Raw genomic sequence first — 71,151 nt, forward strand, 5'->3', positions numbered from 1 at the left:
CAAGCATAGAGGGTGGCCGGTCCAGGGGGCCCTAAGGGACGCTCTGTCTCCAGAGCCCTTCGGACTGGCCCAGCACCTCCTCAGGCATGCTCCTCTGCTGCACATTACACGGAGATAGTCTATCTTGTAGAGGCATCAAAAGGTAGAACCGAAGAAAGGGTGGATAAATCCGCTCCATACACAGCAACTCGGGAACACTGAACACATGCTAGGTGCGTGAGAGAGAACTGCCCCGAGAGCCGTCGGACAACAGAACGTGACGCAGCCGTCATCTCCCCCTCCCCCCAGGAGGAATCTTTGTCTTTTTTGACAACACCCCTTCGACCCACACTCGCTTGTATTTTTCACACCAGCCCAGCTCAGGTCCTGCATCCACTCACATATGGTTTCATGGGATGGGAGGAGGAAATCCCTGAGCACAGAGTCAGGAGAAAGTCGTGAGCTAGCTGGGTGTGAGCAAACCCAACGAAACAATGCAAACAAAAAAGAATTACGCCAGTGCACATTTTTAAAATTGCTTTCATTTTATTTTATTCTTTATTGAATCACCGTGGGGAAAGTTACAAAGCTTACAGGTTGAAGTCTCAGTTATGCGATGCTGAAACACCCATCCATTCACCAGTGCAAGTATCCCACCACCAAGAATCACGGTATACCTCCCCTCTTCCCGCCACCTCCCCAGCCCCCCACCGCGCCAGTACACTTTTATAAAAGTCTTGTTCATTAAAGTGTCTAGGATCACACAAAAGTTATAAATCAAATGTATAAAGTCGCAAACAATTGTCTACAGCTGGAAATCAACCGAGAGATGGTACAGCCCATAAGGCTTCCCCGGAGCACATTTCTGAGTGCTGCACCAGGTCAACCACCACCCCGCTTAGGTCCAGGGAACCAGGGGGCCCTAAGGGACGCTCTGTCTCCAGAGGCTCATCGGAAACAGAGGCATGCGCGTGCGCGATAGCACACACAGGCTCACAAACAGTACACACACGCACAACTCTCTTCTCTTTCTCTCATACGAAAAGTTTCTCTAGCACTAACTTCGAAGGTATCACAAGTGTGTGTCTGTAAGCGAGAGAGACAGGGAGACAGAGAGAGACAGAAACAGACACAGAGAGTCAGTGAGAAATGGCATCCAAATCCAAAACCCTGCACCCTTCCTTCCTTTGGTGGGTATGTTGAGGGAAAAATCACCAAATGACTTTGGAAGTAAGTTTTAGAAGGGTTATGTGGAAAAAGTATTATATAAAATATGATTAATATTCGTCAGATTTAATCGATATGTTATAAATATATATGATCACTGTCATCCAGTTGCTCATTGATTTGTTCGAGTGGCCACTAGTAACATTTTCATTGTGAGCCTTGTTATGACTGTTTTTGGCATATCGAATATGCCACGGGTAGCTTGACAGGCTCTGCCGTGCGTGCAAGATACTCTTGGGCCCAAAGGGACGCTCTGTCTCCAGAGCCCTTCGGACTGGCCCAGCACCTCCTCAGGCATGCTCCTCTGCTGCACATTACACGGAGATAGTCTATCTTGTAGAGGCATCAAAAGGTAGAACCGAAGAAAGGGATGGATAAATCCGCTCCATACACAGCAGCTCGAGAACACTGAACACATGCTAGGTGCCTGAGAGAGAACTGCCCCGAGAGCCCTCGGATGACAGAACGTGACGAAGCCGTCATCTCCCCCTCCCCCCATGAGGAATCTTTGTCTCTTTTGACAACACCCCTTCCACCCACACTCGCTTGTATTTTTCACACCAGCCCAGCTCAGGTCCTGCATCCACTCACATATGGTTTCATGGGATGGGAGGAGGAAATCCCTGAGCACAGAGTCAGGAGAAAGTCGTGAGCTAGCTGGGTGTGAGCAAACCCAACAAAACAATGCAAACAAAAAAGAATTACGCCAGTGCACATTTTTAAAATTGCTTCCATTTTATTTTATTCTTTACTGAATCACCGTGTGGAAAGTTACAAATCTTACAGGTTGAACTATCAGTTATGCGATGCTCAAACACCCATCCATTCACCAGTGCACGTATCCCACCACCAAGAATCACGGTATACCTCCCCTCTTCCCGCCACCTCCCCAGCCCCCCACCGCGCATGTGCAACTACTCCAGTACACTTTTATAGAAATCATGTTCACTGAAATGTCTAGGATCACACAAAAGTTACAAATCAAATGTATAAAGACGCAAACAATTGTCTACAGCTGGAAAATAACCGAGAGATGGTACAGCCCATAAGGCTTCCCCGGAGCACATTTCTGAGTGCTGCACCAGGTCAACTACCGCCCCGCTTAGGTCCAGGGTCCCAGGGGGCCCTAAGGGACGCTCTGTCTCCAGAGGCTCATCGGAAACAGAGGCATGCGCGTGCGCGATAGCACACACAGGCTCACAAACAGTACACACACGCACAACTCTCTTCTCTTTCTCTCATACGAAAAGTTTCTCTAGCACTAACTTCGAAGGTATCACAAATGTGTGTCTGTAAGAGAGAAAGACAGGGAGTCAGAGAGAGACAGACACAGACACAGAGAGTCAGTGAGAAATGGCATCCACATCCAAAACCCTGCACCCTTCCTTCCTTTGGTGGGTATGTTGAGGGAAAAATCACCAAATGACTTTGGAAGTAAGTTTTAGAAGGGTTATGTGGAAAAAGTATTATATAAAATATAATTAATATTCGTCAGATTTAATCGATATGTTATAAATATATATGATCACTGTCATCCTGTTGCTCATTGATTTGTTCGAGTGGCCACTAGTAACATTTTCATTGTGAGCCTTGTTGTGACTGTTTTTGGCATATCGAATATGCCACGGGTAGCTTGACAGGCTCTGCCGTGCGTGCAAGATACTCTTGGGCCCTAAGGGACGCTCTGTCTCCAGAGCCCTTCGGACTGGCCCAGCACCTCCTCAGGCATGCTCCTCTGCTGCACATTACACGGAGATAGTCTATCTTGTAGAGGCATCAAAAGGTAGAACCGAAGAAAGGGATGTAAAAATTTGCTCCATACACAGCAACTCGGGAACACTGAACACATGCTAGGTGCGTGAGAGAGAACTGCCCCGAGAGCCCTCGGACAACAGAACGTGACGAAGCCGTCATCTCCCCCTCCCCCCAGGAGGAATCTTTGTCTTTTTTGACAACAACCCTTCCACCCACACTCGCTTGTATTTTTCACACCAGCCCAGCTCAGGTCCTGCATCCACTCACATATGGTTTCATGGGATGGGAGGAGGAAATCCCTGAGCACAGAGTCAGGAGAAAGTCGTGAGCATTGCTGGGTGTGAGCAAACCCAACGAAACAATGCAAACAAAAAAGAATTACGCCAGTACACATTTTTAAAATTGCTTCCATTTTATTTTATTCTTTACTGAATCACCCTGTGGAAAGTTACAAAGCTTACAGGTTGAAGTCTCAGTTATGCGATGCTGAAACACCCATCCATTCACCAGTGCACGTATCCCACCACCAAGAATCACGGTATACCTCCCCTCTTCCCGCCACCTCCCCAGCCCCCCACCGCGCCAGTACACTTTTATAAAAGTCATGTTCATTAAAATGTCTAGGATCACACAAAAGTTATAAATCAAATGTATAAAGTCGCAAACAATTGTCTACAGCTGGAAATCAACCGAGAGATGGTACAGCCCATAAGGCTTCCCTGAGCACATTTCTGAGTGCTGCACCAGGTCAACCACCACCCCACTTAGGTCTAAGGTCCCAGGGGGCCCTAAAGGACGCTCTGTCTCCAGAGGCTCATCGGAAACAGAGGCATGCGCGTGCGCGATAGCACACACAGGCTCACAAACAGTACACACACGCACAACTCTCTTCTCTTTCTCTCATACGAAAAGTTTCTCTAGCACTAACTTCGAAGGTATCACAAGTGTGTGTCTGTAAGCGAGAGAGACAGGGAGACAGAGAGAGACAGAAACAGACACAGAGAGTCAGTGCGAAATGGCATCCAAATCCAAAACCCTGCACCCTTCCTTCCTTTGGTGGGTATGTTGAGGGAAAAATCACCAAATGACTTTGGAAGTAAGTTTTAGAAGGGTTATGTGGAAAAAGTATTATATAAAATATGATTAATATTCGTCAGATTTAATCGATATGTTATAAATATATATGATCACTGTCATCCAGTTGCTCATTGATTTGTTCGAGTGGCCACTAGTAACATTTTCATTGTGAGCCTTGTTGTGACTGTTTTTGGCATATCGAATATGCCACGGGTAGCTTGACAGGCTCTGCCGTGCGTGCAAGATACTCTTGGGCCCAAAGGGACGCTCTGTCTCCAGAGCCCTTCGGACTGGCCCAGCACCTCCTCAGGCATGCTCCTCTGCTGCACATTACACGGAGATAGTCATCTTGTAGAGGCATCAAAAGGTAGAACCGAAGAAAGGGATGGATAAATCCGCTCCATACACAGCAGCTCGAGAACACTGAACACATGCTAGGTGCGTGAGAGAGAACTGCCCCGAGAGCCCTCGGACGACAGAACGTGACGAAGCCGTCATCTCCCCCTCCCCCCAGGAGGAATCTTTGTCTCTTTTGACAACACCCCTTCCACCCACACTCGCTTGTATTTTTCACACCAGCCCAGCTCAGGTCCTGCATCCACTCACATATGGTTTCATGGGATGGGAGGAGGAAATCCCTGAGCACAGAGTCAGGAGAAAGTCGTGAGCTAGCTGGGTGTGAGCAAACCCAACGAAACAATGCAAACAAAAAAGAATTACGCCAGTGCACATTTTTAAAATTGCTTCCATTTTATTTTATTCTTTACTGAATCACCGTGTGGAAAGTTACAAATCTTACAGGTTGAACTATCAGTTATGCGATGCTCAAACACCCATCCATTCACCAGTGCACGTATCCCACCACCAAGAATCACGGTATACCTCCCCTCTTCCCGCCACCTCCCCAGCCCCCCACCGCGCATGTGCAACTACTCCAGTACACTTTTATAGAAATCATGTTCACTAAAATGTCTAGGATCACACAAAAGTTACAAATCAAATGTATAAAGACGCAAACAATTGTCTACAGCTGGAAAATAACCGAGAGATGGTACAGCCCATAAGGCTTCCCCGGAGCACATTTCTGAGTGCTGCACCAGGTCAACTACCGCCCCGCTTAGGTCCAGGGTCCCAGGGGGCCCTAAGGGACGCTCTGTCTCCAGAGGCTCATCGGAAACAGAGGCATGCGCGTGCGCGATAGCACACACAGGCTCACAAACAGTACACACACGCACAACTCTCTTCTCTTTCTCTCATACGAAAAGTTTCTCTAGCACTAACTTCGAAGGTATCACAAATGTGTGTCTGTAAGAGAGAAAGACAGGGAGTCAGAGAGAGACAGACACAGACACAGAGAGTCAGTGAGAAATGGCATCCACATCCAAAACCCTGCACCCTTCCTTCCTTTGGTGGGTATGTTGAGGGAAAAATCACCAAATGACTTTGGAATTAAGTTTTAGAAGGGTTATGTGGAAAAAGTATTATATAAAATATAATTAATATTCGTCAGATTTAATCGATATGTTATAAATATATATGATCACTGTCATCCTGTTGCTCATTGATTTGTTCGAGTGGCCACTAGTAACATTTTCATTGTGAGCCTTGTTGTGACTGTTTTTGGCATATCGAATATGCCACGGGTAGCTTGACAGGCTCTGCCGTGCGTGCAAGATACTCTTGGGCCCTAAGGGACGCTCTGTCTCCAGAGCCCTTCGGACTGGCCCAGCACCTCCTCAGGCATGCTCCTCTGCTGCACATTACACGGAGATAGTCTATCCTTGTAGAGGCATCAAAAGGTAGAACCGAAGAAAGGGATGTAAAAATCCGCTCCATACACAGCAACTCGGGAACACTGAACACATGCTAGGTGCGTGAGAGAGAACTGCCCCGAGAGCCCTCGGACAACAGAACGTGACGAAGCCGTCATCTCCCCCTCCCCCCAGGAGGAATCTTTGTCTTTTTTGACAACACCCCTTCCACCCACACTCGCTTGTATTTTTCACACCAGCCCAGCTCAGGTCCTGCATCCACTCACATATGGTTTCATGGGATGGGAGGAGGAAATCCCTGAGCACAGAGTCAGGAGAAAGTCGTGAGCTAGCTGGGTGTGAGCAAACCCAACGAAACAATGCAAACAAAAAAGAATTACGCCAGTACACATTTTTAAAATTGCTTCCATTTTATTTTATTCTTTACTGAATCACCCTGTGGAAAGTTACAAAGCTTACAGGTTGAAGTCTCAGTTATGCGATGCTGAAACACCCATCCATTCACCAGTGCACGTATCCCACCACCAAGAATCACGGTATACCTCCCCTCTTCCCGCCACCTCCCCAGCCCCCCACCGCGCCAGTACACTTTTATAAAAGTCATGTTCATTAAAATGTCTAGGATCACACAAAAGTTATAAATCAAATGTATAAAGTCGCAAACAATTGTCTACAGCTGGAAATCAACCGAGAGATGGTACAGCCCATAAGGCTTCCCTGAGCACATTTCTGAGTGCTGCACCAGGTCAACCACCACCCCGCTTAGGTCTAAGGTCCCAGGGGGCCCTAAAGGACGCTCTGTCTCCAGAGGCTCATCGGAAACAGAGGCATGCGCGTGCGCGATAGTACACACAGGCTCACAAACAGTACACACACGCACAACTCTCTTCTCTTTCTCTCATACGAAAAGTTTCTCTAGCACTAACTTCGAAGGTATCACAAGTGTGTGTCTGTAAGCGAGAGAGACAGGGAGACAGAGAGAGACAGAAACAGACACAGAGAGTCAGTGCGAAATGGCATCCAAATCCAAAACCCTGCACCCTTCCTTCCTTTGGTGGGTATGTTGAGGGAAAAATCACCAAATGACTTTGGAAGTAAGTTTTAGAAGGGTTATGTGGAAAAAGTATTATATAAAATATGATTAATATTCGTCAGATTTAATCGATATGTTATAAATATATATGATCACTGTCATCCAGTTGCTCATTGATTTGTTCGAGTGGCCACTAGTAACATTTTCATTGTGAGCCTTGTTGTGACTGTTTTTGGCATATCGAATATGCCACGGGTAGCTTGACAGGCTCTGCTGTGCGTGCAAGATACTCTTGGGCCCAAAGGGACGCTCTGTCTCCAGAGCCCTTCGGACTGGCCCAGCACCTCCTCAGGCATGCTCCTCTGCTGCACATTACACGGAGATAGTCATCTTGTAGAGGCATCAAAAGGTAGAACCGAAGAAAGGGATGGATAAATCCGCTCCATACACAGCAGCTCGAGAACACTGAACACATGCTAGGTGCGTGAGAGAGAACTGCCCCGAGAGCCCTCGGACGACAGAACGTGACGAAGCCGTCATCTCCCCCTCCCCCCAGGAGGAATCTTTGTCTCTTTTGACAACACCCCTTCCACCCACACTCGCTTGTATTTTTCACACCAGCCCAGCTCAGGTCCTGCATCCACTCACATATGGTTTCATGGGATGGGAGGAGGAAATCCCTGAGCACAGAGTCAGGAGAAAGTCGTGAGCTAGCTGGGTGTGAGCAAACCCAACGAAACAATGCAAACAAAAAAGAATTACGCCAGTGCACATTTTTAAAATTGCTTCCATTTTATTTTATTCTTTACTGAATCACCGTGTGGAAAGTTACAAATCTTACAGGTTGAACTATCAGTTATGCGATGCTGAAACACCCATCCATTCACCAGTGCACGTATCCCACCACCAAGAATCACGGTATACCTCCCCTCTTCCCGCCACCTCCCCAGCCCCCCACCGCGCATGTGCAACTACTCCAGTACACTTTTATAGAAATCATGTTCACTAAAATGTCTAGGATCACACAAAAGTTACAAATCAAATGTATAAAGACGCAAACAATTGTCTACAGCTGGAAAATAACCGAGAGATGGTACAGCCCATAAGGCTTCCCCGGAGCACATTTCTGAGTGCTGCACCAGGTCAACTACCGCCCCGCTTAGGTCCAGGGTCCCAGGGGGCCCTAAGGGACGCTCTGTCTCCAGAGGCTCATCGGAAACAGAGGCATGCGCGTGCGCGATAGCACACACAGGCTCACAAACAGTACACACACGCAAAGTTTCTCTAGCACTAACTTCGAAGGTATCACAAATGTGTGTCTGTAAGAGAGAAAGACAGGGAGTCAGAGAGAGACAGACACAGACACAGAGAGTCAGTGAGAAATGGCATCCACATCCAAAACCCTGCACCCTTCCTTCCTTTGGTCGGTATGTTGAGGGAAAAATCACCAAATGACTTTGGAAGTAAGTTTTAGAAGGGTTATGTGGAAAAAGTATTATATAAAATATAATTAATATTCGTCAGATTTAATCGATATGTTATAAATATATATGATCACTGTCATCCTGTTGCTCATTGATTTCTTCGAGTGGCCACTAGTAACATTTTCATTGTGAGCCTTGTTGTGACTGTTTTTGGCATATCGAATATGCCACGGGTAGCTTGACAGGCTCTGCCGTGCGTGCAAGATACTCTTGGGCCCTAAGGGACGCTCTGTCTCCAGAGCCCTTCGGACTGGCCCAGCACCTCCTCAGGCATGCTCCTCTGCTGCACATTACACGGAGATAGTCTATCCTTGTAGAGGCATCAAAAGGTAGAACCGAAGAAAGGGATGTAAAAATCCGCTCCATACACAGCAACTCGGGAACACTGAACACATGCTAGGTGCGTGAGAGAGAACTGCCCCGAGAGCCCTCGGACAACAGAACGTGACGAAGCCGTCATCTCCCCCTCCCCCCAGGAGGAATCTTTGTCTTTTTTGACAACACCCCTTCCACCCACACTCGCTTGTATTTTTCACACCAGCCCAGCTCAGGTCCTGCATCCACTCACATATGGTTTCATGGGATGGGAGGAGGAAATCCCTGAGCACAGAGTCAGGAGAAAGTCGTGAGCTAGCTGGGTGTGAGCAAACCCAACGAAACAATGCAAACAAAAAAGAATTACGCCAGTACACATTTTTAAAATTGCTTCCATTTTATTTTATTCTTTACTGAATCACCCTGTGGAAAGTTACAAAGCTTACAGGTTGAAGTCTCAGTTATGCGATGCTGAAACACCCATCCATTCACCAGTGCACGTATCCCACCACCAAGAATCACGGTATACCTCCCCTCTTCCCGCCACCTCCCCAGCCCCCCACCGCGCCAGTACACTTTTATAAAAGTCATGTTCATTAAAATGTCTAGGATCACACAAAAGTTATAAATCAAATGTATAAAGTCGCAAACAATTGTCTACAGCTGGAAATCAACCGAGAGATGGTACAGCCCATAAGGCTTCCCTGAGCACATTTCTGAGTGCTGCACCAGGTCAACCACCACCCCGCTTAGGTCTAAGGTCCCAGGGGGCCCTAAAGGACGCTCTGTCTCCAGAGGCTCATCGGAAACAGAGGCATGCGCGTGCGCGATAGTACACACAGGCTCACAAACAGTACACACACGCACAACTCTCTTCTCTTTCTCTCATACGAAAAGTTTCTCTAGCACTAACTTCGAAGGTATCACAAGTGTGTGTCTGTAAGCGAGAGAGACAGGGAGACAGAGAGAGACAGAAACAGACACAGAGAGTCAGTGCGAAATGGCATCCAAATCCAAAACCCTGCACCCTTCCTTCCTTTGGTGGGTATGTTGAGGGAAAAATCACCAAATGACTTTGGAAGTAAGTTTTAGAAGGGTTATGTGGAAAAAGTATTATATAAAATATGATTAATATTCGTCAGATTTAATCGATATGTTATAAATATATATGATCACTGTCATCCAGTTGCTCATTGATTTGTTCGAGTGGCCACTAGTAACATTTTCATTGTGAGCCTTGTTGTGACTGTTTTTGGCATATCGAATATGCCACGGGTAGCTTGACAGGCTCTGCTGTGCGTGCAAGATACTCTTGGGCCCAAAGGGACGCTCTGTCTCCAGAGCCCTTCGGACTGGCCCAGCACCTCCTCAGGCATGCTCCTCTGCTGCACATTACACGGAGATAGTCATCTTGTAGAGGCATCAAAAGGTAGAACCGAAGAAAGGGATGGATAAATCCGCTCCATACACAGCAGCTCGAGAACACTGAACACATGCTAGGTGCGTGAGAGAGAACTGCCCCGAGAGCCCTCGGACGACAGAACGTGACGAAGCCGTCATCTCCCCCTCCCCCCAGGAGGAATCTTTGTCTCTTTTGACAACACCCCTTCCACCCACACTCGCTTGTATTTTTCACACCAGCCCAGCTCAGGTCCTGCATCCACTCACATATGGTTTCATGGGATGGGAGGAGGAAATCCCTGAGCACAGAGTCAGGAGAAAGTCGTGAGCTAGCTGGGTGTGAGCAAACCCAACGAAACAATGCAAACAAAAAAGAATTACGCCAGTGCACATTTTTAAAATTGCTTCCATTTTATTTTATTCTTTACTGAATCACCGTGTGGAAAGTTACAAATCTTACAGGTTGAACTATCAGTTATGCGATGCTGAAACACCCATCCATTCACCAGTGCACGTATCCCACCACCAAGAATCACGGTATACCTCCCCTCTTCCCGCCACCTCCCCAGCCCCCCACCGCGCATGTGCAACTACTCCAGTACACTTTTATAGAAATCATGTTCACTAAAATGTCTAGGATCACACAAAAGTTACAAATCAAATGTATAAAGACGCAAACAATTGTCTACAGCTGGAAAATAACCGAGAGATGGTACAGCCCATAAGGCTTCCCCGGAGCACATTTCTGAGTGCTGCACCAGGTCAACTACCGCCCCGCTTAGGTCCAGGGTCCCAGGGGGCCCTAAGGGACGCTCTGTCTCCAGAGGCTCATCGGAAACAGAGGCATGCGCGTGCGCGATAGCACACACAGGCTCACAAACAGTACACACACGCAAAGTTTCTCTAGCACTAACTTCGAAGGTATCACAAATGTGTGTCTGTAAGAGAGAAAGACAGGGAGTCAGAGAGAGACAGACACAGACACAGAGAGTCAGTGAGAAATGGCATCCACATCCAAAACCCTGCACCCTTCCTTCCTTTGGTGGGTATGTTGAGGGAAAAATCACCAAATGACTTTGGAAGTAAGTTTTAGAAGGGTTATGTGGAAAAAGTATTATATAAAATATAATTAATATTCGTCAGATTTAATCGATATGTTATAAATATATATGATCACTGTCATCCTGTTGCTCATTGATTTCTTCGAGTGGCCACTAGTAACATTTTCATTGTGAGCCTTGTTGTGACTGTTTTTGGCATATCGAATATGCCACGGGTAGCTTGACAGGCTCTGCCGTGCGTGCAAGATACTCTTGGGCCCTAAGGGACGCTCTGTCTCCAGAGCCCTTCGGACTGGCCCAGCACCTCCTCAGGCATGCTCCTCTGCTGCACATTACACGGAGATAGTCTATCCTTGTAGAGGCATCAAAAGGTAGAACCGAAGAAAGGGATGTAAAAATCCGCTCCATACACAGCAACTCGGGAACACTGAACACATGCTAGGTGCGTGAGAGAGAACTGCCCCGAGAGCCCTCGGACAACAGAACGTGACGAAGCCGTCATCTCCCCCTCCCCCCAGGAGGAATCTTTGTCTTTTTTGACAACACCCCTTCCACCCACACTCGCTTGTATTTTTCACACCAGCCCAGCTCAGGTCCTGCATCCACTCACATATGGTTTCATGGGATGGGAGGAGGAAATCCCTGAGCACAGAGTCAGAAGAAAGTCGTGAGCTAGCTGGGTGTGAGCAAACCCAACGAAACAATGCAAACAAAAAAGAATTACGCCAGTACACATTTTTAAAATTGCTTCCATTTTATTTTATTCTTTACTGAATCACCCTGTGGAAAGTTACAAAGCTTACAGGTTGAAGTCTCAGTTATGCGATGCTGAAACACCCATCCATTCACCAGTGCACGTATCCCACCACCAAGAATCACGGTATACCTCCCCTCTTCCCGCCACCTCCCCAGCCCCCCACCGCGCCAGTACACTTTTATAAAAGTCATGTTCATTAAAATGTCTAGGATCACACAAAAGTTATAAATCAAATGTATAAAGTCGCAAACAATTGTCTACAGCTGGAAATCAACCGAGAGATGGTACAGCCCATAAGGCTTCCCTGAGCACATTTCTGAGTGCTGCACCAGGTCAACCACCACCCCGCTTAGGTCTAAGGTCCCAGGGGGCCCTAAAGGACGCTCTGTCTCCAGAGGCTCATCGGAAACAGAGGCATGCGCGTGCGCGATAGTACACACAGGCTCACAAACAGTACACACACGCACAACTCTCTTCTCTTTCTCTCATACGAAAAGTTTCTCTAGCACTAACTTCGAAGGTATCACAAGTGTGTGTCTGTAAGCGAGAGAGACAGGGAGACAGAGAGAGACAGAAACAGACACAGAGAGTCAGTGCGAAATGGCATCCAAATCCAAAACCCTGCACCCTTCCTTCCTTTGGTGGGTATGTTGAGGGAAAAATCACCAAATGACTTTGGAAGTAAGTTTTAGAAGGGTTATGTGGAAAAAGTATTATATAAAATATGATTAATATTCGTCAGATTTAATCGATATGTTATAAATATATATGATCACTGTCATCCAGTTGCTCATTGATTTGTTCGAGTGGCCACTAGTAACATTTTCATTGTGAGCCTTGTTGTGACTGTTTTTGGCATATCGAATATGCCACGGGTAGCTTGACAGGCTCTGCTGTGCGTGCAAGATACTCTTGGGCCCAAAGGGACGCTCTGTCTCCAGAGCCCTTCGGACTGGCCCAGCACCTCCTCAGGCATGCTCCTCTGCTGCACATTACACGGAGATAGTCATCTTGTAGAGGCATCAAAAGGTAGAACCGAAGAAAGGGATGGATAAATCCGCTCCATACACAGCAGCTCGAGAACACTGAACACATGCTAGGTGCGTGAGAGAGAACTGCCCCGAGAGCCCTCGGACGACAGAACGTGACGAAGCCGTCATCTCCCCCTCCCCCCAGGAGGAATCTTTGTCTCTTTTGACAACACCCCTTCCACCCACACTCGCTTGTATTTTTCACACCAGCCCAGCTCAGGTCCTGCATCCACTCACATATGGTTTCATGGGATGGGAGGAGGAAATCCCTGAGCACAGAGTCAGGAGAAAGTCGTGAGCTAGCTGGGTGTGAGCAAACCCAACGAAACAATGCAAACAAAAAAGAATTACGCCAGTGCACATTTTTAAAATTGCTTCCATTTTATTTTATTCTTTACTGAATCACCGTGTGGAAAGTTACAAATCTTACAGGTTGAAGTCTCAGTTATGCGATGCTGAAACACCCATCCATTCACCAGTGCACGTATCCCACCACCAAGAATCACGGTATACCTCCCCTCTTCCCGCCACCTCCCCAGCCCCCCACCGCGCATGTGCAACTACTCCAGTACACTTTTATAGAAATCATGTTCACTAAAATGTCTAGGATCACACAAAAGTTACAAATCAAATGTATAAAGACGCAAACAATTGTCTACAGCTGGAAAATAACCGAGAGATGGTACAGCCCATAAGGCTTCCCCGGAGCACATTTCTGAGTGCTGCACCAGGTCAACTACCGCCCCGCTTAGGTCCAGGGTCCCAGGGGGCCCTAAGGGACGCTCTGTCTCCAGAGGCTCATCGGAAACAGAGGCATGCGCGTGCGCGATAGCACACACAGGCTCACAAACAGTACACACACGCACAACTCTCTTCTCTTTCTCTCATACGAAAAGTTTCTCTAGCACTAACTTCGAAGGTATCACAAGTGTGTGTCTGTAAGAGAGAAAGACAGGGAGTCAGAGAGAGACAGACACAGACACAGAGAGTCAGTGAGAAATGGCATCCACATCCAAAACCCTACACCCTTCCTTCCTTTGGTGGGTATGTTGAGGGAAAAATCACCAAATGACTTTGGAAGTAAGTTTTAGAAGGGTTATGTGGAAAAAGTATTATATAAAATATAATTAATATTCGTCAGATTTAATCGATATGTTATAAATATATATGATCACTGTCATCCTGTTGCTCATTGATTTCTTCGAGTGGCCACTAGTAACATTTTCATTGTGAGCCTTGTTGTGACTGTTTTTGGCATATCGAATATGCCACGGGTAGCTTGACAGGCTCTGCCGTGCGTGCAAGATACTCTTGGGCCCTAAGGGACGCTCTGTCTCCAGAGCCCTTCGGACTGGCCCAGCACCTCCTCAGGCATGCTCCTCTGCTGCACATTACACGGAGATAGTCTATCCTTGTAGAGGCATCAAAAGGTAGAACCGAAGAAAGGGATGTAAAAATCCGCTCCATACACAGCAACTCGGGAACACTGAACACATGCTAGGTGCGTGAGAGAGAACTGCCCCGAGAGCCCTCGGACAACAGAACGTGACGAAGCCGTCATCTCCCCCTCCCCCCAGGAGGAATCTTTGTCTTTTTTGACAACACCCCTTCCACCCACACTCGCTTGTATTTTTCACACCAGCCCAGCTCAGGTCCTGCATCCACTCACATATGGTTTCATGGGATGGGAGGAGGAAATCCCTGAGCACAGAGTCAGGAGAAAGTCGTGAGCTAGCTGGGTGTGAGCAAACCCAACGAAACAATGCAAACAAAAAAGAATTACGCCAGTACACATTTTTAAAATTGCTTCCATTTTATTTTATTCTTTACTGAATCACCCTGTGGAAAGTTACAAAGCTTACAGGTTGAAGTCTCAGTTATGCGATGCTGAAACACCCATCCATTCACCAGTGCACGTATCCCACCACCAAGAATCACGGTATACCTCCCCTCTTCCCGCCACCTCCCCAGCCCCCCACCGCGCCAGTACACTTTTATAAAAGTCATGTTCATTAAAATGTCTAGGATCACACAAAAGTTATAAATCAAATGTATAAAGTCGCAAACAATTGTCTACAGCTGGAAATCAACCGAGAGATGGTACAGCCCATAAGGCTTCCCTGAGCACATTTCTGAGTGCTGCACCAGGTCAACCACCACCCCGCTTAGGTCTAAGGTCCCAGGGGGCCCTAAAGGACGCTCTGTCTCCAGAGGCTCATCGGAAACAAAGGCATGCGCGTGCGCGATAGCACACACAGGCTCACAAACAGTACACACACGCACAACTCTCTTCTCTTTCTCTCATACGAAAAGTTTCTCTAGCACTAACTTCGAAGGTATCACAAGTGTGTGTCTGTAAGCGAGAGAGACAGGGAGACAGAGAGAGACAGAAACAGACACAGAGAGTCAGTGCGAAATGGCATCCAAATCCAAAACCCTGCACCCTTCCTTCCTTTGGTGGGTATGTTGAGGGAAAAATCACCAAATGACTTTGGAAGTAAGTTTTAGAAGGGTTATGTGGAAAAAGTATTATATAAAATATGATTAATATTCGTCAGATTTAATCGATATGTTATAAATATATATGATCACTGTCATCCAGTTGCTCATTGATTTGTTCGAGTGGCCACTAGTAACATTTTCATTGTGAGCCTTGTTGTGACTGTTTTTGGCATATCGAATATGCCACGGGTAGCTTGACAGGCTCTGCCGTGCGTGCAAGATACTCTTGGGCCCAAAGGGACGCTCTGTCTCCAGAGCCCTTCGGACTGGCCCAGCACCTCCTCAGGCATGCTCCTCTGCTGCACATTACACGGAGATAGTCTATCTTGTAGAGGCATCAAAAGGTAGAACCGAAGAAAGGGATGGATAAATCCGCTCCATACACAGCAGCTCGAGAACACTGAACACATGCTAGGTGCATGAGAGAGAACTGCCCCGAGAGCCCTCGGATGACAGAACGTGACGAAGCCGTCATCTCCCCCTCCCCCCAGGAGGAATCTTTGTCTTTTTTGACAACACCCCTTCCACCCACACTCGCTTGTATTTTTCACACCAGCCCAGCTCAGGTCCTGCATCCACTCACATATGGTTTCATGGGATGGGAGGAGGAAATCCCTGAGCACAGAGTCAGGAGAAAGTCGTGAGCTAGCTGGGTGTGAGCAAACCCAACGAAACAATGCAAACAAAAAAGAATTACGCCAGTGAACATTTTTAAAATTGCTTCCATTTTATTTTATTCTTTACTGAATCACCGTGTGGAAAGTTACAAATCTTACAGGTTGAACTATCAGTTATGCGATGCTCAAACACCCATCCATTCACCAGTGCACGTATCCCACCACCAAGAATCACGGTATACCTCCCCTCTTCCCGCCACCTCCCCAGCCCCCCACCGCGCATGTGCAACTACTCCAGTACACTTTTATAGAAATCATGTTCACTAAAATGTCTAGGATCACACAAAAGTTACAAATCAAATGTATAAAGACGCAAACAATTGTCTACAGCTGGAAAATAACCGAGAGATGGTACAGCCCATAAGGCTTCCCCGGAGCACATTTCTGAGTGCTGCACCAGGTCAACTACCGCCCCGCTTAGGTCCAGGGTCCCAGGGGGCCCTAAGGGACGCTCTGTCTCCAGAGGCTCATCGGAAACAGAGGCATGCGCGTGCGCGATAGCACACACAGGCTCACAAACAGTACACACACGCACAACTCTCTTCTCTTTCTCTCATACGAAAAGTTTCTCTAGCACTAACTTCGAAGGTATCACAAATGTGTGTCTGTAAGAGAGAAAGACAGGGAGTCAGAGAGAGACAGACACAGACACAGAGAGTCAGTGAGAAATGGCATCCACATCCAAAACCCTGCACCCTTCCTTCCTTTGGTGGGTATGTTGAGGGAAAAATCACCAAATGACTTTGGAATTAAGTTTTAGAAGGGTTATGTGGAAAAAGTATTATATAAAATATAATTAATATTCGTCAGATTTAATCGATATGTTATAAATATATATGATCACTGTCATCCTGTTGCTCATTGATTTCTTCGAGTGGCCACTAGTAACATTTTCATTGTGAGCCTTGTTGTGACTGTTTTTGGCATATCGAATATGCCACGGGTAGCTTGACAGGCTCTGCCGTGCGTGCAAGATACTCTTGGGCCCTAAGGGACGCTCTGTCTCCAGAGCCCTTCGGACTGGCCCAGCACCTCCTCAGGCATGCTCCTCTGCTGCACATTACACGGAGATAGTCTATCCTTGTAGAGGCATCAAAAGGTAGAACCGAAGAAAGGGATGTAAAAATCCGCTCCATACACAGCAACTCGGGAACACTGAACACATGCTAGGTGCGTGAGAGAGAACTGCCCCGAGAGCCCTCGGACAACAGAACGTGACGAAGCCGTCATCTCCCCCTCCCCCCAGGAGGAATCTTTGTCTTTTTTGACAACACCCCTTCCACCCACACTCGCTTGTATTTTTCACACCAGCCCAGCTCAGGTCCTGCATCCACTCACATATGGTTTCATGGGATGGGAGGAGGAAATCCCTGAGCACAGAGTCAGGAGAAAGTCGTGAGCTAGCTGGGTGTGAGCAAACCCAACGAAACAATGCAAACAAAAAAGAATTACGCCAGTACACATTTTTAAAATTGCTTCCATTTTATTTTATTCTTTACTGAATCACCCTGTGGAAAGTTACAAAGCTTACAGGTTGAACTATCAGTTATGCGATGCTGAAACACCCATCCATTCACCAGTGCACGTATCCCACCACCAAGAATCACGGTATACCTCCCCTCTTCCCGCCACCTCCCCAGCCCCCCACCGCGCCAGTACACTTTTATAAAAGTCATGTTCATTAAAATGTCTAGGATCACACAAAAGTTATAAATCAAATGTATAAAGTCGCAAACAATTGTCTACAGCTGGAAATCAACCGAGAGATGGTACAGCCCATAAGGCTTCCCTGAGCACATTTCTGAGTGCTGCACCAGGTCAACCACCACCCCGCTTAGGTCTAAGGTCCCAGGGGGCCCTAAAGGACGCTCTGTCTCCAGAGGCTCATCGGAAACAGAGGCATGCGCGTGCGCGATAGTACACACAGGCTCACAAACAGTACACACACGCACAACTCTCTTCTCTTTCTCTCATACGAAAAGTTTCTCTAGCACTAACTTCGAAGGTATCACAAGTGTGTGTCTGTAAGCGAGAGAGACAGGGAGACAGAGAGAGACAGAAACAGACACAGAGAGTCAGTGCGAAATGGCATCCAAATCCAAAACCCTGCACCCTTCCTTCCTTTGGTGGGTATGTTGAGGGAAAAATCACCAAATGACTTTGGAAGTAAGTTTTAGAAGGGTTATGTGGAAAAAGTATTATATAAAATATGATTAATATTCGTCAGATTTAATCGATATGTTATAAATATATATGATCACTGTCATCCAGTTGCTCATTGATTTGTTCGAGTGGCCACTAGTAACATTTTCATTGTGAGCCTTGTTGTGACTGTTTTTGGCATATCGAATATGCCACGGGTAGCTTGACAGGCTCTGCTGTGCGTGCAAGATACTCTTGGGCCCAAAGGGACGCTCTGTCTCCAGAGCCCTTCGGACTGGCCCAGCACCTCCTCAGGCATGCTCCTCTGCTGCACATTACACGGAGATAGTCATCTTGTAGAGGCATCAAAAGGTAGAACCGAAGAAAGGGATGGATAAATCCGCTCCATACACAGCAGCTCGAGAACACTGAACACATGCTAGGTGCGTGAGAGAGAACTGCCCCGAGAGCCCTCGGACGACAGAACGTGACGAAGCCGTCATCTCCCCCTCCCCCCAGGAGGAATCTTTGTCTCTTTTGACAACACCCCTTCCACCCACACTCGCTTGTATTTTTCACACCAGCCCAGCTCAGGTCCTGCATCCACTCACATATGGTTTCATGGGATGGGAGGAGGAAATCCCTGAGCACAGAGTCAGGAGAAAGTCGTGAGCTAGCTGGGTGTGAGCAAACCCAACGAAACAATGCAAACAAAAAAGAATTACGCCAGTGCACATTTTTAAAATTGCTTCCATTTTATTTTATTCTTTACTGAATCACCGTGTGGAAAGTTACAAATCTTACAGGTTGAACTATCAGTTATGCGATGCTGAAACACCCATCCATTCACCAGTGCACGTATCCCACCACCAAGAATCACGGTATACCTCCCCTCTTCCCGCCACCTCCCCAGCCCCCCACCGCGCATGTGCAACTACTCCAGTACACTTTTATAGAAATCATGTTCACTAAAATGTCTAGGATCACACAAAAGTTACAAATCAAATGTATAAAGACGCAAACAATTGTCTACAGCTGGAAAATAACCGAGAGATGGTACAGCCCATAAGGCTTCCCCGGAGCACATTTCTGAGTGCTGCACCAGGTCAACTACCGCCCCGCTTAGGTCCAGGGTCCCAGGGGGCCCTAAGGGACGCTCTGTCTCCAGAGGCTCATCGGAAACAGAGGCATGCGCGTGCGCGATAGCACACACAGGCTCACAAACAGTACACACACGCACAACTCTCTTCTCTTTCTCTCATACGAAAAGTTTCTCTAGCACTAACTTCGAAGGTATCACAAATGTGTGTCTGTAAGAGAGAAAGACAGGGAGTCAGAGAGAGACAGACACAGACACAGAGAGTCAGTGAGAAATGGCATCCACATCCAAAACCCTGCACCCTTCCTTCCTTTGGTGGGTATGTTGAGGGAAAAATCACCAAATGACTTTGGAAGTAAGTTTTAGAAGGGTTATGTGGAAAAAGTATTATATAAAATATAATTAATATTCGTCAGATTTAATCGATATGTTATAAATATATATGATCACTGTCATCCTGTTGCTCATTGATTTCTTCGAGTGGCCACTAGTAACATTTTCATTGTGAGCCTTGTTGTGACTGTTTTTGGCATATCGAATATGCCACGGGTAGCTTGACAGGCTCTGCCGTGCGTGCAAGATACTCTTGGGCCCTAAGGGACGCTCTGTCTCCAGAGCCCTTCGGACTGGCCCAGCACCTCCTCAGGCATGCTCCTCTGCTGCACATTACACGGAGATAGTCTATCTTGTAGAGGCATCAAAAGGTAGAACCGAAGAAAGGGATGGATAAATCCGCTCCATACACAGCAACTCGGGAACACTGAACACATGCTAGGTGCGTGAGAGAGAACTGCCCCGAGAGCCCTCGGACAACAGAACGTGACGAAGCCGTCATCTCCCCCTCCCCCCAGGAGGAATCTTTGGCTTTTTTGACAACACCCCTTCCACCCACACTCGCTTGAATTTTTCACACCAGCCCAGCTCAGGTCCTGCATCCACTCACATATGGTTTCATGGGATGGGAGGAGGAAATCCCTGAGCACAGAGTCAGGAGAAAGTCGTGAGCTAGCTGGGTGTGAGCAAACCCAACGAAACAATGCAAACAAAAAAGAATTACGCCAGTACACATTTTTAAAATTGCTTCCATTTTATTTTATTCTTTACTGAATCACCCTGTGGAAAGTTACAAAGCTTACAGGTTGAAGTCTCAGTTATGCGATGCTGAAACACCCATCCATTCACCAGTGCACGTATCCCACCACCAAGAATCACGGTATACCTCCCCTCTTCCCGCCACCTCCCCAGCCCCCCACCGCGCCAGTACACTTTTATAAAAGTCATGTTCATTAAAGTGTCTAGGATCACACAAAAGTTATAAATCAAATGTATAAAGTCGCAAACAATTGTCTACAGCTGGAAATCAACCGAGAGATGGTACAGCCCATAAGGCTTCCCCGGAGCACATTTCAGAGTGCTGCACCAGGTCAACCACCACCCCGCTTAGGTCCAGGGTCCCAGGGGGCCCTAAGGGACGCTCTGTCTCCAGAGGCTCATCGGAAACAGAGGCATGCGCGTGCGCGATAGCACACACAGGCTCACAAACAGTACACACACGCACAACTCTCTTCGCTTTCTCTCATACGAAAAGTTTCTCTAGCACTAACTTCGAAGGTATCACAAGTGTATGTCTGTAAGCGAGAGAGACAGGGAGACAGAGAGAGACAGAAACAGACACAGAGAGTCAGTGAGAAATGGCATCCACATCCAAAACCCTGCACCCTTCCTTCCTTTGGTGGGTATGTTGAGAGAAAAATCACCAAATGACTTTGGAAGTAAGTTTTAGAAGGGTTATGTGGAAAAAGTATTATATAAAATATGATTAATATTCGTCAGATTTAATCGATATGTTATAAATATATATGATCACTGTCATCCAGTTGCTCATTGATTTGTTCGAGTGGCCACTAGTAACATTTTCATTGTGAGCCTTGTTGTGACTGTTTTTGGCATATCGAATATGCCACGGGTAGCTTGACAGGCTCTGCCGTGCGTGCAAGATACTCTTGGGCCCAAAGGGACGCTCTGTCTCCAGAGCCCTTCGGACTGGCCCAGCACCTCCTCAGGCATGCTCCTCTGCTGCACATTACACGGAGATAGTCTATCTTGTAGAGGCATCAAAAGGTAGAACCGAAGAAAGGGATGGATAAATCCGCTCCATACACAGCAGCTCGAGAACACTGAACACATGCTAGGTGCATGAGAGAGAACTGCCCCGAGAGCCCTCGGATGACAGAACGTGACGAAGCCGTCATCTCCCCCTCCCCCCAGGAGGAATCTTTGTCTTTTTTGACAACACCCCTTCCACCCACACTCGCTTGTATTTTTCACACCAGCCCAGCTCAGGTCCTGCATCCACTCACATATGGTTTCATGGGATGGGAGGAGGAAATCCCTGAGCACAGAGTCAGGAGAAAGTCGTGAGCTAGCTGTGTGTGAGCAAACCCAACGAAACAATGCAAACAAAAAAGAATTACGCCAGTACACATTTTTAAAATTGCTTCCATTTTATTTTATTCTTTACTGAATCACCGTGTGGAAAGTTACAAATCTTACAGGTTGAACTATCAGTTATGCGATGCTGAAACACCCATCCATTCACCAGTGCACGTATCCCACCACCAAGAATCACGGTATACCTCCCCTCTTCCCGCCACCTCCCCAGCCCCCCACCGCGCATGTGCAACTACTCCAGTACACTTTTATAGAAATCATGTTCACTAAAATGTCTAGGATCACACAAAAGTTACAAATCAAATGTATAAAGACGCAAACAATTGTCTACAGCTGGAAAATAACCGAGAGATGGTACAGCCCATAAGGCTTCCCCGGAGCACATTTCTGAGTGCTGCACCAGGTCAACTACCGCCCCGCTTAGGTCCAGGGTCCCAGGGGGCCCTAAGGGACGCTCTGTCTCCAGAGGCTCATCGGAAACAGAGGCATGCGCGTGCGCGATAGCACACACAGGCTCACAAACAGTACACACACGCACAACTCTCTTCTCTTTCTCTCATACGAAAAGTTTCTCTAGCACTAACTTCGAAGGTATCACAAATGTGTGTCTGTAAGAGAGAAAGACAGGGAGTCAGAGAGAGACAGACACAGACACAGAGAGTCAGTGAGAAATGGCATCCACATCCAAAACCCTGCACCCTTCCTTCCTTTGGTGGGTATGTTGAGGGAAAAATCACCAAATGACTTTGGAAGTAAGTTTTAGAAGGGTTATGTGGAAAAAGTATTATATAAAATATAATTAATATTCGTCAGATTTAATCGATATGTTATAAATATATATGATCACTGTCATCCTGTTGCTCATTGATTTCTTCGAGTGGCCACTAGTAACATTTTCATTGTGAGCCTTGTTGTGACTTTTTGGCATATCGAATATGCCACGGGTAGCTTGACAGGCTCTGCCGTGCGTGCAAGATACTCTTGGGCCCTAAGGGACGCTCTGTCTCCAGAGCCCTTCGGACTGGCCCAGCACCTCCTCAGGCATGCTCCTCTGCTGCACATTACACGGAGATAGTCTATCCTTGTAGAGGCATCAAAAGGTAGAACCGATGAAAGGGATGTAAAAATCCGCTCCATACACAGCAACTCGGGAACACTGAACACATGCTAGGTGCGTGAGAGAGAACTGCCCCGAGAGCCCTCGGACAACAGAACGTGACGAAGCCGTCATCTCCCCCTCCCCCCAGGAGGAATCTTTGTCTTTTTTGACAACACCCCTTCCACCCACACTCGCTTGTATTTTTCACACCAGCCCAGCTCAGGTCCTGCATCCACTCACATATGGTTTCATGGGATGGGAGGAGGAAATCCCTGAGCACAGAGTCAGGAGAAAGTCGTGAGCTAGCTGGGTGTGAGCAAACCCAACGAAACAATGCAAACAAAAAAGAATTACGCCAGTACACATTTTTAAAATTGCTTCCATTTTATTTTATTCTTTACTGAATCACCCTGTGGAAAGTTACAAAGCTTACAGGTTGAAGTCTCAGTTATGCGATGCTGAAACACCCATCCATTCACCAGTGCACGTATCCCACCACCAAGAATCACGGTATACCTCCCCTCTTCCCGCCACCTCCCCAGCCCCCCACCGCGCCAGTACACTTTTATAAAAGTCATGTTCATTAAAATGTCTAGGATCACACAAAAGTTATAAATCAAATGTATAAAGTCGCAAACAATTGTCTACAGCTGGAAATCAACCGAGAGATGGTACAGCCCATAAGGCTTCCCTGAGCACATTTCTGAGTGCTGCACCAGGTCAACCACCACCCCGCTTAGGTCTAAGGTCCCAGGGGGCCCTAAAGGACGCTCTGTCTCCAGAGGCTCATCGGAAACAGAGGCATGCGCGTGCGCGATAGTACACACAGGCTCACAAACAGTACACACACGCACAACTCTCTTCTCTTTCTCTCATACGAAAAGTTTCTCTAGCACTAACTTCGAAGGTATCACAAGTGTGTGTCTGTAAGCGAGAGAGACAGGGAGACAGAGAGAGACAGAAACAGACACAGAGAGTCAGTGCGAAATGGCATCCAAATCCAAAACCCTGCACCCTTCCTTCCTTTGGTGGGTATGTTGAGGGAAAAATCACCAAATGACTTTGGAAGTAAGTTTTAGAAGGGTTATGTGGAAAAAGTATTATATAAAATATGATTAATATTCGTCAGATTTAATCGATATGTTATAAATATATATGATCACTGTCATCCAGTTGCTCATTGATTTGTTCGAGTGGCCACTAGTAACATTTTCATTGTGAGCCTTGTTGTGACTGTTTTTGGCATATCGAATATGCCACGGGTAGCTTGACAGGCTCTGCCGTGCGTGCAAGATACTCTTGGGCCCAAAGGGACGCTCTGTCTCCAGAGCCCTTCGGACTGGCCCAGCACCTCCTCAGGCATGCTCCTCTGCTGCACATTACACGGAGATAGTCATCTTGTAGAGGCATCAAAAGGTAGAACCGAAGAAAGGGATGGATAAATCCGCTCCATACACAGCAGCTCGAGAACACTGAACACATGCTAGGTGCGTGAGAGAGAACTGCCCCGAGAGCCCTCGGACGACAGAACGTGACGAAGCCGTCATCTCCCCCTCCCCCCAGGAGGAATCTTTGTCTCTTTTGACAACACCCCTTCCACCCACACTCGCTTGTATTTTTCACACCAGCCCAGCTCAGGTCCTGCATCCACTCACATATGGTTTCATGGGATGGGAGGAGGAAATCCCTGAGCACAGAGTCAGGAGAAAGTCGTGAGCTAGCTGGGTGTGAGCAAACCCAACGAAACAATGCAAACAAAAAAGAATTACGCCAGTGCACATTTTTAAAATTGCTTCCATTTTATTTTATTCTTTACTGAATCACCGTGTGGAAAGTTACAAATCTTACAGGTTGAACTATCAGTTATGCGATGCTGAAACACCCATCCATTCACCAGTGCACGTATCCCACCACCAAGAATCACGGTATACCTCCCCTCTTCCCGCCACCTCCCCAGCCCCCCACCGCGCATGTGCAACTACTCCAGTACACTTTTATAGAAATCATGTTCACTAAAATGTCTAGGATCACACAAAAGTTACAAATCAAATGTATAAAGACGCAAACAATTGTCTACAGCTGGAAAATAACCGAGAGATGGTACAGCCCATAAGGCTTCCCCGGAGCACATTTCTGAGTGCTGCACCAGGTCAACTACCGCCCCGCTTAGGTCCAGGGTCCCAGGGGGCCCTAAGGGACGCTCTGTCTCCAGAGGCTCATCGGAAACAGAGGCATGCGCGTGCGCGATAGCACACACAGGCTCACAAACAGTACACACACGCACAACTCTCTTCTCTTTCTCTCATACGAAAAGTTTCTCTAGCACTAACTTCGAAGGTATCACAAATGTGTGTCTGTAAGAGAGAAAGACAGGGTGTCAGAGAGAGACAGACACAGACACAGAGAGTCAGTGAGAAATGGCATCCACATCCAAAACCCTGCACCCTTCCTTCCTTTGGTGGGTATGTTGAGGGAAAAATCACCAAATGACTTTGGAAGTAAGTTTTAGAAGGGTTATGTGGAAAAAGTATTATATAAAATATAATTAATATTCGTCAGATTTAATCGATATGTTATAAATATATATGATCACTGTCATCCTGTTGCTCATTGATTTCTTCGAGTGGCCACTAGTAACATTTTCATTGTGAGCCTTGTTGTGACTGTTTTTGGCATTTCGAATATGCCACGGGTAGCTTGACAGGCTCTGCCGTGCGTGCAAGATACTCTTGGGCCCTAAGGGACGCTCTGTCTCCAGAGCCCTTCGGACTGGCCCAGCACCTCCTCAGGCATGCTCCTCTGCTGCACATTACACGGAGATAGTCTATCCTTGTAGAGGCATCAAAAGGTAGAACCGAAGAAAGGGATGTAAAAATCCGCTCCATACACAGCAACTCGGGAACACTGAACACATGCTAGGTGCGTGAGAGAGAACTGCCCCGAGAGCCCTCGGACAACAGAACGTGACGAAGCCGTCATCTCCCCCTCCCCCCAGGAGGAATCTTTGTCTTTTTTGACAACACCCCTTCCACCCACACTCGCTTGTATTTTTCACACCAGCCCAGCTCAGGTCCTGCATCCACTCACATATGGTTTCATGGGATGGGAGGAGGAAATCCCTGAGCACAGAGTCAGGAGAAAGTCATGAGCTAGCTGGGTGTGAGCAAACCCAACGAAACAATGCAAACAAAAAAGAATTACGCCAGTACACATTTTTAAAATTGCTTCCATTTTATTTTATTCTTTACTGAATCACCCTGTGGAAAGTTACAAAGCTTACAGGTTGAAGTCTCAGTTATGCGATGCTGAAACACCCATCCATTCACCAGTGCACGTATCCCACCACCAAGAATCACGGTATACCTCCCCTCTTCCCGCCACCTCCCCAGCCCCCCACCGCGCCAGTACACTTTTATAAAAGTCATGTTCATTAAAATGTCTAGGATCACACAAAAGTTATAAATCAAATGTATAAAGTCGCAAACAATTGTCTACAGCTGGAAATCAACGGAGAGATGGTACAGCCCATAAGGCTTCCCTGAGCACATTTCTGAGTGCTGCACCAGGTCAACCACCACCCCGCTTAGGTCTAAGGTCCCAGGGGGCCCTAAAGGACGCTCTGTCTCCAGAGGCTCATCGGAAACAAAGGCATGCGCGTGCGCGATAGCACACACAGGCTCACAAACAGTACACACACGCACAACTCTCTTCTCTTTCTCTCATACGAAAAGTTTCTCTAGCACTAACTTCGAAGGTATCACAAGTGTGTGTCTGTAAGCGAGAGAGACAGGGAGACAGAGAGAGACAGAAACAGACACAGAGAGTCAGTGCGAAATGGCATCCAAATCCAAAACCCTGCACCCTTCCTTCCTTTGGTGGGTATGTTGAGGGAAAAATCACCAAATGACTTTGGAAGTAAGTTTTAGAAGGGTTATGTGGAAAAAGTATTATATAAAACATGATTAATATTCATCAGATTTAATCGATATGTTATAAATATATATGATCACTGTCATCCAGTTGCTCATTGATTTGTTCGAGTGGCCACTAGTAACATTTTCATTGTGAGCCTTGTTGTGACTGTTTTTGGCATATCGAATATGCCACGGGTAGCTTGACAGGCTCTGCCGTGCGTGCAAGATACTCTTGGGCCCAAAGGGACGCTCTGTCTCCAGAGCCCTTCGGACTGGCCCAGCACCTCCTCAGGCATGCTCCTCTGCTGCACATTACACGGAGATAGTCTATCTTGTAGAGGCATCAAAAGGTAGAACCGAAGAAAGGGATGGATAAATCCGCTCCATACACAGCAGCTCGAGAACACTGAACACATGCTAGGTGCATGAAAGAGAACTGCCCCGAGAGCCCTCGGATGACAGAACGTGACGAAGCCGTCATCTCCCCCTCCCCCCAGGAGGAATCTTTGTCTTTTTTGACAACACCCCTTCCACCCACACTCGCTTGTATTTTTCACACCAGCCCAGCTCAGGTCCTGCATCCACTCACATATGGTTTCATGGGATGGGAGGAGGAAATCCCTGAGCACAGAGTCAGGAGAAAGTCGTGAGCTAGCTGTGTGTGAGCAAACCCAACGAAACAATGCAAACAAAAAAGAATTACGCCAGTACACATTTTTAAAATTGCTTCCATTTTATTTTATTCTTTACTGAATCACCGTGTGGAAAGTTACAAATCTTACAGGTTGAACTATCAGTTATGCGATGCTGAAACACCCATCCATTCACCAGTGCACGTATCCCACCACCAAGAATCACGGTATACCTCCCCTCTTCCCGCCACCTCCCCAGCCCCCCACCGCGCATGTGCAACTACTCCAGTACACTTTTATAGAAATCATGTTCACTAAAATGTCTAGGATCACACAAAAGTTACAAATCAAATGTATAAAGACGCAAACAATTGTCTACAGCTGGAAAATAACCGAGAGATGGTACAGCCCATAAGGCTTCCCCGGAGCACATTTCTGAGTGCTGCACCAGGTCAACTACCGCCCCGCTTAGGTCCAGGGTCCCAGGGGGCCCTAAGGGACGCTCTGTCTCCAGAGGCTCATCGGAAACAGAGGCATGCGCGTGCGCGATAGCACACACAGGCTCACAAACAGTACACACACGCACAACTCTCTTCTCTTTCTCTCATACGAAAAGTTTCTCTAGCACTAACTTCGAAGGTATCACAAATGTGTGTCTGTAAGAGAGAAAGACAGGGAGTCAGAGAGAGACAGACACAGACACAGAGAGTCAGTGAGAAATGGCATCCACATCCAAAACCCTGCACCCTTCCTTCCTTTGGTGGGTATGTTGAGGGAAAAATCACCAAATGACTTTGGAAGTAAGTTTTAGAAGGGTTATGTGGAAAAAGTATTATATAAAATATAATTAATATTCGTCAGATTTAATCGATATGTTATAAATATATATGATCACTGTCATCCTGTTGCTCATTGATTTGTTCGAGTGGCCACTAGTAACATTTTCATTGTGAGCCTTGTTGTGACTGTTTTTGGCATATCGAATATGCCACGGGTAGCTTGACAGGCTCTGCCGTGCGTGCAAGATACTCTTGGGCCCTAAGGGACGCTCTGTCTCCAGAGCCCTTCGGACTGGCCCAGCACCTCCTCAGGCATGCTCCTCTGCTGCACATTACACGGAGATAGTCTATCTTGTAGAGGCATCAAAAGGTAGAACCGAAGAAAGGGATGGATAAATCCGCTCCATACACAGCAACTCGGGAACACTGAACACATGCTAGGTGCGTGAGAGAGAACTGCCCCGAGAGCCCTCGGACAACAGAACGTGACGAAGCCGTCATCTCCCCCTCCCCCCAGGAGGAATCTTTGTCTTTTTTGACAACACCCCTTCCACCCACACTCGCTTGTATTTTTCACACCAGCCCAGCTCAGGTCCTGCATCCACTCACATATGGTTTCATGGGATGGGAGGAGGAAATCCCTGAGCACAGAGTCAGGAGAAAGTCGTGAGCTAGCTGGGTGTGAGCAAACCCAACGAAACAATGCAAACAAAAAAGAATTACGCCAGTACACATTTTTAAAATTGCTTCCATTTTATTTTATTCTTTACTGAATCACCCTGTGGAAAGTTACAAAGCTTACAGGTTGAAGTCTCAGTTATGCGATGCTGAAACACCCATCCATTCACCAGTGCACGTATCCCACCACCAAGAATCACGGTATACCTCCCCTCTTCCCGCCACCTCCCCAGCCCCCCACCGCGCCAGTACACTTTTATAAAAGTCATGTTCATTAAAATGTCTAGGATCACACAAAAGTTATAAATCAAATGTATAAAGTCGCAAACAATTGTCTACAGCTGGAAATCAACGGAGAGATGGTACAGCCCATAAGGCTTCCCTGAGCACATTTCTGAGTGCTGCACCAGGTCAACCACCACCCCGCTTAGGTCTAAGGTCCCAGGGGGCCCTAAAGGACGCTCTGTCTCCAGAGGCTCATCGGAAACAAAGGCATGCGCGTGCGCGATAGCACACACAGGCTCACAAACAGTACACACACGCACAACTCTCTTCTCTTTCTCTCATACGAAAAGTTTCTCTAGCACTAACTTCGAAGGTATCACAAGTGTGTGTCTGTAAGCGAGAGAGACAGGGAGACAGAGAGAGACAGAAACAGACACAGAGAGTCAGTGCGAAATGGCATCCAAATCCAAAACCCTGCACCCTTCCTTCCTTTGGTGGGTATGTTGAGGGAAAAATCACCAAATGACTTTGGAAGTAAGTTTTAGAAGGGTTATGTGGAAAAAGTATTATATAAAATATGATTAATATTCGTCAGATTTAATCGATATGTTATAAATATATATGATCACTGTCATCCAGTTGCTCATTGATTTGTTCGAGTGGCCACTAGTAACATTTTCATTGTGAGCCTTGTTGTGACTGTTTTTGGCATATCGAATATGCCACGGGTAGCTTGACAGGCTCTGCCGTGCGTGCAAGATACTCTTGGGCCCAAAGGGACGCTCTGTCTCCAGAGCCCTTCGGACTGGCCCAGCACCTCCTCAGGCATGCTCCTCTGCTGCACATTACACGGAGATAGTCTATCTTGTAGAGGCATCAAAAGGTAGAACCGAAGAAAGGGATGGATAAATCCGCTCCATACACAGCAGCTCGAGAACACTGAACACATGCTAGGTGCATGAGAGAGAACTGCCCCGAGAGCCCTCGGATGACAGAACGTGACGAAGCCGTCATCTCCCCCTCCCCCCAGGAGGAATCTTTGTCTTTTTTGACAACACCCCTTCCACCCACACTCGCTTGTATTTTTCACACCAGCCCAGCTCAGGTCCTGCATCCACTCACATATGGTTTCATGGGATGGGAGGAGGAAATCCCTGAGCACAGAGTCAGGAGAAAGTCGTGAGCTAGCTGTGTGTGAGCAAACCCAACGAAACAATGCAAACAAAAAAGAATTACGCCAGTACACATTTTTAAAATTGCTTCCATTTTATTTTATTCTTTACTGAATCACCGTGTGGAAAGTTACAAATCTTACAGGTTGAACTATCAGTTATGCGATGCTGAAACACCCATCCATTCACCAGTGCACGTATCCCACCACCAAGAATCACGGTATACCTCCCCTCTTCCCGCCACCTCCCCAGCCCCCCACCGCGCATGTGCAACTACTCCAGTACACTTTTATAGAAATCATGTTCACTAAAATGTCTAGGATCACACAAAAGTTACAAATCAAATGTATAAAGACGCAAACAATTGTCTACAGCTGGAAAATAACCGAGAGATGGTACAGCCCATAAGGCTTCCCCGGAGCACATTTCTGAGTGCTGCACCAGGTCAACTACCGCCCCGCTTAGGTCCAGGGTCCCAGGGGGCCCTAAGGGACGCTCTGTCTCCAGAGGCTCATCGGAAACAGAGGCATGCGCGTGCGCGATAGCACACACAGGCTCACAAACAGTACACACACGCACAACTCTCTTCTCTTTCTCTCATACGAAAAGTTTCTCTAGCACTAACTTCGAAGGTATCACAAATGTGTGTCTGTAAGAGAGAAAGACAGGGAGTCAGAGAGAGACAGACACAGACACAGAGAGTCAGTGAGAAATGGCATCCACATCCAAAACCCTGCACCCTTCCTTCCTTTGGTGGGTATGTTGAGGGAAAAATCACCAAATGACTTTGGAAGTAAGTTTTAGAAGGGTTATGTGGAAAAAGTATTATATAAAATATAATTAATATTCGTCAGATTTAATCGATATGTTATAAATATATATGATCACTGTCATCCTGTTGCTCATTGATTTGTTCGAGTGGCCACTAGTAACATTTTCATTGTGAGCCTTGTTGTGACTGTTTTTGGCATATCGAATATGCCACGGGTAGCTTGACAGGCTCTGCCGTGCGTGCAAGATACTCTTGGGCCCTAAGGGACGCTCTGTCTCCAGAGCCCTTCGGACTGGCCCAGCACCTCCTCAGGCATGCTCCTCTGCTGCACATTACACGGAGATAGTCTATCTTGTAGAGGCATCAAAAGGTAGAACCGAAGAAAGGGATGGATAAATCCGCTCCATACACAGCAACTCGGGAACACTGAACACATGCTAGGTGCGTGAGAGAGAACTGCCCCGAGAGCCCTCGGACAACAGAACGTGACGAAGCCGTCATCTCCCCCTCCCCCCAGGAGGAATCTTTGTCTTTTTTGACAACACCCCTTCCACCCACACTCGCTTGAATTTTTCACACCAGCCCAGCTCAGGTCCTGCATCCACTCACATATGGTTTCATGGGATGGGAGGAGGAAATCCCTGAGCACAGAGTCAGGAGAAAGTCGTGAGCTAGCTGGGTGTGAGTAAACCCAACGAAACAATGCAAACAAAAAAGAATTACGCCAATACACATTTTTAAAATTGCTTCCATTTTATTTTATTCTTTATTGAATCACCGTGGGGAAAGTTACAAAGCTTACAGGTTGAAGTCTCAGTTATGCGATGCTGAAACACCCATCCATTCACCAGTGCAAGTATCCCACCACCAAGAATCACGGTATACCGCCCCTCTTCCCGCCACCTCCCCAGCCCCCCACCGCGCCAGTACACTTTTATAAAAGTCATGTTCATTAAAGTGTCTAGGATCACACAAAAGTTATAAATCAAATGTATAAAGTCGCAAACAATTGTCTACAGCTGGAAATCAACCGAGAGATGGTACAGCCCATAAGGCTTCCCCGTAGCACATTTCCGAGTGCTGCACCAGGTCAACCACCACCCCGCTTAGGTCCAGGGTCCCAGGGGGCCCTAAGGGACGCTCTGTCTCCAGAGGCTCATCGGAAACAGAGGCATGCGCGTGCGCGATAGCACACACAGGCTCACAAACAGTACACACACGCACAACTCTCTTCTCTTTCTCTCATACGAAAAGTTTCTCTAGCACTAACTTCGAAGGTATCACAAGTGTGTGTCTGTAAGCGAGAGAGACAGGGAGACAGAGAGAGACAGAAACAGACACAGAGAGTCAGTGAGAAATGGCATCCACATCCAAAACCCTGCACCCTTCCTTCCTTTGGTGGGTATGTTGAGAGAAAAATCACCAAATGACTTTGGAAGTAAGTTTTAGAAGGGTTATGTGGAAAAAGTATTATATAAAATATGATTAATATTCGTCAGATTTAATCGATATGTTATAAATATATATGATCACTGTCATCTAGTTGCTCATTGATTTGTTCGAGTGGCCACTAGTAACATTTTCATTGTGAGCCTTGTTGTGACTGTTTTTGGCATATCGAATATGCCACGGGTAGCTTGACAGGCTCTGCCGTGCGTGCAAGATACTCTTGGGCCCAAAGGGACGCTCTGTCTCCAGAGCCCTTCGGACTGGCCCAGCACCTCCTCAGGCATGCTCCTCTGCTGCACATTACACGGAGATAGTCTATCTTGTAGAGGCATCAAAAGGTAGAACCGAAGAAAGGGATGGATAAATCCGCTCCATACACAGCAGCTCGAGAACACTGAACACATGCTAGGTGCATGAGAGAGAACTGCCCCGAGAGCCCTCGGATGACAGAACGTGACGAAGCCGTCATCTCCCCCTCCCCCCAGGAGGAATCTTTGTCTTTTTTGACAACACCCCTTCCACCCACACTCGCTTGTATTTTTCACACCAGCCCAGCTCAGGTCCTGCATCCACTCACATATGGTTTCATGGGATGGGAGGAGGAAATCCCTGAGCACAGAGTCAGGAGAAAGTCGTGAGCTAGCTGTGTGTGAGCAAACCCAACGAAACAATGCAAACAAAAAAGAATTACGCCAGTGCACATTTTTAAAATTGCTTCCATTTTATTTTATTCTTTACTGAATCACCGTGTGGAAAGTTACAAATCTTACAGGTTGAACTATCAGTTATGCGATGCTGAAACACCCATCCATTCACCAGTGCACGTATCCCACCACCAAGAATCACGGTATACCTCCCCTCTTCCCGCCACCTCCCCAGCCCCCCACCGCGCATGTGCAACTACTCCAGTACACTTTTATAGAAATCATGTTCACTAAAATGTCTAGGATCACACAAAAGTTACAAATCAAATGTATAAAGACGCAAACAATTGTCTACAGCTGGAAAATAACCGAGAGATGGTACAGCCCATAAGGCTTCCCCGGAGCACATTTCTGAGTGCTGCACCAGGTCAACTACCGCCCCGCTTAGGTCCAGGGTCCCAGGGGGCCCTAAGGGACGCTCTGTCTCCAGAGGCTCATCGGAAACAGAGGCATGCGCGTGCGCGATAGCACACACAGGCTCACAAACAGTACACACACGCACAACTCTCTTCTCTTTCTCTCATACGAAAAGTTTCTCTAGCACTAACTTCGAAGGTATCACAAATGTGTGTCTGTAAGAGAGAAAGACAGGGAGTCAGAGAGAGACAGACACAGACACAGAGAGTCAGTGAGAAATGGCATCCACATCCAAAACCCTGCACCCTTCCTTCCTTTGGTGGGTATGTTGAGGGAAAAATCACCAAATGACTTTGGAAGTAAGTTTTAGAAGGGTTATGTGGAAAAAGTATTATATAAAATATAATTAATATTCGTCAGATTTAATCGATATGTTATAAATATATATGATCACTGTCATCCTGTTGCTCATTGATTTCTTCGAGTGGCCACTAGTAACATTTTCATTGTGAGCCTTGTTGTGACTGTTTTTGGCATATCGAATATGCCACGGGTAGCTTGACAGGCTCTGCCGTGCGTGCAAGATACTCTTGGGCCCTAAGGGACGCTCTGTCTCCAGAGCCCTTCGGACTGGCCCAGCACCTCCTCAGGCATGCTCCTCTGCTGCACATTACACGGAGATAGTCTATCTTGTAGAGGCATCAAAAGGTAGAACCGAAGAAAGGGATGGATAAATCCGCTCCATACACAGCAACTCGGGAACACTGAACACATGCTAGGTGCGTGAGAGAGAACTGCCCCGAGAGCCCTCGGACAACAGAACGTGACGAAGCCGTCATCTCCCCCTCCCCCCAGGAGGAATCTTTGGCTTTTTTGACAACACCCCTTCCACCCACACTCGCTTGAATTTTTCACACCAGCCCAGCTCAGGTCCTGCATCCACTCACATATGGTTTCATGGGATGGGAGGAGGAAATCCCTGAGCACAGAGTCAGGAGAAAGTCGTGAGCTAGCTGGGTGTGAGTAAACCCAACGAAACAATGCAAACAAAAAAGAATTACGCCAATACACATTTTTAAAATTGCTTTCATTTTATTTTATTCTTTATTGAATCACCGTGGGGAAAGTTACAAAGCTTACAGGTTGAAGTCTCAGTTATGCGATGATGAAACACCCATCCATTCACCAGTGCAAGTATCCCACCACCAAGAATCACGGTATACCTCCCCTCTTCCCGCCACCTCCCCAGCCCCCCACCGCGCCAGTACACTTTTATAAAAGTCATGTTCATTAAAGTGTCTAGGATCACACAAAAGTTATAAATCAAATGTATAAAGTCGCAAACAATTGTCTACAGCTGGAAATCAACCGAGAGATGGTACAGCCCATAAGGCTTCCCCGGAGCACATTTCCGAGTGCTGCACCAGGTCAACCACCACCCCGCTTAGGTCCAGGGTCCCAGGGGGCCCTAAGGGACGCTCTGTCTCCAGAGGCTCATCGGAAACAGAGGCATGCGCGTGCGCGATAGCACACACAGGCTCACAAACAGTACACACACGCACAACTCTCTTCGCTTTCTCTCATACGAAAAGTTTCTCTAGCACTAACTTCGAAGGTATCACAAGTGTGTGTCTGTAAGCGAGAGAGACAGGGAGACAGAGAGAGACAGAAACAGACACAGAGAGTCAGTGAGAAATGGCATCCACATCCAAAACCCTGCACCCTTCCTTCCTTTGGTGGGTATGTTGAGAGAAAAATCACCAAATGACTTTGGAAGTAAGTTTTAGAAGGGTTATGTGGAAAAAGTATTATATAAAATATGATTAATATTCGTCAGATTTAATCGATATGTTATAAATATATATGATCACTGTCATCCAGTTGCTCATTGATTTGTTCGAGTGGCCACTAGTAACATTTTCATTGTGAGCCTTGTTGTGACTGTTTTTGGCATATCGAATATGCCACGGGTAGCTTGACAGGCTCTGCCGTGCGTGCAAGATACTCTTGGGCCCTACGGGACGCTCTGTCTCCAGAGCCCTTCGGACTGGCCCAGCACCTCCTCAGGCATGCTCCTCTGCTGCACATTACACGGAGATAGTCTATCTTGTAGAGGCATCTAAAGGTAGAACCGAAGAAAGGGATGGATAAATCCGCTCCATACACAGCAGCTCGGGAACACTGAACACAAGCTTGGTGCGTGAGAGAGAACTGCCCCGAGAGCCCTCGGACAACAGAACGTGACGCAGCCGTCATCTCCCCCTCCCCCCAGGAGGAATCTTTGTCTTTTTTGACAACACCCCTTCCACCCACACTCGCTTGTATTTTTCACACCAGCCCAGCTCAGGTCCTGCATCCACTCACATATGGTTTCATGGGATGGGAGGAGGAAATCCCTGAGCACAGAGTCAGGAGAAAGTCGTGAGCATTGCTGGGTGTGAGCAAACCCAACGAAACAATGCAAACAAAAAAGAATTACGCCAGTACACATTTTTAAAATTGCTTCCATTTTATTTTATTCTTTACTGAATCACCGTGTGGAAAGTTACAAATCTTACAGGTTGAACTATCAGTTATGCGATGCTGAAACACCCATCCATTCACCAGTGCACGTATCACACCACCAAGAATCACGGTATACCTCCCCTCTTCCCGCCACCTCCCCAGCCCCCCAACGCGCCAGTACACTTTTATAAAAGTCATGTTCATTAAAGTGTCTAGGATCACACAAAAGTTTTAAATCAAATGTATAAAGTAGCAAACAATTGTCCACAGCTGGAAATCAACCGAGAGATGGTACAGCCCATAAGGCTCCCCCGGAGCACAGTTCTGAGTGCCGCACCCGGATCATCACCACCCTCCCCCCCCCACCCGACACTAGGACTTATGTTTGCGCGTCCCGGCAAAGACTAAGGGGTGCGAAGCGGCCACCCACATGCTGGGTCATAGGAAAATCGTCTCGGCAGGCAGCAGAGGGCAGACGCTTGGTGCCGTGGTGCTGGATCTGGCGCCGGCCGCTGGGCTGTCAGAGGCGGGGCCCCCGTGGGAGCTGAAGGCTGTGCAGGACCCGCAGGCTTTTCTGGCCTTTCCTGCTCTTCCTCTTGGCGGCCGTGGCACACGTTTCTGGGGCAGCTTTCCGGGGCTCAGGCTGCTCCCAGGGCGCCCCGTGGCTGTGTCTGGAGCGGTGGATGACCACTGCGTTGGCGGGCAGGGCGGCAACCGTCCTCCTGAGGCCGGGCGGCGGCTTGGGCCGGCTCTGCTCCTGCAGCCGCCTCCAGCAGTCCAGGCTGATGGCAGAAGAGTCCTCGCAAGGCTCGAGGTGGCCAGACACCGAGGGCTCGCGGTCCCTGGCAGGACGGCCCGGCCGCTCCCTGGGCATCGCCGAGGCCCCGCAGCCTGGCCCCTCCGGCCCGGCCCAGCCCCAGTCGCCGCCGACTCTCTCCCACTCGGCCTTCTGCGCGTAGAAGAGGACGTAGGCCTGCTGGCTGAGGACGCGGGACGCGTCGCAGGCGCTGACCCTGGCGTCGTCCATCTGGTACCACTGGCCGTCCCCCGCTCTGACGTAGCACAGGTAGTGGCCACCGTGAGAGCTCCAGCCCGTGTGCACCAGGACGGCGTAGAGCACGTACGCGAGAGGCCCCTCCTGGCGCTCCGACGTGCAGCCGCCCACGTCCAGGCACTCGGGGTAGCTCACGTGCCCAGCCAGCTTGGCGTCGCCGCCCTGGCAGAACCTCTTCAGCACCAGCATCAGGACCCGCGAGGCCGCGTGCAGGGTCAGCGTCTTGGTGGCGGGCGTCTTCTGGCCGCAGGTGCCGCACAGGTAGGCGTCCTCCCCCTCCAGTCTCTCGGGCCTCACCAGCTCTCGCAGGGCTTGGGCCACGCTCGGCGCCGCTCCCACGTCCAGCGCCACGTCCAGGTAAGGTTCAAAGGTGTCGGAGACGGCCAGGCAGCGCAGACACTGCACCTGGGACCGCCAGCGGCCTCCAAAGATGCCCGGGATGTCGGCCGGCTCCCGCCCGCCGTCCTGCGGGCAGCCTTGCTGCATGGCGTCCAGCGTGAACATGAGGAACTCGTGCGCGTCTTCCTGCCGCTCCCTGTGGAATCCGGCCAGCAGCGAGGGGCACGGCGCGAGGACCTCCCCGGGGTGGCGCCGGGCCCGGCCGATGTGCGCCCGCACGCCGCACGACCTGCAGCAGGGCCGCTGGCCGTGGGCGCCGCCATGAAGCCCGGACGCTGCCCAGCTGGCCAGGGCCGGGGTGTAGGTCAGACACTGCAGGGCGGCGTTCACGTAGCAGCTGTTCCCGACGTTCCGCAGCCCGGCTCCCACGGCACGCCCCATCTTCCCCTGGGGAGGGAGAGCCTTGGCGCCAGCCCGGCCCTGGCCCTGGCCCGGGGGAGCCAGACCCACCTGGGACGTCGGGCCCGGCGACTGTAGGGCCGTGGCGCTGCAGACTTCAGCGTTCTTGCTGCTCCAGGATTCGGCGTGTGCCATCTCTTGCCTTGGGGGGAAAGCTGCCCGGTGCAGAGAAGGGGCCTCCGTGCCCCCAGAACTCGGCGACCAAGACTTCGTCGGAACGACGACTTCCCTTGGCAGAGCGCTGGAGAGAAGCCCGAACTCCTGGCAGAGCGCTGGAGAGAAGCCCGAACTCCTGGCAGAGCGCTGGAGAGAGGCCCAACCTCCTGGCAGAGCGCTGGAGAGAAGCCCAACCTCCTGGCGGGCGAGTCCCTAAATACTGTCTGGCCTGACCCAGCAGCCCCTGGACGAGACCCACCCATCTCCAACCTGTCCAATCCCAATGACGGGAGAGTGAGTGTGTGACCAATCCCTCAGCTCACCTGACCCCCAAGCGGACGTCCACAGCAGGCTGTGGCAAGCATAGAGGGTGGCCGGTCCAGGGGGCCCTAAGGGACGCTCTGTCTCCAGAGCCCTTCGGACTGGCCCAGCACCTCCTCAGGCATGCTCCTCTGCTGCACATTACACGGAGATAGTCTATCTTGTAGAGGCATCAAAACGTAGAACCGAAGAAAGGGATGGATAAATCCGCTCCATACACAGCAACTCGGGAACACTGAACACATGCTAGGTGCGTGAGAGAGAACTGCCCCGAGAGCCCTCGGACAACAGAACGTGACGAAGCCGTCATCTCCCCCTCCCCCCAGGAGGAATCTTTGGCTTTTTTGACAACACCCCTTCCACCCACACTCGCTTGTATTTTTCACACCAGCCCAGCTCAGGTCCTGCATCCACTCACATATGGTTTCATGGGATGGGAGGAGGAAATCCCTGAGCACAGAGTCAGGAGAAAGTCGTGAGCTAGCTGGGTGTGAGCAAACCCAACGAAACAATGCAAACAAAAAAGAATTACGCCAGTGCACATTTTTAAAATTGCTTTCATTTTATTTTATTCTTTATTGAATCACCGTGGGGAAAGTTACAAAGCTTACAGGTTGAAGTCTCAGTTATGCGATGCTGAAACACCCATCCATTCACCAGTGCAAGTATCCCACCACCAAGAATCATGGTATACCTCCCCTCTTCCCGCCACCTCCCCAGCCCCCCACCGCGCCAGTACACTTTTATAAAAGTCTTGTTCATTAAAGTGTCTAGGATCACACAAAAGTTATAAATCAAATGTATAAAGTCGCAAACAATTGTCTACAGCTGGAAATCAACCGAGAGATGGTACAGCCCATAAGGCTTCCCCGGAGCACATTTCCGAGTGCTGCACCAGGTCAACCACCACCCCGCTTAGGCCCAGGGTCCCAGGGGGCCCTAAGGGACGCTCTGTCTCCAGAGGCTCATCGGAAACAGAGGCATGCGCGTGCGCGATAGCACACACAGGCTCACAAACAGTACACACACGCACAACTCTCTTCTCTTTCTCTCATACGAAAAGTCTCTCTAGCACTAACTTCGAAGGTATCACAAGTGTGTGTCTGTAAGAGAGAGAGACAGGGAGACAGAGAGAGACAGACACAGACACAGAGAGTCAGTGAGAAATGGCATCCACATCCAAAACCCTGCACCCTTCCTTCCTTTGGTGGGTATGTTGAGGGAAAAATCACCAAATGACTTTGGAAGTAAGTTTTAGAAGGGTTATGTGGAAAAAGTATTATATAAAATATAATTAATATTCGTCAGATTTAATCGATATGTTATAAATATATATGATCACTGTCATCCTGTTGCTCATTGATTTGTTCGAGTGGCCACTAGTAACATTTTCATTGTGAGCCTTGTTGTGACTGTTTTTGGCATATCGAATATGCCACGGGTAGCTTGACAGGCTCTGCCGTGCGTGCAAGATACTCTTGGGCCCTACGGGACGCTCTGTCTCCAGAGCCCTTCGGACTGGCCCAGCACCTCCTCAGGCATGCTCCTCTGCTGCACATTACACGGAGATAGTCTATCTTGTAGAGGCATCTAAAGGTAGAACCGAAGAAAGGGATGGATAAATCCGCTCCATACACAGCAGCTCGGGAACACTGAACACAAGCTTGGTGCGTGAGAGAGAACTGCCCCGAGAGCCCTCGGACAACAGAACGTGACGCAGCCGTCATCTCCCCCTCCCCCCAGGAGGAATCTTTGTCTTTTTTGACAACACCCCTTCCACCCACACTCGCTTGTATTTTTCACACCAGCCCAGCTCAGGTCCTGCATCCACTCACATATGGTTTCATGGGATGGGAGGAGGAAATCCCTGAGCACAGAGTCAGGAGAAAGTCGTGAGCATTGCTGGGTGTGAGCAAACCCAACGAAACAATGCAAACAAAAAAGAATTACGCCAGTACACATTTTTAAAATTGCTTCCATTTTATTTTATTCTTTACTGAATCACCGTGTGGAAAGTTACAAATCTTACAGGTTGAACTATCAGTTATGCGATGCTGAAACACCCATCCATTCACCAGTGCACGTATCACACCACCAAGAATCACGGTATACCTCCCCTCTTCCCGCCACCTCCCCAGCCCCCCAACGCGCCAGTACACTTTTATAAAAGTCATGTTCATTAAAGTGTCTAGGATCACACAAAAGTTTTAAATCAAATGTATAAAGTAGCAAACAATTGTCCACAGCTGGAAATCAACCGAGAGATGGTACAGCCCATAAGGCTCCCCCGGAGCACAGTTCTGAGTGCCGCACCCGGATCATCACCACCCTCCCCCCCCCACCCGACACTAGGACTTATGTTTGCGCGTCCCGGCAAAGACTAAGGGGTGCGAAGCGGCCACCCACATGCTGGGTCATAGGAAAATCGTCTCGGCAGGCAGCAGAGGGCACACGCTTGGTGCCGTGGTGCTGGATCTGGCGCCGGCCGCTGGGCTGTCAGAGGCGGGGCCCCCGTGGGAGCTGAAGGCTGTGCAGGACCCGCAGGCTTTTCTGGCCTTTCCTGCTCTTCCTCTTGGCGGCCGTGGCACACGTTTCTGGGGCAGCTTTCCGGGGCTCAGGCTGCTCCCAGGGCGCCCCGTGGCTGTGTCTGGAGCGGTGGATGACCACTGCGTTGGCGGGCAGGGCGGCAACCGTCCTCCTGAGGCCGGGCGGCGGCTTGGGCCGGCTCTGCTCCTGCAGCCGCCTCCAGCAGTCCAGGCTGATGGCAGAAGAGTCCTCGCAAGGCTCGAGGTGGCCAGACACCGAGGGCTCGCGGTCCCTGGCAGGACGGCCCGGCCGCTCCCTGGGCATCGCCGAGGCCCCGCAGCCTGGCCCCTCCGGCCCGGCCCAGCCCCAGTCGCCGCCGACTCTCTCCCACTCGGCCTTCTGCGCGTAGAAGAGGACGTAGGCCTGCTGGCTGAGGACGCGGGACGCGTCGCAGGCGCTGACCCTGGCGTCGTCCATCTGGTACCACTGGCCGTCCCCCGCTCTGACGTAGCACAGGTAGTGGCCACCGTGAGAGCTCCAGCCCGTGTGCACCAGGACGGCGTAGAGCACGTACGCGAGAGGCCCCTCCTGGCGCTCCGACGTGCAGCCGCCCACGTCCAGGCACTCGGGGTAGCTCACGTGCCCAGCCAGCTTGGCGTCGCCGCCCTGGCAGAACCTCTTCAGCACCAGCATCAGGACCCGCGAGGCCGCGTGCAGGGTCAGCGTCTTGGTGGCGGGCGTCTTCTGGCCGCAGGTGCCGCACAGGTAGGCGTCCTCCCCCTCCAGTCTCTCGGGCCTCACCAGCTCTCGCAGGGCTTGGGCCACGCTCGGCGCCGCTCCCACGTCCAGCGCCACGTCCAGGTAAGGTTCAAAGGTGTCGGAGACGGCCAGGCAGCGCAGACACTGCACCTGGGACCGCCAGCGGCCTCCAAAGATGCCCGGGATGTCGGCCGGCTCCCGCCCGCCGTCCTGCGGGCAGCCTTGCTGCATGGCGTCCAGCGTGAACATGAGGAACTCGTGCGCGTCTTCCTGCCGCTCCCTGTGGAATCCGGCCAGCAGCGAGGGGCACGGCGCGAGGACCTCCCCGGGGTGGCGCCGGGCCCGGCCGATGTGCGCCCGCACGCCGCACGACCTGCAGCAGGGCCGCTGGCCGTGGGCGCCGCCATGAAGCCCGGACGCTGCCCAGCTGGCCAGGGCCGGGGTGTAGGTCAGACACTGCAGGGCGGCGTTCACGTAGCAGCTGTTCCCGACGTTCCGCAGCCCGGCTCCCACGGCACGCCCCATCTTCCCCTGGGGAGGGAGAGCCTTGGCGCCAGCCCGGCCCTGGCCCTGGCCCGGGGGAGCCAGACCCACCTGGGACGTCGGGCCCGGCGACTGTAGGGCCGTGGCGCTGCAGACTTCAGCGTTCTTGCTGCTCCAGGATTCGGCGTGTGCCATCTCTTGCCTTGGGGGGAAAGCTGCCCGGTGCAGAGAAGGGGCCTCCGTGCCCCCAGAACTCGGCGACCAAGACTTCGTCGGAACGACGACTTCCCTTGGCAGAGCGCTGGAGAGAAGCCCGAACTCCTGGCAGAGCGCTGGAGAGAAGCCCGAACTCCTGGCAGAGCGCTGGAGAGAGGCCCAACCTCCTGGCAGAGCGCTGGAGAGAAGCCCAACCTCCTGGCGGGCGAGTCCCTAAATACTGTCTGGCCTGACCCAGCAGCCCCTGGACGAGACCCACCCATCTCCAACCTGTCCAATCCCAATGACGGGAGAGTGAGTGTGTGACCAATCCCTCAGCTCACCTGACCCCCAAGCGGACGTCCACAGCAGGCTGTGGCAAGCATAGAGGGTGGCCGGTCCAGGGGGCCCTAAGGGACGCTCTGTCTCCAGAGCCCTTCGGACTGGCCCAGCACCTCCTCAGGCATGCTCCTCTGCTGCACATTACACGGAGATAGTCTATCTTGTAGAGGCATCAAAACGTAGAACCGAAGAAAGGGATGGATAAATCCGCTCCATACACAGCAACTCGGGAACACTGAACACATGCTAGGTGCGTGAGAGAGAACTGCCCCGAGAGCCCTCGGACAACAGAACGTGACGAAGCCGTCATCTCCCCCTCCCCCCAGGAGGAATCTTTGGCTTTTTTGACAACACCCCTTCCACCCACACTCGCTTGTATTTTTCACACCAGCCCAGCTCAGGTCCTGCATCCACTCACATATGGTTTCATGGGATGGGAGGAGGAAATCCCTGAGCACAGAGTCAGGAGAAAGTCGTGAGCTAGCTGGGTGTGAGCAAACCCAACGAAACAATGCAAACAAAAAAGAATTACGCCAGTGCACATTTTTAAAATTGCTTTCATTTTATTTTATTCTTTATTGAATCACCGTGGGGAAAGTTACAAAGCTTACAGGTTGAAGTCTCAGTTATGCGATGCTGAAACACCCATCCATTCACCAGTGCAAGTATCCCACCACCAAGAATCATGGTATACCTCCCCTCTTCCCGCCACCTCCCCAGCCCCCCACCGCGCCAGTACACTTTTATAAAAGTCTTGTTCATTAAAGTGTCTAGGATCACACAAAAGTTATAAATCAAATGTATAAAGTCGCAAACAATTGTCTACAGCTGGAAATCAACCGAGAGATGGTACAGCCCATAAGGCTTCCCCGGAGCACATTTCCGAGTGCTGCACCAGGTCAACCACCACCCCGCTTAGGCCCAGGGTCCCAGGGGGCCCTAAGGGACGCTCTGTCTCCAGAGGCTCATCCGAAAAAGAGGCATGCGCGTGCGCGATAGCACACACAGGCTCACAAACAGTACACACACGCACAACTCTCTTCTCTTTCTCTCATACGAAAAGTCTCTCTAGCACTAACTTCGAAGGTATCACAAGTGTGTGTCTGTAAGAGAGAGAGACAGGGAGACAGAGAGAGACAGACACAGACACAGAGAGTCAGTGAGAAATGGCATCCACATCCAAAACCCTGCACCCTTCCTTCCTTTGGTGGGTATGTTGAGGGAAAAATCACCAAATGACTTTGGAAGTAAGTTTTAGAAGGGTTATGTGGAAAAAGTATTATATAAAATATAATTAATATTCGTCAGATTTAATCGATATGTTATAAATATATATGATCACTGTCATCCTGTTGCTCATTGATTTGTTCGAGTGGCCACTAGTAACATTTTCATTGTGAGCCTTGTTGTGACTGTTTTTGGCATATCGAATATGCCACGGGTAGCTTGACAGGCTCTGCCGTGCGTGCAAGATACTCTTGGGCCCTAAGGGACGCTCTGTCTCCAGAGCCCTTCGGACTGGCCCAGCACCTCCTCAGGCATGCTCCTCTGCTGCACATTACACGGAGATAGTCTATCTTGTAGAGGCATCTAAAGGTAGAACCGAAGAAAGGGATGGATAAATCCGCTCCATACACAGCAGCTCGGGAACACTGAACACAAGCTTGGTGCGTGAGAGAGAACTGCCCCGAGAGCCCTCGGACAACAGAACGTGACGCAGCCGTCATCTCCCCCTCCCCCCAGGAGGAATCTTTGTCTTTTTTGACAACACCCCTTCCACCCACACTCGCTTGTATTTTTCACACCAGCCCAGCTCAGGTCCTGCATCCACTCACATATGGTTTCATGGGATGGGAGGAGGAAATCCCTGAGCACAGAGTCACGAGAAAGTCGTGAGCATTGCTGGGTGTGAGCAAACCCAACGAAACAATGCAAACAAAAAAGAATTACGCCAGTACACATTTTTAAAATTGCTTCCATTTTATTTTATTCTTTACTGAATCACCGTGTGGAAAGTTACAAATCTTACAGGTTGAACTATCAGTTATGCGATGCTGAAACACCCATCCATTCACCAGTGCACGTATCACACCACCAAGAATCACGGTATACCTCCCCTCTTCCCGCCACCTCCCCAGCCCCCCAACGCGCCAGTACACTTTTATAAAAGTCATGTTCATTAAAGTGTCTAGGATCACACAAAAGTTTTAAATCAAATGTATAAAGTAGCAAACAATTGTCCACAGCTGGAAATCAACCGAGAGATGGTACAGCCCATAAGGCTCCCCCGGAGCACAGTTCTGAGTGCCGCACCCGGATCATCACCACCCTCCCCCCCCCACCCGACACTAGGACTTATGTTTGCGCGTCCCGGCAAAGACTAAGGGGTGCGAAGCGGCCACCCACATGCTGGGTCATAGGAAAATCGTCTCGGCAGGCAGCAGAGGGCAGACGCTTGGTGCCGTGGTGCTGGATCTGGCGCCGGCCGCTGGGCTGTCAGAGGCGGGGCCCCCGTGGGAGCTGAAGGCTGTGCAGGACCCGCAGGCTTTTCTGGCCTTTCCTGCTCTTCCTCTTGGCGGCCGTGGCACACGTTTCTGGGGCAGCTTTCCGGGGCTCAGGCTGCTCCCAGGGCGCCCCGTGGCTGTGTCTGGAGCGGTGGATGACCACTGCGTTGGCGGGCAGGGCGGCAACCGTCCTCCTGAGGCCGGGCGGCGGCTTGGGCCGGCTCTGCTCCTGCAGCCGCCTCCAGCAGTCCAGGCTGATGGCAGAAGAGTCCTCGCAAGGCTCGAGGTGGCCAGACACCGAGGGCTCGCGGTCCCTGGCAGGACGGCCCGGCCGCTCCCTGGGCATCGCCGAGGCCCCGCAGCCTGGCCCCTCCGGCCCGGCCCAGCCCCAGTCGCCGCCGACTCTCTCCCACTCGGCCTTCTGCGCGTAGAAGAGGACGTAGGCCTGCTGGCTGAGGACGCGGGACGCGTCGCAGGCGCTGACCCTGGCGTCGTCCATCTGGTACCACTGGCCGTCCCCCGCTCTGACGTAGCACAGGTAGTGGCCACCGTGAGAGCTCCAGCCCGTGTGCACCAGGACGGCGTAGAGCACGTACGCGAGAGGCCCCTCCTGGCGCTCCGACGTGCAGCCGCCCACGTCCAGGCACTCGGGGTAGCTCACGTGCCCAGCCAGCTTGGCGTCGCCGCCCTGGCAGAACCTCTTCAGCACCAGCATCAGGACCCGCGAGGCCGCGTGCAGGGTCAGCGTCTTGGTGGCGGGCGTCTTCTGGCCGCAGGTGCCGCACAGGTAGGCGTCCTCCCCCTCCAGTCTCTCGGGCCTCACCAGCTCTCGCAGGGCTTGGGCCACGCTCGGCGCCGCTCCCACGTCCAGCGCCACGTCCAGGTAAGGTTCAAAGGTGTCGGAGACGGCCAGGCAGCGCAGACACTGCACCTGGGACCGCCAGCGGCCTCCAAAGATGCCCGGGATGTCGGCCGGCTCCCGCCCGCCGTCCTGCGGGCAGCCTTGCTGCATGGCGTCCAGCGTGAACATGAGGAACTCGTGCGCGTCTTCCTGCCGCTCCCTGTGGAATCCGGCCAGCAGCGAGGGGCACGGCGCGAGGACCTCCCCGGGGTGGCGCCGGGCCCGGCCGATGTGCGCCCGCACGCCGCACGACCTGCAGCAGGGCCGCTGGCCGTGGGCGCCGCCATGAAGCCCGGACGCTGCCCAGCTGGCCAGGGCCGGGGTGTAGGTCAGACACTGCAGGGCGGCGTTCACGTAGCAGCTGTTCCCGACGTTCCGCAGCCCGGCTCCCACGGCACGCCCCATCTTCCCCTGGGGAGGGAGAGCCTTGGCGCCAGCCCGGCCCTGGCCCTGGCCCGGGGGAGCCAGACCCACCTGGGACGTCGGGCCCGGCGACTGTAGGGCCGTGGCGCTGCAGACTTCAGCGTTCTTGCTGCTCCAGGATTCGGCGTGTGCCATCTCTTGCCTTGGGGGGAAAGCTGCCCGGTGCAGAGAAGGGGCCTCCGTGCCCCCAGAACTCGGCGACCAAGACTTCGTCGGAACGACGACTTCCCTTGGCAGAGCGCTGGAGAGAAGCCCGAACTCCTGGCAGAGCGCTGGAGAGAAGCCCGAACTCCTGGCAGAGCGCTGGAGAGAGGCCCAACCTCCTGGCAGAGCGCTGGAGAGAAGCCCAACCTCCTGGCGGGCGAGTCCCTAAATACTGTCTGGCCTGACCCAGCAGCCCCTGGACGAGACCCACCCATCTCCAACCTGTCCAATCCCAATGACGGGAGAGTGAGTGTGTGACCAATCCCTCAGCTCACCTGACCCCCAAGCGGACGTCCACAGCAGGCTGTGGCAAGCATAGAGGGTGGCCGGTCCAGGGGGCCCTAAGGGACGCTCTGTCTCCAGAGCCCTTCGGACTGGCCCAGCACCTCCTCAGGCATGCTCCTCTGCTGCACATTACACGGAGATAGTCTATCTTGTAGAGGCATCAAAACGTAGAACCGAAGAAAGGGATGGATAAATCCGCTCCATACACAGCAACTCGGGAACACTGAACACATGCTAGGTGCGTGAGAGAGAACTGCCCCGAGAGCCCTCGGACAACAGAACGTGACGAAGCCGTCATCTCCCCCTCCCCCCAGGAGGAATCTTTGGCTTTTTTGACAACACCCCTTCCACCCACACTCGCTTGTATTTTTCACACCAGCCCAGCTCAGGTCCTGCATCCACTCACATATGGTTTCATGGGATGGGAGGAGGAAATCCCTGAGCACAGAGTCAGGAGAAAGTCGTGAGCTAGCTGGGTGTGAGCAAACCCAACGAAACAATGCAAACAAAAAAGAATTACGCCAGTGCACATTTTTAAAATTGCTTTCATTTTATTTTATTCTTTATTGAATCACCGTGGGGAAAGTTACAAAGCTTACAGGTTGAAGTCTCAGTTATGCGATGCTGAAACACCCATCCATTCACCAGTGCAAGTATCCCACCACCAAGAATCATGGTATACCTCCCCTCTTCCCGCCACCTCCCCAGCCCCCCACCGCGCCAGTACACTTTTATAAAAGTCTTGTTCATTAAAGTGTCTAGGATCACACAAAAGTTATAAATCAAATGTATAAAGTCGCAAACAATTGTCTACAGCTGGAAATCAACCGAGAGATGGTACAGCCCATAAGGCTTCCCCGGAGCACATTTCCGAGTGCTGCACCAGGTCAACCACCACCCCGCTTAGGCCCAGGGTCCCAGGGGGCCCTAAGGGACGCTCTGTCTCCAGAGGCTCATCCGAAAAAGAGGCATGCGAGTGCGCGATAGTACACACAGGCTCACAAACAGTACACACACGCACAACTCTCTTCTCTTTCTCTCATACGAAAAGTCTCTCTAGCACTAACTTCGAAGGTATCACAAGTGTGTGTCTGTAAGAGAGAGAGACAGGGAGACAGAGAGAGACAGAAACAGACACAGAGAGTCAGTGAGAAATGGCATCCACATCCAAAACCCTGCACCCTTCCTTCCTTTGGTGGGTATGTTGAGGGAAAAATCACCAAATGACTTTGGAAGTAAGTTTTAGAAGGGTTATGTGGAAAAAGTATTATATAAAATATAATTAATATTCGTCAGATTTAATCGATATGTTATAAATATATATGATCACTGTCATCCTGTTGCTCATTGATTTGTTCGAGTGGCCACTAGTAACATTTTCATTGTGAGCCTTGTTGTGACTGTTTTTGGCATATCGAATATGCCACGGGTATCTTGACAGGCTCTGCCGTGCGTGCAAGATACTCTTGGGCCCTACGGGACGCTCTGTCTCCAGAGCCCTTCGGACTGGCCCAGCACCTCCTCAGGCATGCTCCTCTGCTGCACATTACACGGAGATAGTCTATCTTGTAGAGGCATCTAAAGGTAGAACCGAAGAAAGGGATGGATAAATCCGCTCCATACACAGCAGCTCGAGAACACTGAACACAAGCTTGGTGCGTGAGAGAGAACTGCCCCGAGAGCCCTCGGACAACAGAACGTGACGAAGCCGTCATCTCCCCCTCCCCCCAGGAGGAATCTTTGTCTTTTTTGACAACACCCCTTCCACCCACACTCGCTTGTATTTTTCACACCAGCCCAGCTCAGGTCCTGCATCCACTCACATATGGTTTCATGGGATGGGAGGAGGAAATCCCTGAGCACAGAGTCAGGAGAAAGTCGTGAGCATTGCTGGGTGTGAGCAAACCCAACGAAACAATGCAAACAAAAAAGAATTACGCCAGTACACATTTTTAAAATTTCATTCATTTTATTTTATTCTTTATTGAATCACCGTGGGCAAAGTTACAAAGCTTACAGGTTGAAGTCTCAGTTATGCGATGCTGAAACACCCATCCATTCACCAGTGCACGTATCCCACCACCAAGTATCACGGTATACCTCCCCCCTTCCCCCCACCTCCCTAGCCCCCCACCGCGCATGTGTAACTACGCCAGTACACTTTTATAAACGTCATGTTCACTAAAATGTCTAGGATCACACAAAAGTTACAAATCAAATGTATAAAGTAGCAAACAATTGTCCACAGCTGGAAATCAACCGAGAGATGGTACAGCCCATAAGGCTCCCCCGGAGCACAGTTCTGAGTGCCGCACCCGGATCATCACCACCCTCCCCCCCCCACCCGACACTAGGACTTATGTTTGCGCGTCCCGGCAAAGACTAAGGGGTGCGAAGCGGCCACCCACATGCTGGGTCATAGGAAAATCGTCTCGGCAGGCAGCAGAGGGCAGACGCTTGGTGCCGTGGTGCTGGATCTGGCGCCGGCCGCTGGGCTGTCAGAGGCGGGGCCCCCGTGGGAGCTGAAGGCTGTGCAGGACCCGCAGGCTTTTCTGGCCTTTCCTGCTCTTCCTCTTGGCGGCCGTGGCACACGTTTCTGGGGCAGCTTTCCGGGGCTCAGGCTGCTCCCAGGGCGCCCCGTGGCTGTGTCTGGAGCGGTGGATGACCACTGCGTTGGCGGGCAGGGCGGCAACCGTCCTCCTGAGGCCGGGCGGCGGCTTGGGCCGGCTCTGCTCCTGCAGCCGCCTCCAGCAGTCCAGGCTGATGGCAGAAGAGTCCTCGCAAGGCTCGAGGTGGCCAGACACCGAGGGCTCGCGGTCCCTGGCAGGACGGCCCGGCCGCTCCCTGGGCATCGCCGAGGCCCCGCAGCCTGGCCCCTCCGGCCCGGCCCAGCCCCAGTCGCCGCCGACTCTCTCCCACTCGGCCTTCTGCGCGTAGAAGAGGACGTAGGCCTGCTGGCTGAGGACGCGGGACGCGTCGCAGGCGCTGACCCTGGCGTCGTCCATCTGGTACCACTGGCCGTCCCCCGCTCTGACGTAGCACAGGTAGTGGCCACCGTGAGAGCTCCAGCCCGTGTGCACCAGGACGGCGTAGAGCACGTACGCGAGAGGCCCCTCCTGGCGCTCCGACGTGCAGCCGCCCACGTCCAGGCACTCGGGGTAGCTCACGTGCCCAGCCAGCTTGGCGTCGCCGCCCTGGCAGAACCTCTTCAGCACCAGCATCAGGACCCGCGAGGCCGCGTGCAGGGTCAGCGTCTTGGTGGCGGGCGTCTTCTGGCCGCAGGTGCCGCACAGGTAGGCGTCCTCCCCCTCCAGTCTCTCGGGCCTCACCAGCTCTCGCAGGGCTTGGGCCACGCTCGGCGCCGCTCCCACGTCCAGCGCCACGTCCAGGTAAGGTTCAAAGGTGTCGGAGACGGCCAGGCAGCGCAGACACTGCACCTGGGACCGCCAGCGGCCTCCAAAGATGCCCGGGATGTCGGCCGGCTCCCGCCCGCCGTCCTGCGGGCAGCCTTGCTGCATGGCGTCCAGCGTGAACATGAGGAACTCGTGCGCGTCTTCCTGCCGCTCCCTGTGGAATCCGGCCAGCAGCGAGGGGCACGGCGCGAGGACCTCCCCGGGGTGGCGCCGGGCCCGGCCGATGTGCGCCCGCACGCCGCACGACCTGCAGCAGGGCCGCTGGCCGTGGGCGCCGCCATGAAGCCCGGACGCTGCCCAGCTGGCCAGGGCCGGGGTGTAGGTCAGACACTGCAGGGCGGCGTTCACGTAGCAGCTGTTCCCGACGTTCCGCAGCCCGGCTCCCACGGCACGCCCCATCTTCCCCTGGGGAGGGAGAGCCTTGGCGCCAGCCCGGCCCTGGCCCTGGCCCGGGGGAGCCAGACCCACCTGGGACGTCGGGCCCGGCGACTGTAGGGCCGTGGCGCTGCAGACTTCAGCGTTCTTGCTGCTCCAGGATTCGGCGTGTGCCATCTCTTGCCTTGGGGGGAAAGCTGCCCGGTGCAGAGAAGGGGCCTCCGTGCCCCCAGAACTCGGCGACCAAGACTTCGTCGGAACGACGACTTCCCTTGGCAGAGCGCTGGAGAGAAGCCCGAACTCCTGGCAGAGCGCTGGAGAGAAGCCCGAACTCCTGGCAGAGCGCTGGAGAGAGGCCCAACCTCCTGGCAGAGCGCTGGAGAGAAGCCCAACCTCCTGGCGGGCGAGTCCCTAAATACTGTCTGGCCTGACCCAGCAGCCCCTGGACGAGACCCACCCATCTCCAACCTGTCCAATCCCAATGACGGGAGAGTGAGTGTGTGACCAATCCCTCAGCTCACCTGACCCCCAAGCGGACGTCCACAGCAGGCTGTGGCAAGCATAGAGGGTGGCCGGTCCAGGGGGCCCTAAGGGACGCTCTGTCTCCAGAGCCCTTCGGACTGGCCCAGCACCTCCTCAGGCATGCTCCTCTGCTGCACATTACACGGAGATAGTCTATCTTGTAGAGGCATCAAAACGTAGAACCGAAGAAAGGGATGGATAAATCCGCTCCATACACAGCAACTCGGGAACACTGAACACATGCTAGGTGCGTGAGAGAGAACTGCCCCGAGAGCCCTCGGACAACAGAACGTGACGAAGCCGTCATCTCCCCCTCCCCCCAGGAGGAATCTTTGGCTTTTTTGACAACACCCCTTCCACCCACACTCGCTTGTATTTTTCACACCAGCCCAGCTCAGGTCCTGCATCCACTCACATATGGTTTCATGGGATGGGAGGAGGAAATCCCTGAGCACAGAGTCAGGAGAAAGTCGTGAGCTAGCTGGGTGTGAGCAAACCCAACGAAACAATGCAAACAAAAAAGAATTACGCCAGTGCACATTTTTAAAATTGCTTTCATTTTATTTTATTCTTTATTGAATCACCGTGGGGAAAGTTACAAAGCTTACAGGTTGAAGTCTCAGTTATGCGATGCTGAAACACCCATCCATTCACCAGTGCAAGTATCCCACCACCAAGAATCATGGTATACCTCCCCTCTTCCCGCCACCTCCCCAGCCCCCCACCGCGCCAGTACACTTTTATAAAAGTCTTGTTCATTAAAGTGTCTAGGATCACACAAAAGTTATAAATCAAATGTATAAAGTCGCAAACAATTGTCTACAGCTGGAAATCAACCGAGAGATGGTACAGCCCATAAGGCTTCCCCGGAGCACATTTCCGAGTGCTGCACCAGGTCAACCACCACCCCGCTTAGGCCCAGGGTCCCAGGGGGCCCTAAGGGACGCTCTGTCTCCAGAGGCTCATCCGAAAAAGAGGCATGCGAGTGCGCGATAGTACACACAGGCTCACAAACAGTACACACACGCACAACTCTCTTCTCTTTCTCTCATACGAAAAGTCTCTCTAGCACTAACTTCGAAGGTATCACAAGTGTGTGTCTGTAAGAGAGAGAGACAGGGAGACAGAGAGAGACAGAAACAGACACAGAGAGTCAGTGAGAAATGGCATCCACATCCAAAACCCTGCACCCTTCCTTCCTTTGGTGGGTATGTTGAGGGAAAAATCACCAAATGACTTTGGAAGTAAGTTTTAGAAGGGTTATGTGGAAAAAGTATTATATAAAATATAATTAATATTCGTCAGATTTAATCGATATGTTATAAATATATATGATCACTGTCATCCTGTTGCTCATTGATTTGTTCGAGTGGCCACTAGTAACATTTTCATTGTGAGCCTTGTTGTGACTGTTTTTGGCATATCGAATATGCCACGGGTATCTTGACAGGCTCTGCCGTGCGTGCAAGATACTCTTGGGCCCTACGGGACGCTCTGTCTCCAGAGCCCTTCGGACTGGCCCAGCACCTCCTCAGGCATGCTCCTCTGCTGCACATTACACGGAGATAGTCTATCTTGTAGAGGCATCTAAAGGTAGAACCGAAGAAAGGGATGGATAAATCCGCTCCATACACAGCAGCTCGAGAACACTGAACACAAGCTTGGTGCGTGAGAGAGAACTGCCCCGAGAGCCCTCGGACAACAGAACGTGACGCAGCCGTCATCTCCCCCTCCCCCCAGGAGGAATCTTTGTCTTTTTTGACAACACCCCTTCCACCCACACTCGCTTGTATTTTTCACACCAGCCCAGCTCAGGTCCTGCATCCACTCACATATGGTTTCATGGGATGGGAGGAGGAAATCCCTGAGCACAGAGTCAGGAGAAAGTCGTGAGCATTGCTGGGTGTGAGCAAACCCAACGAAACAATGCAAACAAAAAAGAATTACGCCAGTACACATTTTTAAAATTTCATTCATTTTATTTTATTCTTTATTGAATCACCGTGGGCAAAGTTACAAAGCTTACAGGTTGAAGTCTCAGTTATGCGATGCTGAAACACCCATCCATTCACCAGTGCACGTATCCCACCACCAAGTATCACGGTATACCTCCCCCCTTCCCCCCACCTCCCTAGCCCCCCACCGCGCATGTGTAACTACGCCAGTACACTTTTATAAACGTCATGTTCACTAAAATGTCTAGGATCACACAAAAGTTACAAATCAAATGTATAAAGTAGCAAACAATTGTCCACAGCTGGAAATCAACCGAGAGATGGTACAGCCCATAAGGCTCCCCCGGAGCACAGTTCTGAGTGCCGCACCCGGATCATCACCACCCTCCCCCCCCCACCCGACACTAGGACTTATGTTTGCGCGTCCCGGCAAAGACTAAGGGGTGCGAAGCGGCCACCCACATGCTGGGTCATAGGAAAATCGTCTCGGCAGGCAGCAGAGGGCAGACGCTTGGTGCCGTGGTGCTGGATCTGGCGCCGGCCGCTGGGCTGTCAGAGGCGGGGCCCCCGTGGGAGCTGAAGGCTGTGCAGGACCCGCAGGCTTTTCTGGCCTTTCCTGCTCTTCCTCTTGGCGGCCGTGGCACACGTTTCTGGGGCAGCTTTCCGGGGCTCAGGCTGCTCCCAGGGCGCCCCGTGGCTGTGTCTGGAGCGGTGGATGACCACTGCGTTGGCGGGCAGGGCGGCAACCGTCCTCCTGAGGCCGGGCGGCGGCTTGGGCCGGCTCTGCTCCTGCAGCCGCCTCCAGCAGTCCAGGCTGATGGCAGAAGAGTCCTCGCAAGGCTCGAGGTGGCCAGACACCGAGGGCTCGCGGTCCCTGGCAGGACGGCCCGGCCGCTCCCTGGGCATCGCCGAGGCCCCGCAGCCTGGCCCCTCCGGCCCGGCCCAGCCCCAGTCGCCGCCGACTCTCTCCCACTCGGCCTTCTGCGCGTAGAAGAGGACGTAGGCCTGCTGGCTGAGGACGCGGGACGCGTCGCAGGCGCTGACCCTGGCGTCGTCCATCTGGTACCACTGGCCGTCCCCCGCTCTGACGTAGCACAGGTAGTGGCCACCGTGAGAGCTCCAGCCCGTGTGCACCAGGACGGCGTAGAGCACGTACGCGAGAGGCCCCTCCTGGCGCTCCGACGTGCAGCCGCCCACGTCCAGGCACTCGGGGTAGCTCACGTGCCCAGCCAGCTTGGCGTCGCCGCCCTGGCAGAACCTCTTCAGCACCAGCATCAGGACCCGCGAGGCCGCGTGCAGGGTCAGCGTCTTGGTGGCGGGCGTCTTCTGGCCGCAGGTGCCGCACAGGTAGGCGTCCTCCCCCTCCAGTCTCTCGGGCCTCACCAGCTCTCGCAGGGCTTGGGCCACGCTCGGCGCCGCTCCCACGTCCAGCGCCACGTCCAGGTAAGGTTCAAAGGTGTCGGAGACGGCCAGGCAGCGCAGACACTGCACCTGGGACCGCCAGCGGCCTCCAAAGATGCCCGGGATGTCGGCCGGCTCCCGCCCGCCGTCCTGCGGGCAGCCTTGCTGCATGGCGTCCAGCGTGAACATGAGGAACTCGTGCGCGTCTTCCTGCCGCTCCCTGTGGAATCCGGCCAGCAGCGAGGGGCACGGCGCGAGGACCTCCCCGGGGTGGCGCCGGGCCCGGCCGATGTGCGCCCGCACGCCGCACGACCTGCAGCAGGGCCGCTGGCCGTGGGCGCCGCCATGAAGCCCGGACGCTGCCCAGCTGGCCAGGGCCGGGGTGTAGGTCAGACACTGCAGGGCGGCGTTCACGTAGCAGCTGTTCCCGACGTTCCGCAGCCCGGCTCCCACGGCACGCCCCATCTTCCCCTGGGGAGGGAGAGCCTTGGCGCCAGCCCGGCCCTGGCCCTGGCCCGGGGGAGCCAGACCCACCTGGGACGTCGGGCCCGGCGACTGTAGGGCCGTGGCGCTGCAGACTTCAGCGTTCTTGCTGCTCCAGGATTCGGCGTGTGCCATCTCTTGCCTTGGGGGGAAAGCTGCCCGGTGCAGAGAAGGGGCCTCCGTGCCCCCAGAACTCGGCGACCAAGACTTCGTCGGAACGACGACTTCCCTTGGCAGAGCGCTGGAGAGAAGCCCGAACTCCTGGCAGAGCGCTGGAGAGAAGCCCGAACTCCTGGCAGAGCGCTGGAGAGAGGCCCAACCTCCTGGCAGAGCGCTGGAGAGAAGCCCAACCTCCTGGCGGGCGAGTCCCTAAATACTGTCTGGCCTGACCCAGCAGCCCCTGGACGAGACCCACCCATCTCCAACCTGTCCAATCCCAATGACGGGAGAGTGAGTGTGTGACCAATCCCTCAGCTCACCTGACCCCCAAGCGGACGTCCACAGCAGGCTGTGGCAAGCATAGAGGGTGGCCGGTCCAGGGGGCCCTAAGGGACGCTCTGTCTCCAGAGCCCTTCGGACTGGCCCAGCACCTCCTCAGGCATGCTCCTCTGCTGCACATTACACGGAGATAGTCTATCTTGTAGAGGCATCAAAACGTAGAACCGAAGAAAGGGATGGATAAATCCGCTCCATACACAGCAACTCGGGAACACTGAACACATGCTAGGTGCGTGAGAGAGAACTGCCCCGAGAGCCCTCGGACAACAGAACGTGACGAAGCCGTCATCTCCCCCTCCCCCCAGGAGGAATCTTTGGCTTTTTTGACAACACCCCTTCCACCCACACTCGCTTGTATTTTTCACACCAGCCCAGCTCAGGTCCTGCATCCACTCACATATGGTTTCATGGGATGGGAGGAGGAAATCCCTGAGCACAGAGTCAGGAGAAAGTCGTGAGCTAGCTGGGTGTGAGCAAACCCAACGAAACAATGCAAACAAAAAAGAATTACGCCAGTGCACATTTTTAAAATTGCTTTCATTTTATTTTATTCTTTATTGAATCACCGTGGGGAAAGTTACAAAGCTTACAGGTTGAAGTCTCAGTTATGCGATGCTGAAACACCCATCCATTCACCAGTGCAAGTATCCCACCACCAAGAATCATGGTATACCTCCCCTCTTCCCGCCACCTCCCCAGCCCCCCACCGCGCCAGTACACTTTTATAAAAGTCTTGTTCATTAAAGTGTCTAGGATCACACAAAAGTTATAAATCAAATGTATAAAGTCGCAAACAATTGTCTACAGCTGGAAATCAACCGAGAGATGGTACAGCCCATAAGGCTTCCCCGGAGCACATTTCCGAGTGCTGCACCAGGTCAACCACCACCCCGCTTAGGCCCAGGGTCCCAGGGGGCCCTAAGGGACGCTCTGTCTCCAGAGGCTCATCCGAAAAAGAGGCATGCGAGTGCGCGATAGTACACACAGGCTCACAAACAGTACACACACGCACAACTCTCTTCTCTTTCTCTCATACGAAAAGTCTCTCTAGCACTAACTTCGAAGGTATCACAAGTGTGTGTCTGTAAGAGAGAGAGACAGGGAGACAGAGAGAGACAGAAACAGACACAGAGAGTCAGTGAGAAATGGCATCCACATCCAAAACCCTGCACCCTTCCTTCCTTTGGTGGGTATGTTGAGGGAAAAATCACCAAATGACTTTGGAAGTAAGTTTTAGAAGGGTTATGTGGAAAAAGTATTATATAAAATATAATTAATATTCGTCAGATTTAATCGATATGTTATAAATATATATGATCACTGTCATCCTGTTGCTCATTGATTTGTTCGAGTGGCCACTAGTAACATTTTCATTGTGAGCCTTGTTGTGACTGTTTTTGGCATATCGAATATGCCACGGGTATCTTGACAGGCTCTGCCGTGCGTGCAAGATACTCTTGGGCCCAAAGGGACGCTCTGTCTCCAGAGCCCTTCGGACTGGCCCAGCACCTCCTCAGGCATGCTCCTCTGCTGCACATTACACGGAGATAGTCTATCTTGTAGAGGCATCTAAAGGTAGAACCGAAGAAAGGGATGGATAAATCCGCTCCATACACAGCAGCTCGAGAACACTGAACACAAGCTTGGTGCGTGAGAGAGAACTGCCCCGAGAGCCCTCGGACAACAGAACGTGACGCAGCCGTCATCTCCCCCTCCCCCCAGGAGGAATCTTTGTCTTTTTTGACAACACCCCTTCCACCCACACTCGCTTGTATTTTTCACACCAGCCCAGCTCAGGTCCTGCATCCACTCACATATGGTTTCATGGGATGGGAGGAGGAAATCCCTGAGCACAGAGTCAGGAGAAAGTCGTGAGCATTGCTGGGTGTGAGCAAACCCAACGAAACAATGCAAACAAAAAAGAATTACGCCAGTACACATTTTTAAAATTTCATTCATTTTATTTTATTCTTTATTGAATCACCGTGGGCAAAGTTACAAAGCTTACAGGTTGAAGTCTCAGTTATGCGATGCTGAAACACCCATCCATTCACCAGTGCACGTATCCCACCACCAAGTATCACGGTATACCTCCCCCCTTCCCCCCACCTCCCTAGCCCCCCACCGCGCATGTGTAACTACGCCAGTACACTTTTATAAACGTCATGTTCACTAAAATGTCTAGGATCACACAAAAGTTACAAATCAAATGTATAAAGTAGCAAACAATTGTCCACAGCTGGAAATCAACCGAGAGATGGTACAGCCCATAAGGCTCCCCCGGAGCACAGTTCTGAGTGCCGCACCCGGATCATCACCACCCTCCCCCCCCCACCCGACACTAGGACTTATGTTTGCGCGTCCCGGCAAAGACTAAGGGGTGCGAAGCGGCCACCCACATGCTGGGTCATAGGAAAATCGTCTCGGCAGGCAGCAGAGGGCAGACGCTTGGTGCCGTGGTGCTGGATCTGGCGCCGGCCGCTGGGCTGTCAGAGGCGGGGCCCCCGTGGGAGCTGAAGGCTGTGCAGGACCCGCAGGCTTTTCTGGCCTTTCCTGCTCTTCCTCTTGGCGGCCGTGGCACACGTTTCTGGGGCAGCTTTCCGGGGCTCAGGCTGCTCCCAGGGCGCCCCGTGGCTGTGTCTGGAGCGGTGGATGACCACTGCGTTGGCGGGCAGGGCGGCAACCGTCCTCCTGAGGCCGGGCGGCGGCTTGGGCCGGCTCTGCTCCTGCAGCCGCCTCCAGCAGTCCAGGCTGATGGCAGAAGAGTCCTCGCAAGGCTCGAGGTGGCCAGACACCGAGGGCTCGCGGTCCCTGGCAGGACGGCCCGGCCGCTCCCTGGGCATCGCCGAGGCCCCGCAGCCTGGCCCCTCCGGCCCGGCCCAGCCCCAGTCGCCGCCGACTCTCTCCCACTCGGCCTTCTGCGCGTAGAAGAGGACGTAGGCCTGCTGGCTGAGGACGCGGGACGCGTCGCAGGCGCTGACCCTGGCGTCGTCCATCTGGTACCACTGGCCGTCCCCCGCTCTGACGTAGCACAGGTAGTGGCCACCGTGAGAGCTCCAGCCCGTGTGCACCAGGACGGCGTAGAGCACGTACGCGAGAGGCCCCTCCTGGCGCTCCGACGTGCAGCCGCCCACGTCCAGGCACTCGGGGTAGCTCACGTGCCCAGCCAGCTTGGCGTCGCCGCCCTGGCAGAACCTCTTCAGCACCAGCATCAGGACCCGCGAGGCCGCGTGCAGGGTCAGCGTCTTGGTGGCGGGCGTCTTCTGGCCGCAGGTGCCGCACAGGTAGGCGTCCTCCCCCTCCAGTCTCTCGGGCCTCACCAGCTCTCGCAGGGCTTGGGCCACGCTCGGCGCCGCTCCCACGTCCAGCGCCACGTCCAGGTAAGGTTCAAAGGTGTCGGAGACGGCCAGGCAGCGCAGACACTGCACCTGGGACCGCCAGCGGCCTCCAAAGATGCCCGGGATGTCGGCCGGCTCCCGCCCGCCGTCCTGCGGGCAGCCTTGCTGCATGGCGTCCAGCGTGAACATGAGGAACTCGTGCGCGTCTTCCTGCCGCTCCCTGTGGAATCCGGCCAGCAGCGAGGGGCACGGCGCGAGGACCTCCCCGGGGTGGCGCCGGGCCCGGCCGATGTGCGCCCGCACGCCGCACGACCTGCAGCAGGGCCGCTGGCCGTGGGCGCCGCCATGAAGCCCGGACGCTGCCCAGCTGGCCAGGGCCGGGGTGTAGGTCAGACACTGCAGGGCGGCGTTCACGTAGCAGCTGTTCCCGACGTTCCGCAGCCCGGCTCCCACGGCACGCCCCATCTTCCCCTGGGGAGGGAGAGCCTTGGCGCCAGCCCGGCCCTGGCCCTGGCCCGGGGGAGCCAGACCCACCTGGGACGTCGGGCCCGGCGACTGTAGGGCCGTGGCGCTGCAGACTTCAGCGTTCTTGCTGCTCCAGGATTCGGCGTGTGCCATCTCTTGCCTTGGGGGGAAAGCTGCCCGGTGCAGAGAAGGGGCCTCCGTGCCCCCAGAACTCGGCGACCAAGACTTCGTCGGAACGACGACTTCCCTTGGCAGAGCGCTGGAGAGAAGCCCGAACTCCTGGCAGAGCGCTGGAGAGAAGCCCGAACTCCTGGCAGAGCGCTGGAGAGAGGCCCAACCTCCTGGCAGAGCGCTGGAGAGAAGCCCAACCTCCTGGCGGGCGAGTCCCTAAATACTGTCTGGCCTGACCCAGCAGCCCCTGGACGAGACCCACCCATCTCCAACCTGTCCAATCCCAATGACGGGAGAGTGAGTGTGTGACCAATCCCTCAGCTCACCTGACCCCCAAGCGGACGTCCACAGCAGGCTGTGGCAAGCATAGAGGGTGGCCGGTCCAGGGGGCCCTAAGGGACGCTCTGTCTCCAGAGCCCTTCGGACTGGCCCAGCACCTCCTCAGGCATGCTCCTCTGCTGCACATTACACGGAGATAGTCTATCTTGTAGAGGCATCAAAACGTAGAACCGAAGAAAGGGATGGATAAATCCGCTCCATACACAGCAACTCGGGAACACTGAACACATGCTAGGTGCGTGAGAGAGAACTGCCCCGAGAGCCCTCGGACAACAGAACGTGACGAAGCCGTCATCTCCCCCTCCCCCCAGGAGGAATCTTTGGCTTTTTTGACAACACCCCTTCCACCCACACTCGCTTGTATTTTTCACACCAGCCCAGCTCAGGTCCTGCATCCACTCACATATGGTTTCATGGGATGGGAGGAGGAAATCCCTGCGCACAGAGTCAGGAGAAAGTCGTGAGCTAGCTGGGTGTGAGCAAACCCAACGAAACAATGCAAACAAAAAAGAATTACGCCAGTGCACATTTTTAAAATTGCTTTCATTTTATTTTATTCTTTATTGAATCACCGTGGGGAAAGTTACAAAGCTTACAGGTTGAAGTCTCAGTTATGCGATGCTGAAACACCCATCCATTCACCAGTGCAAGTATCCCACCACCAAGAATCATGGTATACCTCCCCTCTTCCCGCCACCTCCCCAGCCCCCCACCGCGCCAGTACACTTTTATAAAAGTCTTGTTCATTAAAGTGTCTAGGATCACACAAAAGTTATAAATCAAATGTATAAAGTCGCAAACAATTGTCTACAGCTGGAAATCAACCGAGAGATGGTACAGCCCATAAGGCTTCCCTGAGCACATTTCTGAGTGCTGCACCAGGTCAACCACCACCCCGCTTAGGTCTAAGGTCCCAGGGGGCCCTAAGGGACGCTCTGTCTCCAGAGGCTCATCGGCAACAGAGGCATGCGCGTGCGCGATAGCACACAAGGCTCACAAACAGTACACACACGCACAACTCTCTTCTCTTTCTCTCATACGAAAAGTTTCTCTAGCACTAACTTCGAAGGTATCACAAGTGTGTGTCTGTAAGAGAGAGAGACAGGGAGACAGAGAGAGACAGAAACAGACACAGAGAGTCAGTGAGAAATGGCATCCAAATCCAAAACCCTGCACCCTTCCTTCCTTTGGTGGGTATGTTGAGGGAAAAATCACCAAATGACTTTGGAAGTAAGTTTTAGAAGGGTTATGTGGAAAAAGTATTCTATAAAATATGATTAATATTCGTCAGATTTAATCGATATGTTATAAGTATATATGATCACTGTCATCCAGTTGCTCATTGATTTGTTCGAGTGGCCACTAGTAACATTTTCATTGTGAGCCTTGTTGTGACTGTTTTTGGCATATCGAATATGCCACGGGTAGCTTGACAGGCTCTGCCGTGCGTGCAAGATACTCTTGGGCCCTAAGGGACGCTCTGTCTCCATAGCCCTTCGGACTGGCCCAGCACCTCCTCAGGCATGCTCCTCTGCTGCACATTACACGGAGATAGTCTATCTTGTAGAGGCATCAAAAGGTAGAACCGAAGAAAGGGATGGATAAATCCGCTCCATACACAGCAGCTCGAGAACACTGAACACAAGCTTGGTGCGTGAGAGAGAACTCCCCGAGAGCCCTCGGACAACAGAACGTGACGAAGCCGTCATCACCCCCTCCCCCAGGAGGAATCTTTGTATTGTTTGACAACACCCCTTCCACCCACACTCGCTTGTATTTTTCACACCAGCCCAGCTCAGGTCCTGCATCCACTCACATATGGTTTCATGGGATGGGAGGAGGAAATCCCTGAGTACAGAGTCAGGAGAAAGTCGTGAGCATTGCTGGGTGTGAGCAAACCCAACGAAACAATGCAAACAAAAAAGAATTACGCCAGTACACATTTTTAATATTGCTTCCATTTTATTTTATTCTTTATTGAATCACCCTGTGGAAAGTTACAAAGCTTACAGGTTGAAGTCTCAGTTATGCGATGCTGAAACACCCATCCATTCACCAGTGCAAGTATCCCACCACCAAGAATCACGGTATACCTCCCCTCTTCCCGCCACCTCCCCAGCGTCCCACCGCGCCAGTACACTTTTATAAAAATCGTGTTCATTAAAATGTGTAGGATCACACAAAAGTTATAAATAAAATGTATAAAGTAGCAAACAATTGTCTACAGCTGGAAATCAACTGAGAGATGGTACAGCCCATAAGACTTCCCCGGAGCACATTTCTGAGTGCTTCACCAGGTCAACCACCACCCCGAGTAGGTCCAGGGGGCCCAGGGGGCCCTAAGGGACGCTCTTTCTCCAGAGGCTCATCGGCAACAGAGGCATGCGCGTGCGCGACAGCACACACTCGCACATGAACAGTACACACACGCACAACTCTCTTCTCTTTCTCTCATACGAAAAGTTTCTCGAGCACTAACTTCGAAGGTATCACAAGTGTGTGTTTGTAAGAGAGAGAGACAGGGAGTCAGAGAGAGACAGAAACAGACACAGAGAGTCTGTTAGAAATGGCATCCAAATCCAAAACCCTGCACCCTTCCTTCCTTTGGTGGGTATGTTGAGGGAAAAATCACCAAATGACTTTGGAAGTAAGTTTTAGAAGGGTTATGTGGAAAAAGTATTATATAAAATATAATTAATATTCATAAGATTTAATCGATATGTTATAAATATATATGATCACTGTCATCCTGGTGCTCATTTTTTTGTTCGAGGGGGCACTAGTAACATTTTCATTGTGAGACTTGTTGTTACTGTTTTTGGCATATCGAATATGCCACGGGTAGCTTGTCAGGCTCTGCCGTGCGTGCAAGATACTCTTGGGCCCTAAGGGACGCTCTGTCCCAGAGCCCTTCGGACTGTCCCAGCACCGCCTCAGGCATGCTCCTCTGCTGCACATTACACGGAGATAGTCTATCTTGTAGAGGCATCAAAAGGTAGAACCGAAGAAAGGGATGGATAAATCCGCTCCATACACAGCAGCTCGAGAACACTGAACACAAGCTTGGTGCGTGAGAGAGAACTGCCCCGAGAGCCCTCGGACAACAGAATGTGACGCAGCCATCATCTCCCCCTCCCCCCAGGAGGAATCTTTGGCTTTTTTGACAACACCCCTTCCACCCACACTCGCTTGTATTTTTCACACCAGCCCAGCTCAGGTCCTGCATCCACTCACATATGGTTTCATGGGATGGGAGGAGGAAATCCCTGAGCACAGAGTCAGGAGAAAGTCGTGAGCATTGCTGGGTGTGAACAAACCCAACGAAACAATGCAAACAAAAAAGAATTACGCCAGTACACATTTTTAAAATTGCTTTCATTTTATTTTATTCTTTATTGAATCACCCTGTGGAAAGTTACAAAGCTTACAGGTTGAAGTCTCAGTTATGCGATGCTGAAACACCCATCCATTCACCAGTGCACGTATCCCACCACCAAGAATCAGCATACTTTTATAGAAATCATGTTCACTAAAATGTCTAGGATCACACAAAAGTTACAAATCAAATGTATAAAGTAGCAAACAATTGTCTACAGCTGGAAATCAACCGAGAGATGGTACAGCCCATAAGGCTTCCCCGGAGCACATTTCTAAGTGCTGCACCAGGTCAACCACCACCCCGAGTAGGTCCAGGGGGCCCAGGGGGCCCTAAGGGACGCTCTATCTCCAGAGGCTCATCGGCAACAGAGGCATGCGCGTGCGCGACAGCACACACACGCACACATACAGTACACACACGCACAACTCTCTTCTCTTTCTCTCATACGAAAAGTTTCTCTAGCACTAACTTCATAGGTATCACAAGTGTGTGTCTGTAAGAGAGAGAGACAGGGAGTCAGAGAGAGACAGAAAAAGAGACAGAGTCAGTGAGAAATGGCATCCAAATCCAAAACCCTGCACCCTTCCTTTCTTTGGTGGGTATGTTGAGGGAAAAACCAGCAAATGACTTTGGAGGTAAGTTGTAGAAGGGTTATGTGGAAAAAGTCAAATGAAGTTGGGCATTCCCAAAGGAAGGTTCTTTTTTAAATTTTATTATAATTCAAACACATTTATATCTAGTTATATGTCAGAAATAATATATAATATAATTAATATTCATAAGATTTAATCGATATGTTATAAATATATATGATCACTGTCAGCCTGTTGCTCATTGGTTTGTTCGAGTGTGCACTAGTAACATTTCCATTGTGAGACTTGTTACTGTTTTTGGCATATCGAATATGCCACAGGTAGATTGTCAGGTTCTGCCCTGCGTGCAAGATACTCTTGCGTCCTAAGGGACGCTCTGTCTCCAGAGCCCTTCGGACTGGCCCAGCACCTCCTCAGGCATGCTCCTCTGCTGCACATTACACGGAGATAGTCTATCTTGTAGAGGCATCAAAAGGTAGAACCGAAGAAAGGGATGGATAAATCCGCTCCATACACAGCAGCTCGAGAACACTGAACACAAGCAGGTGCGTGAGAGAGAACTGCCCCGAGAGCCCTCGGACAACAGAACGTGACGCAGCCGTCATCTGCCCCTCCCCCCAGGAGGAATCTTTGTATTTTTTGACAACAACTCTTTTCTGCACAAGCTTTCTTCCTCCCATCTCATGAAACCATATGTGAGTGGATGCAGGACCTGAGCTGGGGTGGTGTGAAAAATATAAGCGTGGGTGGGTGGAAAGGGTGTTGTCAAAAAATAACCCTTGTATAACTTACCTCCAAAGTCATTTTCTGGTTTTTCCCTCAACATACCCTCCAAGGGAAGGAAGGGTGCATGGTTTTGGATGCCATTTCTCACTGACTCTCTGTCTGTCTGTTTCTGTCTCTCTCTGACTCCCTGTCTCTCTCTTACAGACACACACTTGTGATACCTTCGAAGTTAGTGCTAGAGTAAATTTTTGTATGAGAGAAAGAGAAGAGTGTTGTTCGTGTGTGTGCTGTTTGTGTTTGTGTGTGTGTGTGTGCTCTCGCGCTCGTGCATGCCTGTGTGTTCGAAGGGCCTCCGGAGACAGAGCGTCTTTTAGGGCCCCCTGCACCCCCTGGACCTAAGCGGGGTGGGGGTGGGGGTGGGGGTGTCATTGTCCTGTTGCAGCACTCAGAACTGTGCTCCGGGGGACCCTTATCGTCTGTACTATCTCTTGTTTGATTTTAGCTTTAAACAATTGTTTGCTACTTATACATTTATTTTATAACTTTTTTGTGATCCTAGACATTTTACTGAACATGAGTTTTATAAAAGTGTACTGGCGTAGTTACACATGCGCGGTGTGGGGCTAGGGAGGTCGGTGGAAGGGAGGAGGTATACCGTGATTCTTGGTGGTGGGATACATGCACTGGTGAAGGGATGGGTGTTTGAGCATTGCATAACTGAGACCTAAACCTTTAAATTTTGTAACTTTCCACACGGAGATTCAATGAAAGAATAAAATAAAATGAAAGCAATTTTAAAAATGTGTACTGGCGTAATTCTTTTTTGTTTGCATTGTTTCGTTGTGTTCCTCCTACTGGGTGGAGGGGGCGATGATTCTTGTGCCACGTTCTGTTGTCCGAGGGCTCTTGGCACAGTTCTCTTCTGTGTCTCCCCCTATTTCTGCTACAGTCTTAGCTTCTATAGCAATCACATAGGGCGGCAACACAGAGGTGGGTTGAACATTAACAAGTCAACAAAGAAGGGTAAGAGCATTTCTCGAGGAGATTTACAAAATCTCATCTAAGTAGATTACTAGTAGATCTGCTCATGGGTGGGGTCCAATAAAGGGTGTGTTCCTTTCTTCCTTCCTCAGCTAGTAATCAGCTTAAATCAGTGTAGTAAAATTACCTTTAATATTTCTTGCAATGTCATTATATATGAGCGCAGTAAGAGATGTATCAAAAGTAAAGTTTCGTTCTTCCTTAGGACATCTCACTATATATTCCAGACCACAGTCCTCAGGTCAGGTTAGTCTTTCTAACCCCAGCAGGGTCCTAGTCTCATCATTACTTTTGGGTCATGACAGCATTTGTCTATGATCATGTTCTCAACTCATAGTTGAGTTTTGTGGTGCTTTGGTCTGGCCCAATTTGATGCCAGTATTGTTCACAGCTTGCTCTGGGCCCATTCCGTCCCTTGTCTGGACTCTGCTTTTGGGGTGCTAGGAACTAAGGGCAACTGAGTTGAGGAAGCAGGTGCCCAGGAATAAATATTATTGGAGTCAATCGGCTTCCAAGTTACATAGCATAATATTAACTGTCTTCCTGTGTCCATTCAGAAAGGCCAATTCTCTAAGGTAAACTCAGTTTCCTTCAGCAAGGCTAAAAGGACAAACCCCATGTTATCCCACAGGGTATGATGATATGTGCTCGAGGGCTCTCGGGCGGCTCTCTCTCTTCTCTCCCACTCGCGTTGGGTGCTCTTGAGCAGCTGTATATTGACTGGATCGGGATGGCTCCTCCTTTGTGCTCTGCTTCCGTGTGCCACTGTGCTCGGCAAGATCTTTATCTCTATATCTCTGACTCTGTCTCTGTATTTTCTCCTCTGGTCTCCTCCAATCTCTCTGTTTCCGATCTCTCTCTGTCTGGAGCCTTTTTCACTCTCACTTCCGACTCTCATTCTTACTTCTGATTCTGACCCTTACTTCTGACTTTTACCCAGATTCTCTCTCGTTTTCACTTCTGACTCTGATCTCCTCTGCTCTTACAGTCTTTGTTTATATATCAATCACTTAGGGTGGTGATACAAAGGTAGGATGAACATTAACAAATCAACGAAGAGGGGTACGACCACTCCTCCAGCAGATTAACTCAAGGAATAAATCTCATCTAAGGAGATTACTCCAGATTACTAGGAGATCCGTTTAAGGGTAGGATCCCATCCAGGGTGTGTTGCTTTCTTCTTTCCTCAGCTAGTAATTGACTTAAATAGTTGTAATAAATGTACTTCTTTTTTATTTTTTTGAAGTTTACATCTTTTATTTAGAGGTAAAAACGAATGGCAAAGATTCGCCCGCGACATCGGGTATTGCCCCAGAGAATTACCTGGTACTTAGGGGCAGGAAGCAGATTCCTGCTACCATGGGTTTGGCCTTGAGGCAGGGGTCGTGGGTGACCAAGCGACTGGAATCGGAATCGCAGGGCCGTGCCAATGGACGTCTCACACAGGGAATAAATCTACTTCTAATATTTCTAGCAATGTCATTCTGTATGAGCACAGTAAGAGATATATCAAACTTAAAGTTTGGTTCTTCCTGAGAACATCTCACAATATATTCCATTCCACAGTCCTCAGGTCAGGTTAATCTTCTTAACTTCAGCAGCATCCTAGTCTCTCATTACTTTTGGGTCATGACAGCATTTGTCAATGATCATGTCATGACCATGCTCTCAACTTATAGTTGAGTATTGTGGTGCTTTGGCCTGGCCCATTTCAATGCTGGGGTAGCTCACAGCTTGCCCTGGGTCAATTCAGTCCCTTGTCGGGACCCTGCTTTTGGGGTGCTAGGAACTAAGGGCAACTGAGTCAAGAAAACAGATGCCCAGGAGTAAATATTATTTGGAGTCAATTGGCTCCCAAGTTACAAAGCATAATATTAACTGTCTTCTTGTGTCCATACAGAAAGGACATTGCTTTAAGGTAAAGTAAGTTTCCTGTGGCAATGCTGAAAGAACAAACCCAATGTTATCCAACAGGGTGGGTAATGTGCAAATTAAATTCTTTGCCCTCTGCACATATCTCACCAGTCTCAACTGATTTAAAAAAAGCATCAACAGTAAAAAGACTAAGTATGACATGAAGTCTATAAAATGCTTCTAAATTAATCTTATTTAGCCTAGAATCTTTCATAATTATGTGGTGAAATATGGAATCTAGGTTTTCCCAGACCAGCACGTTTCTTGGACTCCACTAAAATGCCAATTTCACACATTTGGCTAAAGAAACACACCCAGTAGTAGAACGTACTGGCAATTCCTGGTGTTACCTGACTTGCTTCATAACAGGACCTGAGGGTTGCACAATCAGGGCACTTTTGCAGCTTTCGGAAAAGTCCCCCCTTTCTTAGAACACCTCCATGTGACCAGTTTCAGAGTCGACTTGGGAGTGCGAAGCTTCCAGAAGCTGTGGTGAGAACTATACTGCACTCTTTTTTGCTCTTTGTGGGCAGACGGGAGGAGTGTGTGTAGATGTAGACATATGTACCAGGCTTCTCCTGGGGGGCAATGCGGAGCATGGTCTGCTTTTCAGGGCTGTCATTCCTTGCCACACCACACGAATGACTGTTGCACTTGGCTTGGGTTGTGGCCACACCTGGTGGTGCTCAGGCCTTACTCCTGGCTATGCACTGAGGGATCCCATTAGCTGGAGCTCAGGGGACCATATGGGGTGCTGCGGTTCAAACCCAGGTCAACAGCATGAAAAGCCAGCACCTTCCAAACATTAGTATCTAGCACCATGCCACACTAATTTAGAAAAGCACAACAGCTTTCCATACCTCCTGAATTTGTAGGGATGGAGGTTGGAGAAGACAGAATGGGTGGACTGAGAAACCAGAAATGCTGAAATAGCTTATGTTGGTCTGTCCTACCTGCCTGGAGGGAGGAGCGTGGGAAGATGGTGGGAAATGTACAGACAGGGAGGGGAAGGTGGTGCCATTCAATGACTGGGCTGTGAGGTCATGCAAGCCTGCAGGTCTGGACAATTCTGCAAGTAATCAGAGGTCTCTTTCCATCGCTTTTGTGAAACCTTGGGGTCCAGGTGACCTCTGATTAGAATTGAGGACAGGGTGAACTGGCGAGAAGGCTCTAGTTTTTGAAAATTTAGCTTCATTCTATTTTTAATTCCTGGCCCCAGATGATTTATGTCAAATGGGGGGAACAAAGGCAGCAGCCCAGAGAAGGGAACACCTCTCTCTCTTGCTCTCTCACTCTCTCTCCCTCTCTCCCTCCTTCTTTATCTCTCTCCTATCTCTCTCCTTCTTCTTCCTCACTCTCTGTACTACCTCTCCCCCCTCTCTACTCCTCCCTCTCTCTTCCTCCCTCTCTATCTCTCTCTCCTCTCCCTCTTTCTCCTCTGTCTCCCTCTTTTTCTTCCTCCCTTCTTCTCTCTCAGCAACTCTTCCTCTCTCTCTCACCCTCATGCTCTCCCTCTCCCTCTGCCCCCCACGATGAGCTGGAGAAATCTAGACTGATCAAGTCAGCTCCGAGCCCTGACCTCATATCCCACCCTCCCCACAGGCAGCCGTCAGACCGCACCTGAGCCCACTTGTCCTTGGCGGTGTGGGAGTTGATCACCATTTCTCAGGGAGCATGAATGCAGGCTGGAGCTAGAATTTGCACTTTGCAGGAAAAGAAAGTCAGTTCTAGACTTAAAAAGAATCTATTTATTTATTTTTTTAAAATTTAAATCTATTATTTTTAATTGATGACAGTGAGTTACACAGTTACAAAGCTGTTGATGATTAAGTTTCAGTCATATAATGTTTTAACACCTGTCCCTTCACCAGTGGACATTTTCCCACCAGCAGTTTCCCTATCCTTTATACCCAACTCTATCAAAGCCACTTTTCCTCTCTCTCTCTCTCTCTCTCTCTCTTTCTCTCTCTCTCTCTCTCTCTCTCTCTCTCTCCTTCTTGGCATTATGACTTGTAATGCAGATACTGAAAAGTTATCAGTTGTTACCTACTTTCAATATTCAGTTCCTATCCAAAATGATCATTGCCAACTACTATCGTCATACTGGTCCCTTCTCTATCCTAACTGTCCTTGGGCCACGACATACTTGTGGCAAGTCTCCAACCAGTCCTAGACTTTAAACAGGGCTTTTGGGTCCTAGCCTCTCCATCACAAGAAAGGACTTCAGGAGAAGAGCAGTGAGGTAAAAACAGGTTTTATTTAGAAATCCTGAGGAATGGGAGGGAGGGGAAGAGTAAAACACTCAAGACTGTGGACCTCTCCACAGGCAGAGAGAGACCTGAATGGCTTCCATGCCAGGCTTCTAGATGGATATTCTTCAAGTAGCCTTGGCCTGGACTTTTCTGAGGAGGGCTCTGGGGTTTTACCAGGTGTTACCCCAAAGGAAGAATTTTGAGCTCCTCAGTGATTCTCTGTATCAGAGGCTTTTCTCTGCTGGTGTGTTCTCTCCATGAAGACCCACTTCTTTCTGGGTCTACAAAGGCACCAGGTAAGCCTGATCAGTTGCTGTGCTCTCAGGTTTTTTGCAGCCTTAGGGCTCTTGGCTCTATCACTTCTCAAGAACGCATTGCCCCAGAGGTTCCTTTCCCAATCTGTCTGCTTCATTTTTATGGTCAATATTTTCTCTGTGTGGGGGGGTGGGTGGGTGGGAGGGGTGACCAGGCCTTGCAACCACACCTGGTTGTGGCACCTGAATGTTATTTTGGTTCTGGTGCGTGTCAGGGACTGCACAGCACATTGCTCATGCTCTTTGTGATCATCCACATTTGCTCGCCTTCCTCGGTGCTCACAGACCTGATCCACAGGGCTGCACTCCTTAGCTTGGCACACCCAACAGGTTCTGCTGCAACTCTCACAGGTGTCACACGCAGGCTCACACATCTTTTGAGTTGTGACCCACTGGGGTCACGCCTAGGACTGTTGAGCAGCTGGAAAATGCGGTTCCAGGGACCGCAGATAGAAAACAACTCAGGCTGTGGTGGCTGACCCACAGGGTCACACCCAGCTCATGTGGGTCAAATTCCTCACCATGTGCTTGCATGGCAAATGCGCTCAGCTTCCATACTGTTCCTGCAGACTGGAAGGGCCATCTCTGGACCAGGTTTACAGTTTCAGGGTAGAAGGCTGGGCTGTTGGCTGATTCGCGGAGTTTAGGGTCTTTCCTGAGTGACCAGTGTTTGACTCCAGTGCAGTCGGGGCTCAGGGAAAGATAAGGAGAGTGTGGTGTTCTGTGCCTCTGCCCCTATAGGGCTCTGCCAGCCCTCTTGGCATCTGGAGGCAATTCTGGAAGCCCTCCGTGGCTGCAGGCCTTCGGGGATCCATGCTACAAGAGCAGATGATACCTGGTGGAGGGAACCACTGGCCCAGCCACAGTCCCACTCTGCCCTTGCCATGCCATGGTCAGGGTAAAACTGGCCAGTGTAGCCACAACCTGACTCAGGTCTACTGGGCAGCTCTGAGGGCACAATCCCTGGTGTGT

The 71,151-nt window shown here is 51.0% G+C and overlaps 6 protein-coding genes across 6 annotated transcripts; all 6 read right to left on the minus strand.

The window, feature by feature from the left end:
* Window positions 1-36,569: 36,569 nt before the first annotated feature.
* On the minus strand, window positions 36,570-38,036 carry LOC129405873 (ubiquitin carboxyl-terminal hydrolase 17-like protein 6). Its single transcript, XM_055143556.1, has one exon. It carries the CDS (start codon window positions 38,034-38,036, stop codon window positions 36,570-36,572), a length of 1,467 nt encoding a protein of 488 aa, XP_054999531.1.
* A 2,838-nt stretch (window positions 38,037-40,874) lies between these two features.
* Window positions 40,875-42,341, minus strand: LOC129405874 (ubiquitin carboxyl-terminal hydrolase 17-like protein 6). Its single transcript, XM_055143557.1, has one exon. The coding sequence runs from the start codon at window positions 42,339-42,341 to the stop codon at window positions 40,875-40,877; it is 1,467 nt and encodes a 488-aa protein (XP_054999532.1).
* Window positions 42,342-45,179: 2,838 nt separating this feature from the next.
* On the minus strand, window positions 45,180-46,646 carry LOC129405875 (ubiquitin carboxyl-terminal hydrolase 17-like protein 6). Its single transcript, XM_055143558.1, has one exon. The coding sequence runs from the start codon at window positions 46,644-46,646 to the stop codon at window positions 45,180-45,182; it is 1,467 nt and encodes a 488-aa protein (XP_054999533.1).
* A 2,852-nt stretch (window positions 46,647-49,498) lies between these two features.
* LOC129405876 (ubiquitin carboxyl-terminal hydrolase 17-like protein 6) lies at window positions 49,499-50,965 on the minus strand. Its single transcript, XM_055143559.1, has one exon. The coding sequence runs from the start codon at window positions 50,963-50,965 to the stop codon at window positions 49,499-49,501; it is 1,467 nt and encodes a 488-aa protein (XP_054999534.1).
* A 2,852-nt stretch (window positions 50,966-53,817) lies between these two features.
* On the minus strand, window positions 53,818-55,284 carry LOC129405877 (ubiquitin carboxyl-terminal hydrolase 17-like protein 6). The gene has a single exon (XM_055143560.1). The coding sequence runs from the start codon at window positions 55,282-55,284 to the stop codon at window positions 53,818-53,820; it is 1,467 nt and encodes a 488-aa protein (XP_054999535.1).
* Window positions 55,285-58,136: 2,852 nt separating this feature from the next.
* Window positions 58,137-59,603, minus strand: LOC129405878 (ubiquitin carboxyl-terminal hydrolase 17-like protein 6). The gene has a single exon (XM_055143561.1). It carries the CDS (start codon window positions 59,601-59,603, stop codon window positions 58,137-58,139), a length of 1,467 nt encoding a protein of 488 aa, XP_054999536.1.
* Window positions 59,604-71,151: the final 11,548 nt, after the last annotated feature.

Source organism: Sorex araneus, chromosome 6, assembly GCF_027595985.1.
Source record: "Sorex araneus isolate mSorAra2 chromosome 6, mSorAra2.pri, whole genome shotgun sequence".
In the NCBI taxonomy this organism is placed as follows: Eukaryota; Metazoa; Chordata; class Mammalia; order Eulipotyphla; family Soricidae; genus Sorex; species Sorex araneus.

Bases quoted from the DNA above. Each gene is read 5' to 3' on its own strand.
- LOC129405877 (XM_055143560.1), bottom strand. From the start codon at position 55,284: ATGGCACACGCCGAATCCTGGAGCAGCAAGAACGCTGAAGTCTGCAGC.
- LOC129405875 (XM_055143558.1), bottom strand. From the start codon at position 46,646: ATGGCACACGCCGAATCCTGGAGCAGCAAGAACGCTGAAGTCTGCAGC.
- LOC129405874 (XM_055143557.1), bottom strand. From the start codon at position 42,341: ATGGCACACGCCGAATCCTGGAGCAGCAAGAACGCTGAAGTCTGCAGC.
- LOC129405873 (XM_055143556.1), bottom strand. From the start codon at position 38,036: ATGGCACACGCCGAATCCTGGAGCAGCAAGAACGCTGAAGTCTGCAGC.
- LOC129405878 (XM_055143561.1), bottom strand. From the start codon at position 59,603: ATGGCACACGCCGAATCCTGGAGCAGCAAGAACGCTGAAGTCTGCAGC.
- LOC129405876 (XM_055143559.1), bottom strand. From the start codon at position 50,965: ATGGCACACGCCGAATCCTGGAGCAGCAAGAACGCTGAAGTCTGCAGC.